General features: G+C 31.8%; 2 protein-coding genes and 2 long non-coding RNA genes across 4 annotated transcripts; 2 read left to right on the top strand and 2 right to left on the bottom strand.

Annotated features, from left to right (window-relative positions):
* The first annotated feature begins 8,847 nt into the window (after positions 1 to 8,847).
* Positions 8,848 to 13,589, top strand: LOC140181066 (uncharacterized). Its single transcript, XR_011875681.1, has 2 exons — positions 8,848 to 9,291; positions 13,015 to 13,589. It is a non-coding gene; the product is annotated as an uncharacterized lncRNA (long non-coding RNA).
* A 2,879-nt stretch (positions 13,590 to 16,468) lies between these two features.
* On the top strand, positions 16,469 to 22,688 carry LOC112764917 (low affinity sulfate transporter 3). Its single transcript, XM_025810745.2, has 12 exons — positions 16,469 to 17,310; positions 17,408 to 17,456; positions 17,600 to 17,807; positions 17,981 to 18,173; positions 18,255 to 18,320; positions 18,416 to 18,646; positions 18,761 to 18,887; positions 19,385 to 19,671; positions 21,577 to 21,770; positions 21,891 to 21,979; positions 22,066 to 22,142; positions 22,241 to 22,688. The coding sequence occupies exons 1-12, from the start codon at positions 17,029 to 17,031 to the stop codon at positions 22,385 to 22,387; spliced, it is 1,950 nt and encodes a 649-aa protein (XP_025666530.1). The 5' UTR covers positions 16,469 to 17,028; the 3' UTR covers positions 22,388 to 22,688.
* A 7,177-nt stretch (positions 22,689 to 29,865) lies between these two features.
* On the bottom strand, positions 29,866 to 40,210 carry LOC112767333 (uncharacterized). Its single transcript, XM_025813198.2, has 16 exons — positions 40,073 to 40,210; positions 38,940 to 39,122; positions 38,301 to 38,416; positions 38,148 to 38,223; positions 37,931 to 38,049; positions 36,289 to 36,420; positions 35,295 to 35,396; positions 35,071 to 35,196; positions 34,907 to 34,972; positions 34,486 to 34,806; positions 34,265 to 34,408; positions 33,351 to 33,477; positions 33,161 to 33,232; positions 32,984 to 33,070; positions 31,864 to 32,272; positions 29,866 to 30,167 (listed from the first exon to the last, which is right to left on the bottom strand). The coding sequence occupies exons 1-15, from the start codon at positions 40,208 to 40,210 to the stop codon at positions 32,198 to 32,200; spliced, it is 1,884 nt and encodes a 627-aa protein (XP_025668983.2). The 3' UTR covers positions 29,866 to 30,167; positions 31,864 to 32,197.
* Positions 40,211 to 40,572: 362 nt separating this feature from the next.
* Positions 40,573 to 43,326, bottom strand: LOC140180874 (uncharacterized). The gene is made up of 3 exons (XR_011874948.1): positions 43,299 to 43,326; positions 43,157 to 43,206; positions 40,573 to 40,757 (listed from the first exon to the last, which is right to left on the bottom strand). It is a non-coding gene; the product is annotated as an uncharacterized lncRNA (long non-coding RNA).
* Positions 43,327 to 60,948: the final 17,622 nt, after the last annotated feature.

Here is a 60,948-nt window from a genome sequence, read left to right as displayed (position 1 = left end):
AAATAAGTACTTTTATAACTAAAAATCCAAACACAAAATAACTTATTTATAAGATGAAATTAATAAAAATCTTTATACTTTAATCTCTTTTTCCAAAAGAATTTATTTAAATTATTTACCCAAACTGAACCTAAATCTTCAAAAGCTGCCAGTATATATTATATAAATTTTGTATAGTTGTAAGTCTCAGTTAATGCAATGAAATCTTCTACTGTTTAAATTACTTTTTTCTAAACTCTCTCTTCTCTCGCTTATCTTCTTTGCTCTCACTCACCAGTCTCATTCTTTCATACATTATGAGAAAAGTGTTACAGTAACTAGGTGTGCAAAGCAAAATCATCGTTATTAGCAATTAAACAAAAACAGTAATTTCAGCTTAATTAAATAAATTTTTTCTCTCTACAAATAAAATACTTGCTTTTTTATTTTTGTAATACTATTTTTTTATTTTGATCTGATAAAATTTAAAAAGTTTTGAATTTAGCCTTTATCGCTAGTTTATTTCGTTAGCCATGTTGGCAATAGATAAAATGATTCCTAAATATTTGAACTATTAAATAGTCTTAATAATAAAATATATTTTTTAAGTTGTCAAATAATTGTTAAATATTTATTTTAAATTTTATTTATTAATTAATTTTTTATATATTATTTAATTTTAAAATTTATTTTTTTTATAAATTATTATTTTATTATTTATTATTTATTTTATTTTTACAATTTTATCACTAATAATTTAAAACCATAAAAAAATAGAACATCCATCAATGGTAACCTTAATTCTAGTTTAATATGTTCTATGAAGTTTGATGTAGGAATAATTTCTACTAATTTGATTTCTCAAATTCAAATATTATATTATAAAATTAAGATTCAATTTTTATTATTCTTTTGAATTAAACTATTACTAGAAAAAAAAAAAGAAACAATGTAAATCATTTGAAAATTTTTTATATAATATATTGTATGTTTGATCTGTTCAATGGCATAAATAATCGAAAAAATATGTTTGTTGTAAATATAATTGATTAGAAAAATCTTTCAACCAATATTGTTGTTTATATATATATATATATATAGAATAAATTCTGAAAATATCCAATCAATTAGATAGTTCAATTAATCAATTGGATTCCTCAAACAATTAATTGGATAGGTAATAAAATTGATTGATTAGAAACAAAAAAAACTGAACTGTAACGCGGAAATAATTATCAATGAGAGAGAGCGCGAGAGAGAGAGGGGGGGAGTGGGAAACACAGGGAGGGGTAAGCGTAGGGAACTTGACAAGGATCCAAGGGTTTGGAATCGAGAAGAGTATTGGCGACTGGAAAATGAATCCTTCTCTGTTTTTGTGAGTAATCTGCCAAATGACATATCCAAGAGAGAATTATTCCATTTGTTCAACTGGACGGGACGCATCAATGATATATATTTATCACGGAAACAAAAAAGTGGAAATGTATACATGATTGCTTTCGTGCGGTACACAACGAAAGGAGGAGCTTTGAAGGCTGTAGCAGAAATGAATCACCAGAAACTGAGAGGGAAAATAGTATTTGTGGAAGAAGCAAAATACAGAAGAACGCCAGGATCAGCAACTTTAAGTAATAGACGGGCGGAGGGGGACAAGCCACAAATAGTTACATGGCAGCCACGTAGGAAAGTTGATCAGCATGGTCCTGAGGCTCCTGGAAACGAGGTACGGAAGCAGGAAATCGACAAGGACCCCCATGGAAATGGATGTACAAAACAAGTGAAAGTAGCAGTGGCAACAGAGAATTTGGAATGGCTACAGAGGAGCCTAGTCGGGGGTACGACCAAAGCCATTAACCTTGCTTCCTTAAAGGAAATGATCGCCAAGAATGTGCCTAACGTTGTTCAGGTGCGGGAGATGGGCGCGTACAAAGCACTGCTGACCTTTGACAGTGTCAGCCATGCCGATGACGCTTACACCTTTAACATGAATAGCCTCTTACAGTTGTTCCATAGAGTGTGGCGATGGGAGGAGTCGGAACATAGTGAAACTCGACGGGTATGGCTGGAATGCTTTGGGGTCCCGTTGCACGCTTGGTCAGTTAACACTTTTAAAACAATAGGAGGCCAATGGGGTGAAGTCGTTGGATGTGCCAGAGAAACAGAAATATGTAGCTCTTTCACTGTAGGTCGTGTACAGATTGACACTTGCATAATGGATGTGATTCAAGAACGGGTTCATGTAACAGTTGGTACAGAAGGCTTTAATGTTCTGGTGAGAGAGGTTGGGCATGAGGCATGTAATCTATTTTGCACCGGAAAATTAGAGGATGAAAAAACAACTGCACAAAGGAACTCCGATAGCAAGAGTAACAGTGTCGATGTGGAATTAATGCAGAACCTTGAAGCAGGGCCCTTGCAAGTAGGGATACAGGATGAAGAGCGATTGCTGTGGGTTTCACGGAGTGAGGAAGAAGACAAGGGCAGAAAGGTAATTACAGACAAAATTTTAAATGAATGGAGTAATAACTGGGCGTATCGTGATCGCGGGGAAATTGGAACGTATCTGGCATTAACTAAGGACAATCATGATAGGCTTGATTTGGGGGGAAGAGCCGTTACGCTCTATGAGGAAGGATCGGAAAAAACGATAACTTGTGATCTAATTGGGCTGAGAAAGGATTATTCCTATGCAAAACAAATAATGGCACGTTCAGGAAATACTTGGGCCTTATACAATTCAGAACAGGATGGGGCCAGGAAGGATGGATTGGGCCCATCACTCCATGTGCGGACGGGTTCGGGTCAGCGGCAAGTGAGAGGGTATCCGGGTCGGCCATCCGTGGGGGTAGCGGGTCGCGGTCCTGAAGCCCTAGCATCCACGAGAGAAAGCCGCGGCGCCCTTGGAGAATTCCTTGTCGCTGGAAGGCAGGGAGAGATCGACGAGGACGGCCGTGGAGGAGCTGGACTCGGCGCAGGGCTGGGAGGGCAGATGGTGTGCGATGGAGACGGCCGTTTCCAAAACAGCGAGGCTGGTGCTATTGCAGATGCGGGGAGTGACGTCGGCGACGGGGAAGAGCTCTGTTCAGCGGCGGTCAGGACTGGTGATGATGAAGACGTGGGGATTGAGGACGGCGATATGGAAGAGACACACTCAGCGGCGATCGACCGAGGCTTGTGTGGCGGTGCAATTCAGAAGGAAGCAGGGGGAGAACCGTGTCACAAACTACCTGAGAACTGCAAGGAAGGAGGCGCGAGTTTGGATTGCGGTATCAAGGGGAAGCACGAGAACCAGAATGCCAGACCAAGAAATGATACTTGGGGTGAACGAAGCTCAGGAAGACATCAGCGTCGTGCACAAACCGGAAGGGTGCTATGCAATCATACGGAGGACGACATAGAACAGAATGAACAAAGCCAAGAGGAAAAGGGGAATGATGCGGATGCAGCTGAAACAAGCGACAACCAACAAACAGAGGTGGAGGAGCAACTGGTAGAAAATAGAAAGACTTGGGAGCTGGCACACGAATCAGGGGCTATATTATACAATGAAGAAGACGACATTATGGAAATCTTACGAGTACAGAATGAAGAAATAGCTCGCAAATGGAAAATAGCAAAGCAGAAAGCGAAAATGAGACGGTGCAGACCCAAACATGCAAAACAGGTGTGTAAAAAATCTTTAAAATGATTTTCAGTTCATGGAATGTTAGGGGGTTGAGGGGAGATGGAAAGAAGAGAATGGTGAAGGACCTAAGAAATAAACATAGGCTACAAATGTTAGGTTTGATTGAAACTAAAAGGCAGATTCTGACGAGGTTTGATGTTACATGTATATGGGGACAAGGTAGTCCAGGCTGGGAAAATGTAGGCTCTGATGGGGCGTCTGGTGGACTTTTGCTAATGTGGGATGAGGAGGTGTTTAAAGTAAATAACTGCTACCAGGGAGAGAGGTGGTTGTGTGCTGAAGGAGTGATATTAAAAAATAGTTTCAACTATGCGTTTGTCTTGGTTTGTGGTGCACATGATAGAGATGAGAAGATTCATGTTTGGGAGGAGCTGAGCTATATAGCGGGGTTATGTCAGGTTCCATGCTGTTTTATGGGAGACTTTAATGAAATAGTACATGTAGAGGAACGGAAAGGTGTGGCTGGGTTGACACGGTCTGCGGAAGATTTCAAGTTTTGGATACAGGACATGAACTTAGTGGATCTGCCGCTCACTGACCGAAAGTTTACATGGTTTAGAGGGCAATCCTGTAGTCACATAGATAGAGTTCTGGTTAGTGTGGAGTGGTTGGAAGAGTTCCCAGAGGCACATTTGCGAGGTGGACCAAGGGGTTTGTCAGATCACTGCCCGTTAATAGTGGAGGGTAGGAAGCTGAGAGGAGGTCCGAGGCCGTTCCGAAGCCTTGATTCATGGTTTACACATGAGGGTTTTCTCAGGATGGTGAGAGAGGAATGGAGAGGCTTGGGGGAGCTACAGTTCACAGATAAATTGAAGGCGCTAACAGAACCTCTGGGAAGATGGCATAAGGAAAATTTTGGTGAGATGGACAAGAAGATTACAAAGTTTGAGGAGGAGATCAAGAGGATTGATGATATGGTCAGCAATGGAGTTTATGATGGAACTCTAGAGGCTAGAAGAAAGGCGTTGGTTAAGTGCTGTGAGAGATGGTATGCGAGGAAAGAAGTGCATTGGAAGCAGATGTCGCGGTCTCGCCACGTGAAGGATATGGACAGAAATACAAGGTATTTTCACAATATAGCTTCAGCAAGAAGAAGGAACAATAAAATCGATACTCTGGTTATCAATGGCAGGCTGGTTCGGAATCAGGCAAGAATTAAGGTGGCTATCAGAGACTTTTACAAGGATTTGTACCATCAGGAAGAATCTCCTATTCTGGGATTCAGAGATGGATTGGTGGTTCAAATAGGTGAGGAAGATGCATCGGCTTTAGAAGTGATGCCATCGGCAGAGGAGATCAGAGAGGCTGTGTGGGACTGTGAATCCTCCAAGGCGCCAGGGTGTGACGGATACAACATGAACTTCATCAAGAGATGCTGGGATGAGATTGGTGCTGAATTTACGGCTGCAGTGATGGGGTTTTTCCAGACAGCCAGGTTACCGGCGGATGCCAATATCACTTGGGTGGCGCTGGCACCTAAGTTCATAGGTGCGAAGGAGATCAAAGACTTGCGACCAATCAGTATGGTGGGGTGTGTGTATAAGGTTATTTCGAAGGTGCTAGTTAGGAGGATGAGATCAGTGATGCCAGCATTGGTAGGAGAGACCCATAGTGCGTTTGTACAGGGAAGAAAAATTCATGACGGGGCACTTATTGCGTGTGAAACAGTTAACTGGCTGAAACTGAGGAAACAAGAGGTTGTCCTAATTAAACTTGACTTTCAAAAAGCATATGACAGGGTCAAGTGGAGTTTTGTGAACATTGTGCTGCAAAAGATGGGATTTGGGCATAAATGGAGAGCATGGGTAATGGAGTGTGTAGCTACTGCATCTATGTCGGTGTTGATAAATGGCTCACCGTCTAAGCCTTTCAACATGGAAAGAGGTTTGAGACAAGGCGACCCTCTATCTCCATTCTTGTTTGTACTGGTTGTGGATGTGCTGCACAGAATGATTGGAGAGGCAGTGAGGAATAGTCGTATAGCGCCGTTGTTAGTTGGTAGAGATAGTATAGCATTATCACACCTTCAGTTCGCTGATGACACTATCCTCTTTTGCCCACCAGAAGAGGAGACTATCAAGAATTACAAGAGGCTATTGCGATTCTTCGAGTTGATGTCAGGTCTGAGTATTAATTTTGATAAATCCAGCTTGATTCCAATTAATTGTGAGGAGCAATGGGTCGAGCGTATGTGCAATTTGCTGGGCTGCAAAGGAGATGCCCTTCCAGTGAAATACCTTGGAATCCCTCTAGGAGCTAATCCAAGGAGGGTGAAGACATGGAGGCCTATAATAGACAAGGTGGAGGAGAAACTCAACTTGTGGAAAGCTAAGGTGCTGAACAAAGCTGGTAAGTTGGTGCTTATTAAATCAGTATTGAACAGTCTGCCAGTATACTATTTGAGCTTATTCAAGATGCCGAAAGCTGTTGCTGAGAAATTGATTTCGCTTCAGAGGAGGTTTCTATGGAGTTCTGAAGAAGGTAGAACTGGTATGGCATTAGTAAAGTGGGAAGTGGTGCAGGCGCCGAAGAAATTAGGTGGCTTGGGAGTTGGGGACGCTATGGTTCGTAACACAGCGCTGTTGTTTAAATGGTGGTGGCGATTTGCAAAGGAAGAGTGCCCACTGTGGAAAAAGGTCGTATGTTCTTGTCATAATCTGAATCCCAATGAGCCACTATCGACACAAGAACTGCCTGCTAGAGGTGGACCATGGAAGGATATTTGCCAGCTACAAATTAGGAACCAACATTTAAGGGATAAGATGGTTGCAGGCCTGTCCATGGAGGTTGGAGACGGACGTCGGACTCGTTTTTGGGAGGATGTATGGTTGGTTGGTGGATCTCTAAAGGATCGTTTTCCGAGGCTCTTCTCTGTTTCAAACCAAGTTGGATCTGTTATAGGGGAGTGTGGTTTTTGGGATGGGTTTGAGTGGATTTGGAATTTCCAATGGAGGAGAGAGCTCTTCCAATGGGAGTTAGAACTTCTGAGTGCATTGCATGAGTCTTTGAGACCTGTGAAATTACTTAACAACAGAGAGGACAGAGTGGTGTGGAAATATGATAGGCGAGGTACTTTTACAACTAACTCATTTGTGCAGGTGATGCAGGAGGAACTGATCCCAGAGGAGGTAACTAGCTACAGCTTCACCAGGACTATTTGGAAGGGGTTGGTTCCGCCTAGAGTGGAGCTATTTGTTTGGTTTGTTCTACTAGGAAGAGTGAATACAAATGACAGGTTGAGCCGGTTTGGAATCATCAGTCAGGACGATGTTATTTGTGTTCTTTGTAACAACGAGGTGGAAGATGTACGTCACTTGTTTCTAGGATGTGTATTTGCTTGGCAGGTGTGGAGCGCGTGGATCTTAGCTTTTGGCCGACGTTGGACTTATCCGGGATCAATGAAAGATCACTTTATTAGTTGGACGGAGGAACCGAGGAGGTTGGAAGAACGTAATCACCGGTTGAGGTGCTTCTCCGCGATCGTCTGGAACTTATGGTTAGAAAGGAATAGACGGATTTTTCAGCAAACAAGCAAAGGAGTTGAAGAAATTATCAACATGTCTTCAAATAGTGCTAACGAGTGGAGCGGTGGTGATCCCTTTAGTTGTTGATGGCTATGCCGGAGATGACATGGGGACGGATTAGTTTGGTTATTGTTTTTCTTTTTAGGTTGTTTTAATTTGAGAATTGGGTGACTTTTGGTGCTCCACTGCTATTGTGTTGAGCTACTTGCTTTCAAAAAAAAAAAAAAAAAACTGAACTTTTGCTTGTAAAATAATTGACTATTGTAAAAGGAATAGGATTTTTATTCACTAATCAATCAACTGCTTGAATGGAAAAATTCATTGTTTTTATATAAATTACAATTTCTCCTTTTACGAAAAATACATACCTAATAATTGATAAATGATGATGAAAGTTATTGCAATAAATCAATAATCACAACTCAAAACATACTTGTTCTTATATGAATGAACTTTTAAGGTATATCTCGCCGTAGAGAGAATTAAGTTTGTCTCTTCATCTATAGAGAATGTATACTTCCGCAAGAAGAAGAATGCACGAAGAGCGGATACCTGCAAAAAATACTCAAATAGATATAAAAAGTATTTTTTATAAGTATAGAATTAATAAATGATATTTATGTTATGACCGTTTGGTTATTAAGATAGAAATGATGGTCATTAAATTGGTAATAGATGTCTATTACAAGTAAAAAATAAATGATAATTAAGATCGAATTATAATTTATATTGAGTAACAAATCAATACTTGTCAAAGTTAAATTGTGATCAACTCCTTTTAAGGTACTTAGATGACTGAATTAGTGGTTTAAACAGTAAATTATTTATCGAATTGATTCCAAGGCTTGCAATTTTGGAATTAATTCCAAATGCCTTACTGGTGGTGCACCGTGGACCTCCATAGGAATTTATTTATATTATGGTATTCTGCAACCCTTTTTGTTGCGAACAAGATGATTTTCAACAAATTTAATCATTGTTGATCAGGTCGATTACAATTCTATCCAAAAGTTTCAATCTGGTCAAATCATTGATTTTTATTTAAATTGGTCGGTTCAATCTGGTTGTAAACAATTATAAATTTATCAATTTCGATCATATTTTGAAAGCATGGTAACATAGTAAATATGTTGTAACTCATAAACGAAATAAGAACAAGATTATAGAACTAATAAAGAATCAACTCATTTAAGTCAACACATAAAAAAAATATTTATTTTAATTTTTAAATTATTCTTTTATCTTTTTTTTTTCTAATATTTTCTTCTAACACTTTAATTTCACCTACCATTACTAGACATCACAATTGTTATCGGCCCTGCATGCCACCTGTGGTACTAAGCTAGAAAATAAGATTGTAGATAAGAAATTATATGAACCGTATAATTTTTAAATTGATGTATGAAGAATATGAAAAGGGGTTACAAAAAAGATACACTCCTATTCGAATGGAAACTCACTCCTACATAAATGATCCCAAAAATTTCTCTAACTATATTATTCCATTGTAACATTTCACTATATAATATCTATTCTGTAACTAACTGGCCAAAATGGCAAAAGATAGAATTATAATAATCCCTATTCATTAATTCACAATGTAATCTTGCATTCAATTGGGTTTCTTCATGGTTCTCTTGGGTCAATTGTTGATGGCTCAACCTCCTCTAATTCACTTTCAGCACTAGCTTCCTCAAATTCTACCCTTTCTTCCGCTATTGGTCCTATTTCTGGCCCAGTATCCTCCAATAGCCTATCAATCATTCCTCCCTCCACTATAACCTTGTCCACAAGGTCTGATTTAGGAAACAACATGTGTAACTCCTCAATGTCCTCCCAAGTTGTCTCCTCACGTGAAGCTCCTTCCTAATCCACAAGAACTTGGGTGCGAGGTCTGTCCGACTGGTGACAAGACGCCATCCCAGAATTGCAAGGGATTCAGTTGAAGTGAATATGGCAAGTCAGCCATCGAGAGAGGTTCCACCGGCAGTGGTCCATGAAATTGCTTTAGCACAGACACATGAAAAATTGGGTACAACACATAAGTGGGTGGCAACTCGAGACAGTAAACTACATTCCCTATCCTCTGTTTAATTTGATAAGGTTCATAAAAATGTTTTCGCAACTTATTATATTGAGTCCTTGTGAGTGATAATTGCTGATATGATTTATTCTTCAATAGCACCCAATCCCCCTCCTGAAATTTGTTGTTCCACTAGTGTGCATCTGCTTGTCGCCACATTTTTTCCTGAGCACACTGCAGGGTAAAACGCGATTCCCTATCCAAAGCGTTCCTAACGCGTAAAATGTCATCCATCTCTAACACTTGAACTAAACCTAGAATGTATCCTGGTAATGAGCACATAGCATAGCCATAGAATAGTTCGTGAGGTGACATGTCAATAGCCATCTGCCCAAGCTAGGTAGGAATCCCACTAAGAGGGATATGAGTAAGCGAATACACGTAGGTACTGTTCTAGCATTCTGTTTACAACCTCAGTTTATTTGTCGTTCTAAGGGTGATATGTTGTACTGAAATGTAGTTTAGTTCCATTAAATTCAAATAAATTTCTCCAGCATCTGCTCATGAAAATTGGATCCCTGTCTGAGACCATAGCTGCAAGGTAACTATATAGCTTGACCATTGAAGTAGTGAAAGCTTTCATTGCATCTTTGGCACTGAAACCAGTTTCAACGGGGTAAAGTGCCCCATCTTGCTAAATCTGTCCATCATCACTAAGATAGCATTAAAACCAATTCACTTTGGCAATTGCACAATGAAATCCAATGAAATTTCATCCCATGACTTCAATGGAATTGGTAACGGTTGGACCAACCCTTGTGTTTTAGCCGGCATGTATTTAGTGACTTGACAATCTATGCACTACTCAATGTATCGCTGCACATCCACCCTCATCCCGGGACAAAAAAAAAACGTCACTTAAAGCTTTATAGGTCTTAAGAACCCCATGTCCACCTATTAGCGAAGAGTTGAGTTCGTGTAGGCGTGTTTGACTCATCCCTTGATAGTCCGGCACCCACTCACGGCTTAGTACAATAAAATTCCATTCTTAGTCGTATACGCGAAGTCAAGTTTGCCCGCCTGTAATTGTTGGTGCAAATTCTGGAACTCCTTGCAATGCGCATTAGCATCGTTCAATGATTGAATTAAAGAATTCTACATTGTGGAGATGGCTTGAAAGTTTGCCTATGGTAGTATATTAGGGTAACGAGATAAAGTGCCAGCAACTTGATTCAAACGTCCCAGTCGATATTGAATCTCAAAATCATATCCAAGTAGCTTAGTCAAATAGTATTGCTGATTCAGAGTGAGAACCACTTGAGACATAAGCTCTGAGTCCCTGATGATCTATTTTGATAGTGAACCGTTTGCCTAAGAGATAATGACGCCATTTAGCAATAGCTTGTGTGATGGCATAGAGCTCTCTCAGATAGGCAAATGATAGCATCATTTTATTGCTAAGTTTCTTATTAAAGTGTGCAATAGGGTGACCCTCCTAGGATAATACAACCCCTAGCTACTTCTATCTGAGATGAATTGGTCTCAACGGTGAACTATTTTGAAAAGTTCGGAAGAGCTAGCACCAAGGTTTAAATCATCAGAGTCTTCACTTCAAAAAATGCTCGATTTGCCTCTTACCCCCCAAAAGAAGTTGTTTTTCTTCAACAACTCGGTGAGCAGGTGCGCAATGTGGGCATATCGTTTAACAAATTTTTGATAGTACTCCGTTAGGCCTAGAAAACCTCATAGTTGCTTCAATGTCGTTGGCTTCGGTCATGCTTGAATAGAGTCAATCTTGAAGAGATCCACCTTCACTTCCTCAGCACCCACAATATGACCAAGGTATTCAACTTGCCATGTCCAAAGAGGCATTTGGATCTCTTGACAAAAAGATGATGCTGAGCCAAAGTGGTGAGGATCAAAGCTAAGTGTTGGAGATGCTCCTCCCATGTCTTACTATACACCAAAATATCATAAAAAAAAAACACCAATAAACTTTCGTAAATAAGGCCAAAAGACCTTATTCGTAGTTGCTTGAAAAGTTGAAAGAGCATTGGTGAGCTCGAATGACATCACTACGAACTCATCGTGGCCTTGGTGGGTCCAAAAAGTGGTCATCAGTATAGCCTTATCATTCATGTGGATTTGGTGATAATCAGATCTTATATTAATCTTAGAAAAAAATTCAGCACCGAATAGTTCATCCAAAATCTCCTCTATCGTTAGAATAGGAAACTTATCCTTAACCGTAATGACATTGAGCGCTCTATAGTCCACACAAATCGCCAACTACCATCCTTTTTTTTCACCAATAGGATAGGGATCGAGAAATCACTTTGACTTTCACGGATGATGCCCGTCTCTAACATTTTAGCTACTAATATCTTTATTTCTTCCTTTTGGAAGTGGGGGTACTTGTAGGGTCTTACACTCACCAGTTGAGACCCCAGAACTAGGTGAATTTGGTGATCAATCTCTCGATACGGTGGAAGTGCAGTGGACTCATCTAAGACTACACTGTGCTCCTCAAGAACGGGTTGCAACTCGGTTGAAATTGAAACTCACTAGCTTCCTACCTCTGCTATCTGAAGTATTTTAAGATGATATAAGGTGGTCATAACATCAGCAGTCACCAATTTCTGCAACATCTTGTTGCTAATAGCCTCAGCTTGTAATAAATGTTTCCCTTAAAGCTCTATGGAAATGCCATTCACCACAAACTCAATGGTTAGCAGCCATACTGAGTCTTGACGTACCCTAGACACATAAGCCATTGAATCCCAAGGACAGCATCAGCACCTTATAAATCCATCACAAAGATACTAACAAAAAATTGATAGCCTTGCATGATAAGAGGGACCTCCTCACATGCAGCCCTGCGTTCTATTATATCTCCATTGCCCTTCAAAACTTGTAGTGATGTAGTTTGTGTAATAGAAAAATATAACTTTTCTGCAACACTAGCCTTCACAAAAATTATAGAAACTTCCTCCATCAATCAATACCATCACTAGTTGTCCTTTATACATTCCTTTCAATCGAAAGGTAGTGGGTTGATACTGTCCTATCATAGCACTAAAGCTAATTTCTGGCTGAATTGGTTCTACTACCACCGAACTGGCCACCAGGGGGGATTTGCACCACTTTTGGATCTGACTTCTTAAGTAACTCTTGCATTTCTTCCTTCCTAATGAGTAGGTAACAAGTGATTTTGCATCTATACCTTGGAAATCACTTCTCCTCACAATGATAGCATAGGCCCTTCTTCCTTTTAAGTTTAATTTCTAATGTCGATAGTTTCTTGAAGGGTGGAGTACGGTTTGTGTGGGTGTTTTAATTAGGCGTATAAATTGAAATCGGGTTAAAATTGGGTTTTAAGGTTGGGGTTTTTTAGGGTGGTTGCATTGGGGCGATTAAAAATAGTAGTGTTTGTTATATTTGTTGTAGTGTGTTTCTTATGTGATGGATTTGTGATTGTGAATTTTTGTTCACATGTAGCTTGGCTAACAAAATTGTAGTAACATAAGTGGTAGGTTTGGCAAACAATAGTTCACATACACTTGAGATAGTCCTGTAGTCCAGCTACAAAAAGGGATATTAACCATTCTTCACTGAGGCCTATCACATGGTTGGAGATTTTCTCAAACAAACTTTGATATTCAGCAATACTATTAGTTTGTTTCAGCTCCTTAAGAGCCGCCTTCGGATCATAAAATTGGCTTTGACCGAATCAAACCAACAAAACATCCAGAAATGACTCCCAGATATGTCTTATATTGTTATTGATGATCCATCTGTACCAGGAATACGCAGGTCCAGAGAAGTGAAAAGAGAGCATACATACTCGTATTTTGGTTGGAACTGAATACCATTTGAAATATTCTTTGGCCTTGAATGTCCACCCCTCTACTTTCTCTCCATCAACCAACGGAAGGTCGATCTTGAGAATGTGATTCACGATTTGAGAGGAGCCAATGCTCCACTGAGCTCTGGAGCTATGTGGCCAGTCCTTGCTCATCAAGGTCTGGTTGAATTCTCTTTATCTTCAAGGCATCTTTCATCATTCCTTAAATTTCTCGCAAAGAATGCTCCATCTCATCCATTCCAAGCATTGGTGACTCCGATTTGACTTGAGACTTCAATGTGATCCCGTTGAAGTGCAACAATCTCCGTCTGCCAAGTGAGTTCATCAGGGATGGTCATCTCTCTCAATGAGAGCACCAAATGTTAAGCTAGAAAATAAGATTGTAGATAAAAAATTGTATGAACTGTAGAATTATTGAATTAATGAAAAAAAAAGATGAAAAGGGATTACAAGAAAGATACACTTCTATTCGAGTGGGAGCTCACTCCTATGAGAATGATCCCAGAAATTTCTCTAACTAATTATTCTATTGTAATATTTCACTATATAATATCTATCCTGTAACTAACTGGTCAAAGTGGCAAAAGATAAAATTATAGTAGTTTTTATTTATTAATTCACAATGTAGTCTTGCATCCAATTAGGTTTCTTCCTAATTCTCTTAGGTTCAATTGCTGATGGTCTAACATCCTCTAATTTACTTTCAGCACTAGCTTTCTCTAGTTTCACTCTTTTTTCTACTATTAGTCCTATTTCTGGTTTAATATCCTCCAATAGCCTATTATGTGGCCTACTATCATCGATCATCTGCTATCTCTAACTGCTATAAATCCTAAACTTTAAACCTTAAATTATAAACTATAAATTTTATATTTTAAACTAGTTTTATTTTATTTGATATTTAAATACTTTTACTTGAGTTTTGGATAATTTATTGCTTTTAATTTTAGATATTTATTTTTAATAATCAATTTTAAGTGAGAAATATTGAGTATAATATTGGCTAGGAGTTTGACTCTCAAAACTTTCTCATAAAACAAATAAGAAAGCAAATAAAGTAAAATTAAATTTGGCCAGTACATCTTAAATTGTTTCTTAAATTGTTTTTAAAAAAATGACAATAGTAAATATATTTTATACATAAGCTATCATATGATTTATCTGTTATGGGAATAAATCGACACAATATATAATTTTTAAATAATCGTATTAGATGTACATTAAAATTAATCTCTAAAATTAATTACTAGAATATAATATATATTAAAATATAAAATATACATTAAAAATAAATTAAGATACGTATATATTTATATATAAATACATAATAATTATTTTTAATAACTAATCATAATGTACATCTAAATTTTTTATTCTAAATACATCAATGATTAAAAAAAAAGTTTTGATTCTTTTAAGATAAAATTAAAAATATACTAAAAAAATTATCATACGCAATATACATCTTTTTTACTTTTTAAATTTAGTAATAATTTTTATTTTTTGTCTAATTCTACTCTTCACCAAAAAAAATTTGAATAATATTACACATTTAAATTTTTTTATGAATCAAATTCAATCAAATTAAATAATAAAATTTAAAATAATATTATTCATAATTAATTTTTATTGATATTAAACTAATTTAATTAAATTTAATTAACAAAAATATTTAAATGTGTAACCTTATTTAAAAATGAAAAAGTCTACGGAGCCAGTAACTTTTGTGTTTTCTGACCAGTACTTAACTATCAAAATAAAAGTAAATATTTTTTCACCATTAGATATAACACCATTAAAAACACTATTAATGACCAATTGATAATTACAAAATACCAAAATTACTGGTTCCTACCATTCTTCTTTAAAAATGCTCTTGATGTATAGATACCGAGAGGGCTCAAAGTATTGCTTCAAAGTTGTATCCCTGAACGCTGGTTGGAATAATAATAGTAAGTGGGTGGGCTTGAAAAGTTGTATTTACACAAGAGTGTAGTAGTTATCATGGTGTTATGTCTATCATCACACAAGAAAGAATTGAAGAATATTAATACAGCGATGGCGAGTAGATTAGAGGGGGACCATATATATAGCAGCAGATGCCACAAACCCTTCATTCCCTCGTAACGTGAACTGCTCCGCCACGCATTTTTCTATCCAGTAATATTAAGGAGATAATAATTTAAAATTATTTTATTTAATTTAATATTTATAATTATATGTATATAATATTTAATATTATATATTTATTTTAAAAATAATTAACAAATATAAAAAATAATTTTAATTAATTTTTATTATCTTTTAAATATTTTTTACTTCTATGATGATACACAGTTTGATCGCTAATATATCCTTATTCCTCGAATTTAATAGAATCTAGTATTAGTTCTTGATATATGCAGTATTAGTTCTTCATCTGTTTGATTAGGAAATATCGTGGAGAAGCTAAAAACAAATATATATGCGCATGACACGGCACATTTTCGCGTGCTTTCAATGAACTCATTTTTCTCGCTAGTCCACGCACTAGTTCGCATAAAGTGGTCCATGCCTATCTTTTGTTACTTAGTTGTCCAGATATACAGGATTACTTCTTTTGTGTTTATTACTATTCGATTCGAAGAAGACTCATGTAAACACCAGTAGTATATATAATTGAGCTAGATCATATCCAAAGTAAATAGTACAATCTACAAATATAATGTTAGAATTTTAAAAGAGTCGTGTTAAATAAATAAATTACAATGAAAAGTTTCTCTTTTATATATACTTACAAAACCAATGTAAGTTGGCACAGATGGATGAAGGTCTGTGTCCCTTAATCATCTCTTCCAGGTTCGATACTCACTTTATATGCCTTTGCAGTATCTGAGGGATTAGTCATTGGACTTCCGGCCTGATGGATATCTTTGTGCAAACAAACAAAATATATACTTGCAAATTTTCATATTAATGACAAAAATACTATATGCGAATTAATAAAAATCAACTACTATATGTCGTATATATTTATATATGTTATTTTATGATTGATTGGTAATTAATTTTATATATATATATATAATAAGTAACAAGTAGTAATTTAAAAAAAAATTAAAACTAGTATATACTTAGTACGAATATGATCAAAATTACAGAAATTTTGGCAAAAAAAGATAGTTTAATAAATAGTAATTATCACTTAATAAAATATATTTTTATGCCAAATTTAACATTAAGGTTGTTTAAATCATTAATATTAATTAAAAATAAATATTTAAATAGTTTAAATAATCAATACGATATTTTAAGACAAATATCCAATTAGTTTTGTCGTAAAAAAATTATAAAATCCAAAATAACATAACTTTGAGTTAATTTAAGCATTTCCCAAAGGTACTTTTTGTAACAAATAACAATGGGTACTATATCCTAATTCATAAACCCAAAATAAACTACCGAACCCGTGCAGCAAAGTTAGGAAGTTAGTCCTTGTTTTCTCCGTAAGAATTGAATCCACGCGAATATGCATAGCTTTATAGGCAATGCAATTAATGGTACCCAATAATAATCACTTATATATATTACCATACTTGTAAATGTTGAATTAATTAAATAATTATTCACCCAATGTAGATTACATAAATAATTGATAGCATATAAAAGGGGATCTAATCTAATAATGATATATATACTATATTCTTCAATCATTTCTCAACTTTCTGATACCATTACCATCCCTTCTCCGAATTCTCAATTTTCTTCCAATACAGCCACCTAAGCTCTGTAGTATCAACCATTTCAAGCAAATTGACACATACATCATTTTCAACTAAGCTTGTCTTTGTTCTATGATGCTGGGGCTGGCTCTTGTGTTATTCAATCCACATAGCAAACAATAATAATGTACATATAAGTACACAGTTTTTGTAGCAGAGTTCGTCCAAACACTTCAAACAAAAACAAAAACATGGGTTCAGAGGCCACAGAGCAATCTTCTGAGAGGTCTCAATGGGTGCTCAATTCTCCCAATCCACCACCTCTAACCAAGAAGCTTTTTGGTCCTCTGAAGAACAGTAACAACTTCTTTTTCTCTTCATCCTCATCCAAGAAGGAAACTCGCAGCGGACGCGCCGTTTCCTTCTTGGCGAGTTTGTTCCCAATCCTTAGCTGGTTCAGAACTTACTCAGCTACCAAGTTCAAGGATGATTTGCTATCTGGTTTAACTCTTGCCAGCCTCAGCATACCCCAGGTAAGTAGTGTGTAACATTTTATACTACCAGCAATGTGAAAAAGAAAAAAATGTTACATTTTTATTAGCTCTATTCATTTTAAATCTGATGATGCAGAGCATAGGATATGCAAATTTGGCCAAACTTGATCCTCAATATGGCATGTGTGAGTATCTAATGTTTTCTAATCATAGTTTTAAATTGCAACAGCAAAATTGCATTTTGCAGCCGCATTTTAAAACCATATATATTTTTATGTAAGACCACTTCTTTGGGCACATGCTGAATTTGTTACATATATTAATACAGACACTAGTGTCATTCCTCCTGTTATCTACTCACTAATGGGGAGTTCAAGAGAAATTGCTATTGGACCTGTGGCGGTTGTGTCAATGCTGCTATCTTCTCTGGTTCCAAAAGTGGTAGATCCTGATGCTCACCCAAATGACTACAGAAACCTTGTCTTTACAATCACTTTGTTTGCCGGAATCTTTCAAACTGCGTTCGGAGTTCTAAGGTGCTAAGTTATATTCCTTACAGATTCTTTAACTATCAAGCTATAAATTTTGTGTGTTTATTATGTTATATAATATGTAGATTTGAGTCCACTCATAATACTACTGTTGTAAAATTGTGAATCTTGTATAGTACTAATAAGAGATGCTTATTGTTTAAAATCTTGGATTGCAGGTTGGGATTTCTAGTGGATTTTCTTTCACATGCTGCACTTGTGGGATTCATGGCAGGTGCAGCCATTGTTATTGGTCTTCAGCAGCTCAAGGGGTTGTTGGGGCTCACTCACTTCACTACCAAAACCGATGCAGTAGCAGTCTTGAAATCTGTTTATGCTTCACTCCATCAACAAATTACATCCTCAGAAAAAGTGAGTATAGGTATGAATTTCAAATAAAGTAACATACACAATTTGACAAATGATTATAACTTGTTTTATTTTGGTTGACAGTGGTCCCCTCTTAACTTTGTCATCGGGTGTTCATTCCTGATTTTCCTTTTGACTGCACGGTTTATTGTAAGTAATAATGAAATTATTATTTATTAGTACCTCTTTTTTTTTATTAATTGATTTGAAATTTTGATGATGTCAAACTCGTCTGATATTTTCAGGGCAGAAGGAACAAGAAACTTTTCTGGCTGCCAGCTATTGCTCCTCTTCTATCGGTTATTCTGTCAACTTTGATTGTTTTCTTGTCAAAAGCTGATAAGCATGGGGTTAATATAATAAAGCATGTTCAAGGAGGGCTTAATCCAAGTTCAGTTCACAAGTTACAATTAAAAGGCCCACATGTTGGACAAGCTGCTAAAATTGGATTGATTTCTGCCATTATCGCTCTCACCGTGTGTTAATTCACTCCCTTTAATTTCATTTCGTTTTATGCTGATTTATGAATAAACCGAAATAACTAAGATGATTTATTTAATTAATTATTCATTCTTATCTATATGATTCAGGAAGCAATAGCTGTTGGTAGATCTTTTGCTAACATCAAAGGATACCATCTTGATGGGAACAAAGAAATGTTGGCAATGGGCTGCATGAACATTGCAGGATCATTAACTTCATGCTACGTGTCAACTGGTGAGTGGATACATCTCAAATCATGTTAGGAAATAAGGTCAACATGTCAAATTATCTAACATAACTACATCACATGAAAATAAATATCTCTAATATTCATAGATGAGTAGGGAGTCAATGGAATATTTGTATAATATGTACAATAGACTATATAAGTTAAAAAATGAACATCACTTATATTATCCAGAATAATCATCCGAATATTAGAGATAATAAACATCTCATCCCAAAAATTTAAACTGATTTTAGAGTTCATCAAAGACCGAACTTTTGACTTTTTGGATCTAGAACTTTAATACCATATCATGATACTACTCATCCCAAAAATTTCAGCTAATCGAAAAAGATAATACTAATGGTTATATCTTTAGTACTTCTCTAAACCTCCATGGTACACTGGCTCCCTATGCTCTCTCTTCATAGTTATACCAAGTAAATGGAAATGCTGACATGACAATGTTATGGCGAATCTGATTTAGATATTATTGTTGATACAGGTTCGTTCTCAAGGACAGCGGTGAATTTCAGTGCAGGGTGCCAAACAGCAGTATCAAACATAGTGATGGCGGTAACGGTGCTTCTATGCTTGGAATTTTTTACAAGACTATTGTACTATACTCCAATGGCAATACTTGCTTCTATAATCCTCTCAGCATTGCCTGGGTTGATAGACATTGGTGAAGCTTATCACATATGGAAGGTTGATAAATTCGACTTTCTTGCATGTCTTGGTGCTTTCTTCGGAGTCTTGTTTGTATCCGTTGAGATTGGTCTTCTTATTGCTGTGAGTTACATATCTACCTCCACCATATTTTGTTTCTTTAATTTTCAACAGTTTTTGACCTTTTGATTTAGGTGAAAACTCCCCTGCAGTCAACTTCACGTGAAGTTGATAAATAAGAGCCATTAAATAATTTGAATAATTTGACTAAATTTTCATCTAACGGCTCTCAGTTATCAACTTTACGTAAAGTTGACTGTACCTGAGTTTCTACCTTAACACCTGCATAATTAAATAGATAATTAGTTTTTATTTACTCATACTAGCTATTACTAAGATTATGTTTGGTTGACTTTTTGGTTCGTTTCAATAAAGTCGTTTTTTCTCTTAATCCTGTAGAAAATAAGTTTCTTTGATTAGTATGCTATATGAAAAGCTAAGGACAGTGGTAACTTTTTTGTTTTGTTTCTTAAAAAGTAGTCATGTATTTTATAAATTCAAACGATTAATTTTAAAATCATGTTGGACTCCTGATTAAATTACAACATACAGTTAAATACAGTAAAAGCATTCCCTAATACAAAATTAAAAAATAACCAAATAATAGAAGAAAAAACATTTTTTTTAAAAGTTATAATAAACACATTTAAATAACATAACGTATTTTATAAAAAAATAATTTTAATGTATATTTTATATTATAATATATTTTATAATAATAATACTAATAATTTATTTTTTATATACATATAAAATAATTATAAAAAATATATATTAAAAGGGATCAATGAATTATTACATATTAAAAAATGAATTAAAATTTACGGATTACTAACATTTGTGAAAAAGAATCACATGTCTTATGAGCTACAAATAATTCACATGACAAATGGGCCCTTTCGGCTTGCATATAGCGAGTTAGGTTTTTAATTAGGCCAATTCTATAGTATCTTTTATTTGATATCTAACATTTGTCTAAATTATTTTTTTATAATAATTTTAAAATATTTAAAATATTTAATTTTTATATTTTTAAATTTAAAATTAATTATTTAATTTATTTTAACAATTAGGCAATATTTTTAGGCAACATAACAAACGACCATTCAATTATATTATTTGTGCTTGGTAGGACAGAAATTATGTCTTACACGAAACTGGAATTGGCCTAGTGAAAAGCTTGGTGGGTTCCATCTCTATCATAATCTGACCTAAATAATTGTGTTGTCTCATGAATGGCTGAAAATTATTTGTCGGAATTTGCAAGTAGACTCTAATCAACAAATCTGAGCCAATCATAGCTTTTTCATGGTTGACTTTATGATCCGTCGCTGACCACCCCCAAACTATCAATGTTTTATAATTAAGCAATTTTATATGATTGCATTATGCACAATACATTAGCCCATTAACTCATACTCTAGGAAAATTTTCAAATATTTCAAGTGTTTCAATAAAATACTAACATTTCTAGAACACTTGCAAACCTTCTGTATTATTGCGGGTTTTTTCTTGTTCTTCTTGCTAGCCACTATTGATATGTGTGGTAGTGTGGGGTTGATGGTGTCCTGACCCATAAAATAGATAGATAAATAAATAAATGAAAAATAAAAAATGTGGATTGAAGATGAAGATTCTCGTCTTGACAATTTTCAAATCCCAAACCTTTTTTCTTTAATTTATATCCAATCAATAGTCTTCAATGATGGTTACTTTCAGTGAATAGTATGGCCACTAAAATTCTTCTTAGAATAGAATCAAATTTTCCTTTTAAGACAAAACACAAAAATCCAATTAGAATTAGAACAAAAATGTGTGGACCAATTAAGAGTTATGCTATTCTTATCATTTTAATATTCCCTGAACAACTTACTATAGACGGTAGCCTCTGCATCTGTGACTAGCTAATAGGTTTTTAATCACTTTGATTAGTTAACCACTAATGTCTAATTAACTTGATTTGTGCAGGTTTCAATCTCATTTGCAAAGATACTATTACAATCAATTAGACCAGGTGTTGAAATTCTAGGGAGAATTCCAACCACAGAAGCTTATTGCGATGTTATCCAGTATCCCATGGCCATAACCATTCCTGGGATACTGGTCATTCGCATAAGCTCCGGCTCACTCTGCTTTGCGAATGCCGGTTTTGTCAGAGAAAGGCATGAAATTTAATAAAGTTCACAAAATAATGACTTGTTACATGGACTATATACATGCTTAATAATTAATAAATGATGTTTAATTATTTGGGATTAAAATTGTTCACTACTTGTTGGCAGAATCCTGAAGTGGGTAGAGGATGAAGAACAAGATAACATTGAAGAAGCTGCTAAGGGAAGGTTGCAAGCTATAATCATTGACATGACCGGTGAGTATTAAAACTAATAAACTCTAAATCCTAAACGCTAAACTATCCATCGATGATGATTGACCCTATGCAATTCTCTTTGATAGACCTCACGAATGTTGATACTTCCGGAATCTTAGCACTGGAGGAACTGCATAAGAGATTGCTTTCACTTGGTGTAGAAGTAACAATGACATGAACTTTTCTATTTCTTGAAGCCTCATGAATGTTTAATTTCTATTTGGTTTTAAAGTTTGAGCTGTTGTTATGTGTTTTTTGCAGTTGGCTATGGTAAATCCAAGGTGGGTAGTGATTCACAAGCTTAAAGTGGCAAACTTTGTTGATAAAATTGGAAAAGAAAGGGTTTTTCTTACTGTTGCTGAAGCCGTAGATGCTTGTCTATCTTCTAGATTTGTCAACACTGCTTGATGATGATTTGGTGTCTCTTGTAACATAATAATGTATGCATAATTATATTGAAGTATCTTAGTACATAGCGTATTATATCAAAGTATCTTCTAGTCTAGCATAAAATGTAAGTGACATTTAAGATTGTGTACGGTTTGGAGTGATGAGATTGAGTCTATCTCATATGTCAAGTTAAATTTGGGCATCATAATGTTATATAATTAGAGATAGGAAAAGAGTCAATTTTGATCATTCAATCTCACATTGAATGTCAAGATTGTAAATTATTCGAGGGACATATATGAACCTAGTTTTACCAAAATTGTTTTCTTATTTGTTGATCAAATGAATTGCATAAAAAATTAAGGTCATGTCATCGGTTGACTCATAGATGGATAATCAAATAATAAGGAATTTTTTTTATTTTGGTGACTGAAAAAGAAAAACAACCAAACATAAAAGAAAAGAAAAAACAAAATCCTAAAGGACAAAAAAGACGTAGGACGATCTAGTTGAATATTCAGTTCAAACTCTTTCCAAGGCACTAAAAGCTCGACATGCGGAGAGTACGATTTTATTGTCGTCTTTGCCATGGTGTCCGCTACGGTGTTTGTATCTCTCAGGATCAAGCGAAAATCAACACGTTACTTTCAAGTCATGATATCGATGACTTTAAGTATCAAAGGATCTACACAACCAGCAGTATCATGAGAATTGGTAACAAGATTGTAAACCTTCAGACAGTCTGTTTTACAAATCACATCTCTTTGTCCCAAGTCTCAAGCTAACAGAAATCCTCTCCAAATAGCAAACAACTCTCTTGGAAGAATATTGCAGCTCTCAGTCGTTCCCAAGCAGCCACCTTGGCAGTTTTTCTTCCAGTTCCTGCTAACACAGACAAAACCAATCCAATCACCAGAACCAGGATAACTAGCATCACAATTGATCTTAAAAGTACCCAATAAAGAGGGAACCCAAGAGCAACTAATCATAGAAGGAATAAAAACTCGTTGCAATTCAAAAACATTCCGAAGCTCTTTCTCCAAGGCTAATGCCATACGAGTCACTTTAAAGGGTGTCCAAGACCCCTGATGATTAAAAATCTCATTATTCCTAACTCTCCAAATCCACCAAATATCAGAAAATAATCTAAAAGGATGCTCTTTGCTGAGGAACAAGAACCAACTCTTCAAATCCAAAGGGAGATAGGAAATCTCTAGAGACTACCAAACAAGTTTGGCTTTTGGGTAATTCCGAATACAATGAAAAACTATTTCCTGGCAAATCAACCAACTGAGGCAACTATCTGAAGGAATCAGGCCTCTCCTTAAACGAAAAACAATAGTGGGAAGTGCTTTTCGAAGATAAAGCTAGGCCAAGAATTTAATCTTTTCCAAAACAAGCTGACGCCAAAAACAAAATCAATTCCCTCTCTCCTCCCATCCAAACACCTTCTTGCAAAGACAAAGGTAGTCATTGCGAGCATCATAAATCTTAGACACCACTCCAAACCAAGTCCAGCCTACCACTGAACCCGCTTGCTCATCCGTATTGTAAGAAAGAATGTTGTCATGCAAAACCTGGTGAAGAGGAGAATAAACCTTCTCAAGCTACCACTTTCCAGCTGACCAAAGATCTAATGTGAACATAATCCATCTCATTACAAAGCTGTCCCTCTTTTCTTCATTTAGAATACCAAAAATTCTGATCCAAATCACCAATGCACCATTTAAAACCATTCTTCAGAATATCCCAAGTTTTACATAGACTCTTCCAAACATAAGATCCTTTAGATGCCGAGTGGCTGAACTCGTCACCCAAAGAACAACGGTATTTATCTACCAGCAGCTGAACCCAAAGCTTGTGAGGGTGATGAAATAGTTGCCAAACTAGCTTACCAAGAAGAGCAACATTAACACAAAATGAATCTCTAATTTCCAAACCACCAAACTTCTTTGGGGTGATCAAAACCTTCCAACTAACAAGATTTAGCCCGCGACCATTGGCATGACCTTTCCAGAGAAAAGTCCTCATCATGAATGCTATAGAGTTTGTTATTCCTTTAGAAAATAGAGAGACTTGCATGTGGTAGGTAGGAATATCAGCCACAACCGAATTGATCAAACAGAGCCTACCCGCCCTGTTGAGTAAACACTCTTTTCAACTGGCTAACCTTTTTCGGATGTTATTCAAAACCTCATTTAAAGATGCTTTGATCAACTTAGCATGACTAAGAGTAATTCTAAGATATTTGCTTAAATTTGGATAAATCTGATGGATGACACCCTAATAAAGAGTTCTTTTCTTGTTGTGAAAACATTACGGGAACATAACGCTTTAGATTTTTTCAAATTAATCTTCATCCCAAAAGTTTTACAGAAATTCTCTAAGCCTGCCATCACATTTTAAACTTGACGCTTCTCCGCTTTACAGAAGAAAAATAAATCATCAGCAAATATGAGATGTGATATTTTTAGACCCCTCTAAAAATAGCAACCAGCTTCCACCGGCCCATATCAAATTAAATAATAACATTTGATCAACGGTGGAGTTTGAAAAGAATTTTTAAAAGACCAATATACATAATAAAAAATAATAAATAATATATTATTTTTAGAAGATGAACATTCTAACTATAAAGAAAAAATATTAAAGCAATTATATTAAAGTTATTTTGAATGATTTGTACTAAATAAAGAATAATTATTTAAATATTTTTATATAAATTTCATTTAACATAAAATTGTTTAATCTCATGTGTTTAATTTAAATGATATTGTCAAATTTAAAATTGTCCTCAAAATCTAATTCTAAAAAGTTAACGATAAACTCATTAAAGGTGACTTTTTAAATTTTTGAAATTTATATTTTATTTTTTTATTATTTATTAGAGTAATAAAACTATTACTACATGTTGACACAGTAGAATGACATAGCTTTTTTTTTAATATTAGTCTTTCTCTTTAAAAAAACTATAATTCTTTAATTTTTTATTATTATAGTTATGAAAAAATTAGAATATATAAAATATAAAATATGTAAAAAATTTATAGTTAGAATAATAAAGATTAACAATTTTAATATATACATATTGAATATTTAAATGTCTTTTTTTGGCAAAAAAATCAATTAAAGACCTAAGAATATATAAAATAATATTAAATTAAATAAATAAATAATTTCAAAATTTCTCAAAGATGATATAAGAAATTATAATTGCGTGAAACCTAGTTTGAAATTTAAAAAGTTGAAACTTTGAATATAATAACATTATAACACCAATACTTAGCTTATTGGCTTACGTATCTTGATATAAAAAAAGGGAAATGCTAATTGTACAATATTAATCAGCCTTTAATTATATTTAAATAATATTTAATTATTTTTTTAGTGTAACATATTTCTATTTTGTAGATACATATCTATAATTAGATTTTAATTTAAATTTAAATTTTAAAACTCACCCACTTCATTGGTGGTTACAGTGATTTTGCTTTACTTTAGTAACTTCACGTAACAGATACAGTTTTTTAAATTCCTTATTCTACGGGATATTCATACGCATTAGTGAATCCCAAACCAAAAAGAACGCTGCCAGCTGAATTCTCCATCTCGTCTTCATTGGTGAAGACCATCACCACCTTCCAGCTGAAGCACTCTCTCATTTTGCATTGGTGAAATGTATCATTATTTTCCACACATGTGTTTATGTAATTTGTTAAGAAATATCATGTTCAACATTTTTAATTATATTTTAATTTAAACATAAAAACATTCTGCTGATTTAATTGGAACAAGGTTGATCTTATTTAATTTTATTAATAAAGTTGTTGCAAATAAAGTATATAATCAACAATTAATTTAAAATTGTGTTGTTACTTTTCGATTATAATACATCTGATAGTATGATATTTTATACAAAATATTTTTAAAACACATCTAAAATCAGTCAACTTTAATAATACAATATAAATGTTAATAATACAATTATGAATGGTCGAATATAATTATATACATAAACTAAAATATTTTCAATTGTAGTTTCTTTTTCAATTGTAACACATCTAAAATATTAAGTTATACAAAAAATATTTTTAAAACACATCCAAAATCATAAATCTAAAATTTAAATTTAAACATTAAAAAATAATTGTAACACATCTAAAATTATGAAGTTATACAGAAAATATAAAATCATAAATCTAAAATCTAAATTTAAACATTAAAAAATAATTGTAACACATCTAAAATTATGAAGTTATACAGAAAATATTTTTGAAACACATCCAAAATCATAAATCTAAAATCTAAATTTAAATATTAAAAAATAATTGTAACACATCTAAAATTACGATGTTATACAGAAAATATTTTTAAAACACATCCAAAATCATAAATCTAAAATTTAAATTTAAACATTAAAAAGACAGCGTTGTAAATGAGCGCCGAAAAGGAGGAAGGCAGCGTTGAGGATGAGCGCGGAAGAGGATGAACGACAGCGGAGGATGACTTCTCGATGTGCACCTCTGAGTTTTTCATGTGCGCCTCGGAATTTTCGACATGGCACAAACGTGACTTCTCTGCTTCTTTGAGTATTTTGTACGAGTTTAATTAATAATTTGATAGTTTAAGGTTTATTTTATATTTTTAAAATCAAATTTTTGAATTTTGAATAATTTGATTTTTAGATATGTATTTAAATTATAATATATTAATAATTAAATATATTAAATCTGAAACAAAAATTTAAAATTTAAATTTTAAATTTCAGTTTTTTTAGATTGTATTTTGAATGTGTATTTAATTTTAAAAAGACAATAAATCTATTCATAATTTTTAGTTGTGTTTGTTTTAATTTTTTTAATTATTGTAATAAAAGGCTGAATGTTGTACGATTTTTAAAGGATACCTAGTTGAACCCAAAAAAAAAATCAATAAGATACTTCTTCAACTTGAAACTTGCAAAGCAACCAGCCAACCAATATGCTGAGTTCAAAATGAATGAAGAAGGTAGGTGTTGATCTCACAATACTAACTAAACGATGAGGAATTTTCGCCAAATAAATTATACATAATCTATCAAAATGTTTCACATATATATTTTTATAAAATATTTGATGGGTTATGGAAAAGATCTGTCCTTGATCTAGATCTTACAATAAATATCTCATGAGTGTTCTCCCACCACCTCTGACGATTTTTTTGAAAAAATGATGAAATGATGTGGTCATGACCCACATAACCTTCAATGAAGAATCATATAAGAGATAATCAATTTTAGAATTGGCCTTTTTTTTTTTGGTTGTCTAATTCAAAAAATAAAAATAAAAAAGATACATTTAAATAGATTTCTAAAAAATTTTACATTTAACATTTTTGTCTCTAACTAAATTTTACATTTATCATTTCAGTCTTACATAATATATGTGTGCCTTTATGCATGCATCGTCAATATATATCTATGTCACTTAACCAAAGATTTCATCTAGACAAATCAATCCCTCATTATATATACTATAATACAAATTGGTCCCCAATAATCATAATTATCAATCAAATAGATCTTTAATTATTTGTGTCATTAGACAAATAGGTCCTATTTGGGAGGCATTCGTTGAAAATTTATTTATCCCACTAAAATGTAGTGTTTTGAGTAACGGAGAAACGATGCCGTTTTGTATTTTTTAATGAAGACACCTATTTATCTGCTATTGACACGTGATATTGCCATAGCCACGTCACTTACTTAACAATCACATTGGATCTCTCCGTCAGTAGTTAATGGCTTTGATTAACAAAGAGACCTATTTCTCTTATGAAATAAAATTTAAGGACCTCAAAGATAATAAAATTTAGTTGAAAACAAAAGTGTCTAATGTAAAATTTCTTAAGAGCATATATGAATTTTTTTATTTTTTTGGGTAATGAAATGAGACTAAACCTCCCAAAAGAAAAAGATGTGTTTTTTTTTTTTAAAGGTCTTATTTTAGATGTTGTTAGAGCTTCAAGAAAAAGCAATAAGACCCAACAATAAGGAGCAAGGGAAAAAAAAAAAAAAGGATTACTGTTTACCCAAGAGAACCGCAATTTTTGTTTTTTGGGGGGCCTGATGAGACCCATGAGAACCTCAAAAGCAGAGAGATTTACCAAATGGCTAATCAAAAAATGAAGTAAAATAATTGAATGCAAATTTCTACTTTGAGAATATGTACTTGCAAACCCTAACATGTATATATTAGCAATCTCTGTAAGAGCCCGTTTGAAAAGTAGCACAAGCTAAAAGTAGAAATATATGACTTCTCTACTTTTCGATAAGTCATTCTACCACTTAAAAAAATTTAATTTCAAAACAAAAAAAATCTACTTTCTTTTTTCACTCTGTGAAAAATACTGACCCTTCACCACCATTTTCACGCAAGATCTGCTAGAAGCACTGGCCTTCCACCATAATTCCATCATCATTCTCATGCAATGTTCCAAATCTCACCATTTTCACGTAATAATTCATCTTATGGAAGTATTGAACAACCTACTGCATATATTCTTTCTAAGTATTTTTTATCATTTTATCACTTTATTTTTTATTATTAAGTTTGTATTTAACTGTGGTATGAAATTTCAGTTTTAATTTTATTTTTTTCATATGTGATTTTATAGCTTGCTATTATTTTTATAGTTAATTATAGCAAGTTCTTGACCTCAATAAAAGAGAAGAGAGTTCTAATAGGAGTAAAAAAAATAAAAAACAGCAACAAAATATACATTGACACGCATTTTATATTTATTTTTTATTTTCACCTACCATATCATACACAATATTAGTGATTAGGTTATATAAAATCAACATTCAATATTGGAAAGTATTTGTTATCATCGTTATTTTAATATTCATTCTCTTCTGTAAAAAAAATTCATTTTTTGAGTTATTTATCCAAACGCTACAACTTTAAAATAAGTACTTTTATAACTAAATATCTAAACACAAAACAACTTATTTATAAGCTGCTATTAATAAAAGTCCTTATGTTGTAAGCTCTTTTTTCAAAAGAACTTATTTAAGTTATTTACCCAAACTAGGCCTAAGACAAAGAATGCAAGCAAGTCCAACAATTTACAAGTCATATGGTTGTCAAAAAAGATTTAATATAAATTCCAAATATATGAATTTTAAAAATATTGTTATTTTCGTGATTTTTCCAAAATATGGGAATCATTTAAAAAAATTAGAGTGATTTTATTTTTCAAAAATATGAAAATTACAAGGTGTGTTTGATTTTTTAAAATTTTTTATTTTTGAAAAAAGAAATCGCATTTAAAAAAAAATGCAAAGTGCAACTTGTTAAAGTGCACTATTTTTTACCATAAAAGAAATCGCATAGAGTGGTTTTTACCCATTTATCATTATATCATTGTATTTCACCAAATTTGCAGCCATACACAAATTAATTTGTGTCATATGGCAAACTATGTTAAAATATCAATGATTCTTTAGAGCTAACTAAGATTTAACTGAACATTTAAATAGTTTCCCAAAAATATAAACCAAATTTGTGTCCTTTTCAAGCATAACTACTGTAAGGTGCAAGCAGTATATATACTGTTCACCTTTAACTAAAGAAAGAATGTTCAGCAGTAATATTGTTTGCTCATAAAGGATTTTTCTAGGTTCCAATTCCATTGGTACCATCAATGTTCTTGGAATTGTTTCCAATCTTTGAGATCATTCAAATGCTCATGATTGCATGCGCTCAAAGACTTTGCTGTAGAAAGCAAGTCTCATTAACTACTATTTAATGATTCGCTGCATGAAGGATAATAACACATTGTTAGTCTCTTACTAAAATAAATCTCCCAAGTTTCTTCTTATAAGCTTATATTGAGCCAGCTTGTAATTTAACTTCAAAAAATATTAGAGAATAATTAAAATTTATTATTTTTAATTATTAATATTAAAAAATATAAGATAAAATATGTTGTTAAATTATTAGATTGAAAAAATTAGAATAAAAAAATTAAATTGATGATTAAATAATGACAAAAAATAATAAATTTTAATAATTTTTTAATATTTTTTTTAACTTTTTCTAAATTGACATATCATTATTAATCAATTAGTAGTGTAACTAATTAATAGAATATCATGTAATAACATGATACCGTTACTACGATATTATATAACTGACTTTGTGAAGTTTTGTTATAGTATTTGGATCATGCTCCAAAACTTTTAGGGAGCCAGTCAAATAAGACGTTTAAAACGTTATTTTAAGATTTTTTTAGTAATTAAAATTCAATATATATAATTAATTAAATTGTATTATTTTTGTCAAAATTAGATCAGATAAATTGATTTAGCTAAAAAAATTGGTGAACTATATCTTAAGTCGGTCTAAATTAATATTTTTTTTATAAAAAATGACTATAATATTTCTATTATAAAAAATAATTAAATTATTATTATTATTATTATTATTATTATTAAAAATTTTGAAAACTCTAAATTCTAAGGTTTCTCTTCTCTTTGTATTAGGATTTACAATTTTTAAAATTAAAAAAAAATATATATATATATATATCTAATAATAATAACAATAATAATAATAATAATAATAATAATAATAATAATAATATTTTAGTTATTTTCTATAATAAGATTATTGTAATCATTTTCTATAAAAAAGAATATTAATTTAGACCGGTTCAACGTTTAATTTACCAATTTTTCAACTAAATTAATTTGTCTGATTTAATTTTGACAAAAGTAATACGATTTAATTGATTATATGTATTGAATTTTAATTATTTATAAAAATATTTTTAAAAAATATTTTAAATGACTCTCAAACTTTTATATAGACATTAGTAGTTTTCTTGCATAGGATATTATTTGTTCAATTGATTGATTCTTTTAGTCATTTAATCCAATAATTTGAATACTTGTATTCGAATTGATATTCATTTAAATTTTGAATAACTAAAAAAATCAATTAAATAAACGATAAATTCGCAAAAATTTTTGTTTTCATGAATACTTTTTTTTGTCCTCTTTTCTAATTTTCAGTTACTATCACTAAAGCTTTATTTTTTATTCACTTAATTTAATATTATTTTATTATTTATGAAATATGAATTTTTTAATTGGATTTTTTTAGATAAAAACATTTAAATGTTTTTTTATTTTAGTTATTTATATTAATAAAAAATATTAAAAAGTTATGTTTATATTTCAATTATTAAAACCAAGTCACCTAAGATTTAAAAAGTATAATTTTTATTTATAAAATTATTTATTTATTAATATACTATTGTCATACTTTAAAAATTTTTATATTAATAAATTTTATTTAATATAAATACTATTATATAACTTTTGTTAAAATCCCCTACCACCCACCCCCCCCAAATTCTGTCTAAGCTCCAAGTAGCAGTTTTAAAAATTAAAAATAAAAAATGAGTAAGAAAAGAAGGAAGGATGATGGTGTGGAAATTGAGATTACCAGGGTGTCATGCATTGAATAATCGAAGAAAGGGGTCGACGGGAGAATCTTCATTCTCAATTGCTAGGTCATAGACGGCGTTTAAAAGTTCCCTGAAAAATTCAAAACCATCAAGGTTTAATTTCAATTTTTTTCTGTGCACCCAATCAAGTTACTATTGTGAGAGTAAGATGTATGTAAAAAAAGAAAAATTAATTAAAGCAGCTAAGAAGTGAGGTATTGTTTTGATGAGCTATGAACAATTACTGTTATATCCATGTCGAGTTAATTTTAGTGTATACATAATATTTTTGTTAATTATTATATAAAAAATTAATTAAATGTTGGCAAAGACTTAGCAGGTGGAATGAGAGGAAGGTTGTTTGTAAGGAGGCTGATCTACTTCTGGGGATCTACTTGGTCGTCCTCTCTGCAAAATCATATACGTGAGAGAAAAAATTGAATCTATAAAAGAGGACAGAGCATGTAGTTGTACGATTACTAAGTGTTATCAACACGCAGTGAAAATAATAATAATAATAAGAAGGTAAAAATTTAAGTGCAGTTATCATTAACTTTAAGTGAAATTGATAACGGGGAATTGTAATTGAATTTTTACCTAACATTTTGATAAAGACACTAAAAATGTCTTTTTTTAAAGACATTTACATGTATCATGATATTATTGGACATCTTTATTAAATCGGTTAATAATTTATTTTTTAATAAACTAGAACAAAATCGGTTTATTATAGCAACAATAATAGACTTAATTGTCCGCATTATAATTATTAGACTCGATTTTATCTGATCGATTTATACAATCTAAATCGAATCGTGTTTAAATTTTTTGATAAAAAGATAAATATATCCTTAATTTTTGTTTAAAAAAACAAAAAAAAAGCCTATGATTCGGTGGGTTATGTAAATTGATTGGTTTGACCGGATCCAATAACAATTGGGTTTATTGTTATTATTATAAAAAAATCAATTTTATTTTAATTTGTTAAGAAATTCAAAAAGACATTTTAGGCATCTTCATAGAAACATCCTAATAATAATAATAATAATAATAATAATTGATGATAGTATTTTATTGGATATATAAACACTTGTCTCTAACTGTAGTTAGGAACCGTACCTTTCCGAGGTTGGAAGAGGATGCTGAGTGTGGTTGCAGCTGCGGTTGGATTTTGCGGGGACGACCACGACGCCGCTTTTCTTTCTCCTAACACATCCGACCCGTCCATTATTTAAAGTATCAAGAAATTAAATTATCACAACGAACGTAACGAATTCAATCATCAGGCTTGCTTACCAATCTGATCAGTACTGAATTAGTACTGCTATTGCTCATCACTTGCTTTTTAAGATCTGGAATCCATCCACCCTGCGCATATTTGAGTATTAGAAATATAATCATTTATCTATCATTTCTTATCAATTTAAGTTTTCAGGAGTCTATGCAAAATTTGTGCAAGTATTATTCATGGCATCACTTTCCTTACCCTTGATTCATATGCTGGGTAGTTCGAAGTTTGAATGGCCAGAGGAGTTTGATTGGGCAGAGGATTTCGAATAACTGTTCGTGTAGAAGACATGTCCAGTATTCTGCGAATTGCCGCCGAAGGTTCCCTATAAATTAGAATAAAACACACAATCATGCATGCATGCATAATTTGCCATTAATATATATTGTATTTTCTGTAATAAGATTTACAAAAATATTAGAGTAAAGTATCGTTTTTGTCTCCAACGTTTGGGGTAAGTCTTATTTGTGTCCCTAATGTTTAAATCGTCTTATTTGTATCTTTAACGTTTATAAAAGTGATTCAATGTTATCCTACTATCAATTATACTAACAAATCAGATTATATTTTTCAATTATTCTCACTTGAATGTATTCATTTTCAATTAGGTCTCACTTGGATGTAGTCGATTTTAATATTATATCAACTATTTGTGTTTAGATTTAATTATGTCCCTAGAAAAGTGAATTATGTAAATGTTGTAGGAATTAGTTTCAACATTTGATGAGCTATTTTTCGGAGTAGATCATACATTTGTATTCTAACTTCAAGAAAAGATTTTTAAAACTCAAATTAAAGCGCTCATGATGTGTAATTGACGGCAGGATAACATTGAATCACTTTTACAAACGTTAGAGATACAAATAGAACGATTTAAACGTTAGGAACACAAATAAAATTTACCTCAAACATTGGGAACAAAAACGATACTTTACTCAAAATATTATATGTACACTAAAATTAGTTATCACGTATTTATATATAAAGACATGTGTTATTTAATTATTTTTAATATTTATTTTATATTTTAACATATAATTTATATTAGTAACTGATTTTAATATAAATCTAAAATGTTCTTAATAAAAATAAAAACATTCTTAGGTACCTACCTAGTTGTGGAAGATTGAGGAAGCTTTCCTTTGCCACGCTGCTGCCTTGTGAGGACTTGATTATTTACATTATTTATTATTGAAACCGGGGTCGTCACTCGTTGCTCCTGATGATTCCCCAATGCACTTTCAGGCCTAATCAATCTGTACGTAGAATTAACCCAGTTTAGTGAATAATATCCATTAATAAAGAGTATTAGCTAGTGAATATGTGAGATTACCTTAGGAGGCGTGCAAAGTCATCAGAATCTCCCCTGGAGTTAGAATCTTGTGAACTAGATCCTTGAGTGTTGCCTGAGAAAAGCTCAGCGCTCATTGACCTCATCAATGCTTGTGACTGCGACTGCGAATCGTTTATTATATTGTGCTGCTGGCTCCATGACATAGCTGCTGTACTGCTAGGAAGTGCTTCCTGCGGCAACATCATTGTATTGTAACTCTGCCGTTCAGGAGGAGGAGGAGGAGTATTAGTATTCATCAACAATCCATTGTATTTGTTGTATCCATTCATCTGATGATTTGATGATGCCACATCTTGGGACCTTCATTCACCCCAAAAGTTATTAGTTAATGGTTATTTATAATCTTGAAGAAATTGATTTAATTAAGAGACAAGATCTCTATCCGCATATGCTTAATTACCTTGAGAATTGCTGCAAGATCATCGTTTGGGGATTATAAATATTACCATAGGGTGGAGGGCACCTACTATACAATTGTGACATAAACCATAGTCTATATGTATCAATAAAATAGGGACATATATATTAAAATAAAAATTTTAAAGTAATAATAATATTTTATACATAGAAGGCTGCACTGAAGATCCCAAGCCAAAGGAATTATTATGGTATGTGGTGGTTGCATATGGATGAGGATATGGTGCAGGTTGTGGATGGTGTGAATGATAAGTTGAGTACATTGGAGGAGACCTATATATAGAGAGATATACACAACATAAATTCAGTGTGAATGGTAAGCAATTAAGCATGATGAAACTAAAGGAACAATGAAGAGAGTGATGGAGTACCTATAATAAGGAAGTGCAGTAGAGTTGGACGGTATAGGTCTATTATAAGCATGATTTGTTGGTGGCACTTGAATAAGAGAAGGGTGTGGTTTCGCTTGCCCCCTAAATAAAAGGTTGCTAACTAAGAGTTAATAATATAAAAAAAAAAATTAGAATATCATAAGTAGGTACTGATCATCTTTGAGATGCATTAATAACAACATCTCTAATATTAATTTTAAAATTAATTTTATTTTGGGTCTTATAAAATAATATATTAATATTTGTAAAATTATATATTTAAATAGTAATTTAAAATTAACTAAAAGTAAAATTTGTTAATGCATTAGAATTTAAGTTTTGCAGGTTTTTCTATAAAAAATTTCTTAATTCATAACTTTATCATGTATCTTAAAATACATATTAACTAAATCCTATTTTTAATAATTTTATTAAGATAGTTATATAAATGATTAAATTTTATTGATTTTCCATTAAGATGATCCTGTATTTTTAAGGTAATATCGGTTTTATTTTATCTTTTAATTATAATACAATTTTTTATTCTAAATCAGTTTACTTTTTTAAAATATAAAAAATAATACTCCAAAAATACTTTATTAAAATTTTTTTAAGTCTTAAAAAAACATTAAATAAGTAGATTATCACATCTTTCGAAAGATTTATTTTGTTTTTTCTTTTCAATTACCTATAAGTTTATCATAAACTATTTGTGCCAACATATTTGACATTTTTCAAAGACCAATAAATCTATTACAAAAATTTTCAGAGACTTACTTTTATTATTTTTAAAATTTATTCAAAAAAATTGTCAATAAAATAAAATAATATTATTTATGTCATTTTTGTATGCATTTATATATACATGTATATATATATATATATTCTATTTTTAAATTTTAGTATTAAGAGTGATTGATAAAGATATAAAAAAAGTTGTATATTATAAAAGATGAAGAAAATATAATTCCTGAAAAAAAAAAAAAGTAGATACCTAGGATAGAATGGGTAGTCAGGAGTAAGGCGCAACGAATTTTGAGAGTTTAAATCATAAATCTTATTATAATACATTCCTTCGGGGGCAGGAGTAGGAAGAGGGGCAAAACCGTCTTGAGGCAGTGAAACACTGAAAGAAGAAGAGTAGGAATCATGATGCATGTAATTGTAACTGCTGTATTGTGAATCATACATATTTGTAATCCAGAAATGATTGTGTTCATCAGCCCTACATACATACATTATATACCATTTTAAATTTCACAATTAAAGGAGTCTCCAATTAGCCATCCTTATGAGAATAGCATTTATAAATAAGTGAAAATGATGTATCTTATTTTAAGTAAATTATTAATTTAATCTTAATATTTTGATTAACTCTTAGTATTGTCTTTAATTTTAAAATGTTTATTTTTGTTTCAAAAAATTTATTTTTTATATATTTATTTGTTAAAAGTAAAATATTTCATTTTAAAATTATTATTTTTCTTTATTATTATTATTCTTTCAAATTTTTTATTTTTGTGTTATTTTCATTCTCAAATAATTAGAATCAATATTATAAGAGAAAATACCACTTTCCTCTTCTGTGAGATGCTAAAATAACACCCCCTCTCCTCTATTTATAAAATTTATATTCCCCTTCCTTATAACTTTCAAAAAATTTCATCTTTAATCCATTTTAAATTTTTTTGTGTTAACTAATGTTAACTTTATCCATTTTTCAAGAAAAAATAAATTATTTTTTACAAAAATTATCCTTTAGCAAAAAATTTATTTTTTTGTCATTACATTTTTCTTAGCAAAATATTCTTTAATAAATTATTTTTTAAGATATCCTTCAATAATTTTTTAATTATTAAATTATGATTTTACCAAAATTTTCGTTAACAATTATTTTATATTTATTATTAATTTTTCGATATCAATATATATTATTTTAACATTAAATAAAAAAATATTACTATTGTTAATATGTATAATAATTAATATATATTTATATTGAATAATCTTATTAAGATTTTTATTTAATGTTAAAATAATATATATTGATATTGAAAAATTAATAGTAAAATATAAAAAAATTATTGATGAAAATTTTGGTAAAATCATAATTTAATAATTAAAAATTATTGAAGGGTATCTTAGAAAAAATAAATTTAATTATTAAATTTTTTAAAAATATTTTAGTAAAAATACAATTTAATTAATAAAAAATAATTTATTAAAGAGTATTTTGGTAAGCAAAATTTAATGATAAAAAATAAAATTTTTGCTAAAGGATATTTTTATAAAAAATAATTTATTTTTTCTTAAAAAATAGATAAAGTTAACATTAATTAACACAAAAAATTTAAAATTGATTAAAGAGGAGATTTTTTAAAAGTTATAAGGGATGAGAATATACATTTTATAAATAGAGGGGAGGAAAATGTCATTTTAGTATCTTAGGAGAGAAAAGTGGTATTTTCTCATATTATAATCATGATTTTTTATTGCTATCTAAAAAATTATAATAAAAAATAATTTTTTTTAATGTTAATTTTAATTACAAGATTAAAATAAGATAAAATAAAAGTTTTTAGAATAAAAATAAAACATCATCAAAATATATGAGCAAACAAGAGTAACATATATACCTTCCAGAATTAAAGGCTGTATGAGTGTCCATGATATTGTTTTGGAACACAGATCTTTGGTTTCTAATAAATTGTCCACTTGAATGATATGTTGTTCCATTTCCTGCCCTAACCTCCACCTGCTGTAACAAATACTTCAAATATTGAATGCATCTATTCTTTTATTTATTTATTTTTTAATAATTAAGAGGATAAAAGGTCATTTGTTTCCACTAACTAAATTGTAGTTTGACATTGTATTTGGCACCAATGGGGAATTGCTGTGCTGGTAATCCATGTCTCCACCTTCATTCCTACACAATAGAGAAAATTTAATGCATGTATAATCTAAAACCTGCCATTAAACCATTAATAATAATCAATAACCTACCTATGTGAATTCTCATGTTGCATGTGATGAGGAAATTGATTAAACCAACTCATTCTACTAATGTATTCTTGGTCTTGATGAGTTAACGATCCTTCTCTTTCTAAAATAATTCCCACCTGATGATCAATTATCAAAGAAGAAAGAAAAATATTCAAATGTACTTTGACCTTTTTAAGTCAAATATATTAAACAAATTCTCTGGTAATTTTTATTTTAATATCGAATTTACTTTTTAAAATAAATATTAAGTACTCAAAATTTATTAGCTTTTGCATCTTCTAAATCAAACATTGACTATTTAATATTTTTTTTGGCAAATTACACTCTAAATTTTAACCACAAAAACAAATATCTTTATATTATTATTATTATTATTATTATTATTATTATTATTATTATTATTATTATTATTATTATTATGACATATACATTTAATAGTTATATATACTATGAAACAACCATGGAATTAATTTGAAACTGCATTTAAAAAATGCTGATAGATAAAATTAAAAATAAAATAGAAAGCATTATTTTTAAAATTAGAAATTAAAGAGTAGTATTATTAACTATGTATGTATTAGCCTGTTGTGTTATTATTTATACTATTTTTTGTTTAATTGAAAAAAAAAAATAACTTACCTTGGGCAACGAAGGATGGAGTGGTGGAGACGAGGAATTTGATGAAGACTGGAAAAGAGGACTGGGATCATGACCAAGAGTGGCAGTCACACTTTGTTGTTCAATAGAAGCAGGTTCAGTAGTATTTTGATTCTTATTTCGTGTTGCAACTATAATTGATGATGATCCCTTCAAATTGTGACCCTAAAGATTAAATGCAATAATAATTATTACTCCTACATTTACGGTCTAGTCTTTGTATTTTTGCGGGTAGTGTGCGCTATGCATTGTGCATTATCTGTATTAATGCTTACGTTATCATAATGAATTACGAAAACTTTATTAATTACTTTGTGGAAAAAGGAGGAGCATACGTATGCATAACATAGAGGTTAAGCAAATTGAGTAACACTTTTCATTTTCTAAAATGCGTTTAATGCATGCCTCAGGAAACTTTTTGAGATAAACATGTTTAAGTTTTTTAAACGCTTTTAATTTTTTGTTTGGCTATTTTTGTTTTTTATAAACTGATTTTGTACTAAAATCTATATTTACAGAAAGAAAAAGTTGTAGCTCTTGTATTTGACGTTCCATCATTAATGGAGTTCTTATGATTTTATTTATAGAATTATTGTTTTTTTTACGAGCCATGAGTATTTTTTTCTATTATTTATTGGTTTTTTTTATTTAACATTATATATTTTTATAATTGCAATTTTTGTATATTATATTTATTATTATTATTATTATTTTATAATACGCTTTATTGATTTTATTAGATAGAATAAATTTAAAAAATTAATTAACAACAACAATAATAATAATAAATTATAAATTATAAACGTACTAAAAAAGAGTACGTAGTACTAATATAGTATTAAAAAAATACTATATAAAAATACACTAAAAAAATTAAATATACTTAGAAAAATAATAATATAACTTAATGTCATATTTTTTAATAATTATCTATTTAAAAGTAATTTTATCTAATATTATTTAAATAATATTTATTTTATTAAAATCAATTTTAATATAAAATTTTTTAATATAAATTATTTTAATACAAACTCACTTCTACCTAAAATTAATTTTATAAAATTACATTTATTCAAATTTTAATTTGAGAAACGCACATTCAAACGCACACTTACTATTGCTATGGCCTCATTTTCATGGGTTTCAGGATTTCCGGAGATTGAGGACCTCAAATCCTGTTGCTGTTGTTTCTCCTGAATCAAAACGTATGCATGTTTCAAAAGGAAGAAAATGTGTGGAGATAATAATATCATGATAAAATATTAAAAAGCTACAATTTAATTTTTATACATTATCTGTGTAAAATATCATAATATAGAAATGAATTAAGAAAAATATTTATAATTTGATAAAAACAGAAATAAATTAAAAATATATTTGTCACACACTACTTCATTGAAGTATTAAATAATAAGTTATAGTCTGCAATAAATAAGTTTGTGATAGAACATTTTTTTAATTTGTTTCGGTCTCTTCTTGAGTCCGACATATTAAATAAATTCATAAAAAGATATAAATATAACCTATTCATAATTAGAATATTTAGGTAATATTAAGATCAATATTTTCTTAAGTAATTGTCCTTATTATTATACATTCAACAATAATAAAAAAAACACACACAAACAATAAAATAAGAAGAGAAAATGAAATTACAATTGTTAAATCCGATTGATGGAGAGTAGGGTGCATGAGGCTGTTGAATAATGGTGTTCCTATGTTGTCTAAGATGTTTGCAGCATCCCATTCATTCTCATCATTCAAACTCAAGCTGCCTAACTCAATATCCAAATCCAGGTCCTGCATTTTCATTACATCACTCGGGTAACAAATAAAAATAAAAAATATAAACTATAAGTCATATATGATAATAAAAAATTAAATTAAAAAAATGGCTATATTTTTTAAATATTAACTAAAAATAACTACTTTAAAGAAAATGCCAATTGTATTTATTTTCATTAATGCCTAGGAGAATCCTTATCAATTATATATCATCAACTTTTCAAGGAAAAACATGGATGAAAACGACAGAATGACTTAATAATTACATGAGAGTAAAATGAAAAGTATACGTTGACTTTAACATATCTCCTCCTAAAAAACATACACAATTTATGATATCTTGCTAATTTCCAATCAGACCTTCCTCACAGTATGTATAAAATATTTAAAGAAAATTTGTTTGTATACGCGGATAAAAGCTGCTTCTTTTGCAGTTTTTCTTCATTTTGTTTTTTTTCACTCTCTCTGATTAAGTGTGAATTACGTACAGAATTTTAAAAAAATTCTACTGAAGAGGATTACGACAACTATTTCGTTATATATCATCAACTTTTCAAGGAAAAATATGGATGAAAACGACAGAATGACTTAATAATTACATGAGAGTAAAATGAAAAGTATACGTTGACTTTGACATATCTCCTCCTAAAAAACATACACAATTTATGATATCTTGCTAATTTCCAATCAGACCTTCCTCACATTATGTATAAAATATTTAAAGAAAATTTGTTTGTATACGCGAATAAAAGCTGCTTCTTTTGCAGTTTTTCTTCATTTTGTTTTTTTTTCACTCTCTCTCTCTGATTAAGTGTGAATTACGTACAGAATTTTAAAATATTTTAAATATCAAACAAATTAAAAAATAGATATCTTAAAAAATAAGTTTTATCTTATTTAATAAATAGAACGTCATTTCCAAAAAATAGTTATTAGGATATTTTAAAAAGATAATTAGAGTATTTTCTTATAATAAAACTTAATTCCAGAAAAGTTTAATATTTCATTTTTAACAAATACACAAAAAAAATTTTTCATAGGGATTAATATATGAATTTATTTTAATATTAAATATATAGAAGACGTTTTTAAAAATATTACAATCCATTACGCTTTAAATTTCCAAAGGACAAACTTTCTGGAAAATAAGAAAATATCCTAAATATAGCACCAAAACAAGCTCATGAATAAGTAGTATATAATTAAGAGGATTGGATTCCTGAATTTAAAATTTTGACTTTACTTTTTATTAGTTCTCGTAATTGTGTATATATATATTGGATTTTGCTACTAGAGAGAGTACATTCCTTTTTAGGAGTACTCGTTACTATTAGTAAAGTTTTTACTAACAAGTGTTTTTATGGCCTTTTCTAAGGTTATTATTAGTAAAAAAATTTAAATATTTTTCATAAATATATTTAATATATAAAAATATTTAATTATTTATTTTTTTTGCATTTTAACTAAGACTATTAAAATATTTATTAATAAAATTCTTATTATATTAAATATCTTACTAAGTGTTCTTAAAATATATATGTTATTTTCGTGAAGAATATATATCCAAATAATAAAAAGTTTTACATTAGTCCTAATTAAATTACTTCTGATGTATATTTAAAATATAGTAAAAATCCATATACAATTATCTTGATGTGAAATTAATATTTAAAAATTATTAATTAATTTAACAAATTTATTAAATTTTTATGTATCAATTTTTAATTATTAACTTCACATAAAGATAATTAGATATTTTATCCATTCTACAAATTTGGAACTGGTCAACTGGCTAGATATTTCGTTCATTCTATAAATTACATTTGTCCTTAAGGTGAATAATACAGTAGTTCTAAATACTCTGCTCTAAAAATGTAAGCGTACTATCTTCCATAATTTTAAATTATTTAAAATAATCGTATTATACACATGTATAAAAAATTAACTATCAATTATTTATATTGAATATATGTTATAGTAAATATATATAAAAATAAATTAATATATATATATATATATATATAAATAAATATGAATTTGATAATTAATTTTTGTTGTTTACATATAATTTTTTAATTTTTTATTTAAAAAAGGGGTATATATATCAGTACGTAGTAGTGCAAGAGGACAAGAGATCTGGACAAAATGTCAAAATCTGAATGGCTTGACAAGGGATCTCAACACTATAAACTGTGTATGGAAAGAAAATTTTATTCGTGTCAAGAACAACACCAAAACAACACACAAATCACAATCGCACCCACCAACAAATGAGTTATATAAATTAAATTGAACAAAGTTTTTTTTTTTTTAATTTGGGTTTATATAATTCAAGTATATGCTCCTAATTGGCAGCTCAGAAAACAATGCTCAATTTTATGATTTATTTAACAATCTCAGTTGAGTATAATTACCTCTAAATTAACCATTTCTTCGTCAAAAATCGAATTCGCTGAATCTAAACCTGTAAACCAACGATAATTAAATGGGTTGCTCCAACGATGATTAAATTTATTGATATATATTGTCAATCAAAATTGAGAAAAAATAACGGACCTAGATTTGTGCTATTTTCTTCGTCCATTGTATCCGATCCCCTGATACAGAAATTAAAAAAAGAAGGTTAATTATGACAACAAAAATTGATACATGGGCAGCTTTATTTCTTCCAAATAATAGTAAAAAAAAAAATTGTTTATCTCAAATAAAATTGAAACCTCAAAGGAAGGGTAATTATTGCTTATCTCATATATGAATTTCCTTCCTCAATGAAACCAAAAGGATTTCAAGGTGTCAAATAGTAAGATTTTATCATAGTAACAAATTAGTCTCCTAAACTACAATTAGGAAGATGAGAGCTTAACTAAACAAATAGGAGTGGGAAAAATAACCTTATGTTGGTGGGAGCTCAAGCTCAAATTTTACAATGTGCGTTGATGCCTTGCATTCTTTCCTCATGCCCCTTGTTTTTATAGGAATATATATACAGAGAGTAATAAACTTATTTAACTTATTTCTCATTATTTTAATAAATATTTTTTATTAACAGAGTAATGAAAAAAATATTTTATTTTTAAGATATTAAATTCCAAAAATAAATAAGTCAAATTGTGATATTTTTTTCCAAATCTAATATTTTTCACTAATCTAGGAATTAATAAGGATATTATTTTAAGAGAACTTATCATAATTGTTTGCCGATTGGAAACAAGAAGCTGCTAATCTTTGTTTAATAAAAATATATTAATAAGATGAATTGTTAAAGAGTCAATGTATCTCAAATCAAAGCTACTAGGGAGAGATTTGGACAGAACTACAGTATGCTAAATATATAGTAAAAAAAAAAACACTTGTTCATAAAAAAAAGATTCAAAATTAATTTATGTAATTCATAAGAAAATTGATAAATGGTATGAAATAGATCGAATACTTAGTCAATCTATACGTTGTAAGTGTAAAAAATTGAGAAAAGTGAAGCTTCTTTCTATAGTCTATATTGCTAATATTGTTTGTTTTTATGATTTTTTTAAGAGAAAAGTAAGTTTAATAATTTTAGCTTTTTTTTTCTCGGTAAAAAATGAAAATGTTTAATAATTACTTTATCGATTTTTATTATAGTTTCAACAAATTTTTTATTATATTCTTATATATGACAGTTTAAAATTTTGTAATGGAGTCTTTGTATTAAATAAAACAATTTTCATTAGTTCATTGTTAACTGTTTTTATTAAAAACAAAATATTTTTAAATTGTGAAATATTCTAAAAATAAATACTCTAAATTTATGTCTTTTTTTTTAATTATTAGAAATAATTTAACTAAAAATTTTTATTTATATAGAATTTATTATAAATTTTTGAAATGTGAGAAACTAATTAAAAATTTTGTAAATGTATAAAGATCAATAAAATAATTAAAAGATTCATGAATCGAATAAATGAACCATGTATATTAGAGTTTTAGATCACATTCTCTAAATGCATCGATAACTTTTATAAATAGGAGATAATATTAGTTGGCATCATAAATTAATTTTTAGGATTGAATTATATATTTACTATTATTTTAACATATTATTAAACCCTATGTTGTTATATATAATTGTTTTTGGGTTCTCCCACAGATCGATGCTGTTGTCCAATGCAATTCTGACTCCCGAGTATGAGATGAATTTTATATCTTAAAACAAATTTTTGTTTGATTTCTAATAGTTTAGGTAGCGTTTGTTTAGTAGAGAGATAGAGACTGATGATTGAGACGGAGAGATAAAGATAAAAAAAATTTCAGTATTCTATTTAGTGTAAAGTGGGAGACAAAAATTAAAACAAAAATGAAACTCTAGCTAATTTAATTTGTACAAAAAATAAAATTAGAATTAATGAATTGAAATGAGGGTATTTTAGGTATAAAATATTATTAATGTTTCAGTCTCTGTTTCTAAAAATTTCAGTTCCCTGTGTCTTCACTTTTTGGAGGTACTGAAATACTGAAATTTTAGGAGACAAAGACAGAAATTTTAGTACCAATCTTTGAACCAATAAATATAATACTAAGTTTCAGTTTTTCAGTTTCTATCTCAGTATCTCAAAACAAACGCTACCTTAAAAATAGTGTGGTTAATACAAAAATGTTTTGGCCAAATAATTTTTAAATCAAATTCAATCAAGTTGTATTTACTGTATGTACGCATTAATTTTTGCTGGGTTTATGCTAATATAATTAGATTTGGTTACTAAAAACACTTATGCGGATGGTATTATTGATGCGGTCAATAAATCTATTTGGACCACTAGCTTTATAATTCTATGTTTTTCCTTTTTTACTTATTCTTAATTTGGCAGTTTCTTAACTAGGAAGGGTTCTAGTTGCCTCAATATGGAAACAAAATCTCAGTCATTGATTGTCTACATAACAATATCTAATAGTTACAAAAATCTAATAATAATTTATACATGATAATTTGAGTCAGGTATGTCTAAAATAAGTATAATAATTTTATATAAATTAGATGTGTTATATTTTTATAAATTATTATATTTTATTAAATATAAATTAAAAATTACTATAAAAAAAGAGTATTAATAAACTATAATAATTATAAATTATACTAAAAGTTACTAATACATAAATAAATAAATTTTTTTAATATATATACAATACTTTAAATAATAAACATAATTTTTTCTTTTTAAATAATAAATATAAAACATATAAATACAAAAAAATATAAATTATCATGCAATAAAATTTTTATAATATTAAAAAATTATATTAAAACAATATTCTAAATTACAACATAAAAATATAAAATAATTAAATTTTATTTTATACATTACTTAACAAATAATTAAATTGTTATATTAAAATTTTAGGGTTAAGTACTGAAATCGTCCTTAAGGTAAGGGGCGAAAATCAAATTCGTCCCCAACCTTTTTTTGTTATTAAAATCATCCTCAACGTTATAAAACGTTATAAAATCGTCCTTTTTTACCAATTTTATTTTTTTATTACCAAATTACTCTTTATTCAAAAATTATAAAATAAAATAAAAAAAAAGAAAAGAAAGGCTGAGGGAGAAAGAGAATTGGGGGAAGGGGGAAAGGGGGGGACGAGAAAGAGAGGGGGTGGGGAAAAAGGAAGAGGGGAAGGGGAAGGGGGGAGGGGGGACGACGCCGGCGAAGGGGGGAAAGGGGAAAGGACGCGGGGTGGGGGCGGGGGGAAGGGGAAAGGACGCGAGGTGGGGTGGGGGAAGGGGTGTGGGGGAGGAGGAGTGGGAAGGGGAAAGGGGGAGGGGATCGCCGCCATCGCGCCAGTCGTCGCCATCGCGTCAGTCACCGCCGCGCCTTCGTTGCCGCCATCGCGCTAGTCACCGCCGCGCCTTCGTCGCCGTTCCTCGCCGCTTCGCCGCCTCCGCCTCCGCCATCTTCTCTCCTCGCCGCCGCCACCGGTCTTCACGTACGCCACCGATCTTCGCTGCCGCCGCCACTGCTGCACCGCTTGCCCTGCACTGCTACACCGCCACCACTTTCTGTAAATTGGATTTTTGTTGTAGAATTTCTGAATTTTTTGTGAATTGTTGCTGAGTTTTGATTATTGCTTATTGCTGAATTTTGATTATTGTTGTTGCTAAATTTGTTGAATTGTTGCTGAGTTTTGATTATTGTTGTTGCTGAGGGAGGGGGTTACGGGAGTGGGGTGAGGGATGTTACAGGAAGGGAGAGGGGTTGGGGGGGTGAGGGAGTGGGCTGAGGGCGAAGGGGGGAGTGAGGGAGGGGGGAGGGCGAAGGGGGGGAGGGGTGGGGGTGAGGGAGTGGGCGGAGGGGGGGAGGCGGCAGGGAGTGAGGGAGGGGGGAGGGCTGAGGGGGGAGGGGGAGGGAGTGAGGGAGGGCGGAGGGTGAGGGTTGAGGGTGGGGGTGAGGGGGAGGGAGTGAGGGAGGGCGGAGGGGAGGGTTGAGGGTGGGGGTGCAGGAGTGAGGGAGGGAGGGGGAGGGCGAAGGGGGGGGGGGGAGGGTGGGGTGAGGGGGGGGGGGAGGCGGCAGGGAGTGAGGGAGGGGGAGGGGGAGGGAGTGAGTGAGGGCGGAGGGTTGAGGGGTGGGAGTTTGGGGGGTTTGTTTTAATTTTTTAATATTATTTTAAATTATTTTTATTAATAATGAAGGGTAATATGGTAAAAAAAATAAAATTGAGGTGGAAAAGGACGATTTTATAACGTTTTGTAACGTTGAGGATGATTTTAATAACAAAAAAAGGCCGGGGACGATTTTGATTTTCAGCCCAGACCTTAGGGACGATTTTAGTACTTAACCCAAAATTTTTATTAACTAACTACTTTGTTAAAAATATTATTATAATACAATTTTTAATAAAATATTTATAAAAATATAATTTATTTAAAATATTATATATAATACATGAACATATTGGCATTTTTACTTTTACAATTTAAAAAAAGTTAATAAAAAAAGGAAAAAAAAAAAAGAAAACAAGAAATATGCATATCTTTTATGAAAAATGTACATTGAAAAATAAATAAATAAGTAAATCATAAGACACAACGCTGCAACAAATTAAACGCGACTTTTAAATATTTTTTTCTTTTTGTTTTTTCATAAAAAATATGCGTATTCCTTATTTTTTTATTCAAAATAATTTTTTTTTAAATTAAAAAATAAAAAGGCAAACATTTCTATGTATTATATATAATATTTTAAATAAATTAAATTTTTATAAATATTTTAATCAAAAATTATATTATATAATAATATTTTGACAAAGTAATTAGTTAATAAAATTGTAATATAACAATCTAATTATTTTATAAGTAATATAAAACAAAATTTAATTATTTTATATTTTTATGTCGTGTTTTAAAATATTATTTAATATATTTTTTAATATTATAAAAAATTTATTGCATGATAACTAAACATATAAATAAAAAAAGATTTATATTTTTTTGTATTTATATATTTTATATTTATTATTTAAAAAAAATTATGTTTGTCATTTAAAGTATTATATATTAAAAAATATATTTATTTATGTATTAGTGATATTTAGTGTATTCTATATTTATTACAGTTATCATTACTCTTATTTTATAGTAGTTTTTTATTTATATTTAATAAAATCTAATAATTTATAAAAATATGGCACATCCAATATACACAAAATTACTGTGCTTATTTTAGATATACCTAATTTGAGTCTACTCAACTTGATTCAACCTGCGTACTAGGGAGCTAGCAAGTTTTTTTTTTTTTTTAAGACTTCAACACTCAGGTGGAGCAAGTAAGACAAATACAAAACCATAAAAGTCGAACAACTCTGTCATCTCTGGTATAGCCATCAATAACATGAGTTATTTACAACACTACTCTGTAGCACATGAAAAGGATTCATTCATGTAGTCTCTAATCCATGTTGTCTTGCTGTGAAAAATGACATCGTTTCTGCGTAACCAAATAATCCATATGACTGAGAAAACCCAACTAGCCAATACTTACGCATCTCTTTTCTCATTGGCACCGATCTTCAATTCTCAAAGTGCTCTTTCAAAGTACCGGGAACAATCCACTCCTGTCCAAACGCCGAGATCCAAGTACACCACACCTGCCAAGAGTACTCATAAGTAATAAATAGATGTTGTATATTTTCAACATCTTTCTTACACAACATGCACAAAGTATCATTCTGTTGTAGGATTTTCAGTCTACTAAACCAGTCCTTTGTATTGACTCGGCCTACCAATACAAACAAGGAGAACAACTCCACTCGTGGCGGAACTAAACCTTTCCAGATTTCTTTTGTAAACCTGTAGCTCAGAAACTCCTCATTCAAAGTCTCTTCCTGCAAAACCTGCATAAATGAATTAGTAGAATAAACACATTCCTTGTCAAATTTCGTTACCACTCTATCTTGCATATCTACTATCAATATAACAGATTGCAAGACATGAAGCAGCTAGTTTAGTGTATCTGTCTCCCATTGTCGTAGTTCCCTTCTCCATTGGAAGTGCCACACCCACTCTATCCCATCCCAGAACCCACAATCCCCAATTACTGATCCTTTTTGTTTGAAATCAAGAAGAGTCTCGGGAAGAAGTCTTTCAGCTTTCCCACTTGGAGCTATGTATCCTCCCAAAATCTGGTGGATCGACCATCTCTTACTTCCATAGCAAGCCCATCAATCACCTTTTGTTTGACGTGTTTCTTCTTTATCTGCACCTGACATATGTCTCTCCATGGACCCCCTCTTCAGTAATGTCTGAGTTGACAACAAGTGATTCGGGTTCAAACTATTGCAAGAGCATACAATCTTCTTCCATAGGGGACAGTCCTCCTTAGAGAACCGCCACCACCATTTAAACAATAATGCCATATTTCGGACCACCGCATCACCCGCACCGAACCCTCCTAGCTTCTTTGGTGCCTGGATCATCTCCCACTTCACTAGGGCCATACCAGGTCGTCCATCATCCTTCCCCCAAAAGAACCTCCTCTGCAAAGAGATAATTCTCCGTGCAACCGCATTTGGCATCTTGTACAAACTCAGGTAATAGATAGGCAGACTGTTGATTACTTACTTGATGAGTACCAGCTTTCCTGCCTTACTAAGAACCTTTGCTTTCCACAAGCTGAATTTTTCTTTCACCTTTTCAATAACCGGCTTCCAAGTTTTTACCAACCGTGGATTCGCTCCTAGGCTAATGCCAAGGTACCTCACCGGTAGAGATGCCACCTCACAACCTAGTAGCTGAGAAATCTGGTTAACCTATTCCTGGCTGCAGTTCACTGGTATCGAGTTAGACTTCTCAAAGTTAATGCTCAACCCAGACATCACTTCAAAGCACCTCAGAAGTCTCTTATAATTTCTCACTATCTCCTCCTCTGGAGGGCAGAATAAAATAGTGTCATCAGCAAATTGTAAGTGTGATAGCTCTATATTATCCCTACCGACTAATAGAGGAGATATCCGACCATTTCTAACCACCTCTCCGATCATCTTATTCAGCACATCCACCACCAGTACAAACAAAAACGGCGATAATGGGTCTCCTTGACGTAGCCCCCTCTCTATTTTGAAAGGTTTCTATGGTGATCCATTAATTAGAATAGAAATAGATGCCGATATAACACACTCCTTTACCCATGCCCTCCAGGTTCTTTCGAAGCCCATCTTCTCAAGCAAAGTATCAACATAGCACCATTTAATCCTGTCATAGGCTTTTTGGAAGTCCAGTTTAATAATTGCTGAGCCTTCTTCTTCAGTTTCAACCATTGCACAGTTTCACATGCAATTAAAGCTCCATCATGTATCTTTCTCCCCTTCACAAAGGCACTCTATGATTCTCCAACTAAGCTTGGCATTACACTCCTCATTCTTCGTTTCAACAGTTTAGATATAACTTTATAGATACATCCAACCATGCTAATAGGTCTGAGATCTTTTATCTCCTTAGCCCCAACAAATTTTGGAGCCAACGCTACCCAAGTGACATTAGCGTCTGCTGGCAATGTTGCTGTCTCAAAAAAGTTCATCACATATGCAGTGAATTCTATTACTGTTTGGATCTTTGACAGGTGCATCTGACAGCTGCCTCACCACTTTCTCTTCTGCTCCTCCCATCCTCTTTGTCTGTGGATCGCGACCTCCAGCATCGTGTCTGGTGATCATCTTTATTCCTTTGTCCTTCGTATTTTGCACCACAGCTCTCCTTCTATACTTCTCTTCTCTGACAAACAACTTTTTGCCTCTTAGCATCATACTATTCATGTCTGCAATAGCCTTCAAAGCACATCCCTTTGTAGTGTACTGTACAAAAGCAAACAGATATATCTGGCCATTTTTATTCTTTCGCGACAGATATATGTCGATGATTCTTCCTGTCCATTTGAACATATTAAAAAGTTCTCTTTTTGATATATCTTCCGGCAGATTGTCGACGAAGACAGAAAAAGAATCAAGCTCCAAGCGTTGATACTCTTCTTTGTTCCAAACCCTAGGATCTTTACCATTTTTACTCTGTGCAGATGTCACCCCCCTTGTGTTTGCCCACCTCCCATGCTCTCAATCCCTCTCTCGCACTCTCATTTAAAAAAAAAAAGGGAGCCAGCAAGTTTTGTGATTTGTAAACATCAATTAGCCATCAATAGTGTTTTTAATAGTGTGAGATTATATCCAATGGTATGGGATTACTCACTTTTCTTTTGATGGTCAAGTGCTGGCCAAATTTTAATAAAAGTGCTGGTCCCCTAGACTTTCTCTATAAAAAATTATATTGTTGTATTCGATTACTTATCTTGTTGCCAGTGACAACAAAATAATTTTAAATATATATCGTATACACTACTAGGAAGATAAATAATAAAATTTATTATACGCATCTCCTTTGCTCATGAGATACGTTTTTATTTTTTATTGTAAAGCATATTTCATTGACAGGGTAAAGAAAATCCGTTTGTAAATCTTCTCTTTGTCTGTGCCAATACCATTCACTAAATAAATAAATCCATTCAGTCTTAACAAATGAAATTCTTTCGTTCTTCTTATTCCCTTATAACATTCTTATAAAATGGTCAGTGGCGACTATAGATTTAGTGTTTACCCAAATACATCTCTTAGAAAAGTTAAGGATGGGGTTTTATTTGAATGTTCTGACCCTATATTATTGTGTACACGATGTGTGGATATCTTTCACAAATTGAAGAATCTAATACTAATGAATGTGTTAGGAAACTCAGTCAGAAAGAGATTAGGAATCTCGGGTACAGGTTTCTTACAACACTGGACAACCGACAATTCTGATATAAGATTTTTTCTACACAACGATCATGTGCACCTAATGTTCAATATACATGTGAGAATCCTAGCCCAGCAAGCCATAGAGTTGTATGCTGAGGTCTATGATATTGTTGGGTTGTTGGCTAGGTGCATGCCCGCCTATTTCCATGCATCTAGATCCACCAATAGTAGCTCCTCCTTTGCATCATTCTACTCCAAGTGATCATATAGAGGAGGACTCCAAGTTAGATGAGAAGCACATCAATGAGATCGATGCATCTAGTGGTAATGATGAAGAGGACGAGGTTACTATCGAGACCCTAATGAGACACAAGTTTCTTTTATTGATGTCATTCTCTGTACCCAACTTCTTAGATTTTGTAGTCATTATCACACAATGGACCTTGATGCAATGTAGGAGGATCAACTGTGCAGTATTGGGGTGGAGAAAATGATTATAACTTGGACAGGGGTGTCGAGTTTCACGTGAAACATCGGTTCAGGAACAGGGAAGCCATGCATATGCCGGTAAAAAATTTTAATACATAGAGTAGTACAGAGTACAAAGTGATTAACTTTGATCGTCTAAAGTACCATTGCTGATACAAGCAGAGCTCAGCAGGCTATCTCTGGAGTATACTTGTATCACTAAGGCATAACCTCAAATATTGGTGATGCCTTAGATGACAATTTTAAAAATAGATTTAGTAGTTTTAATTTATCGTATAGAACATTGTATTTTTTATATCATTCAGGTAACGTAGTTGTAACTATGGATTATTTCACTAGGAGGTTTTAAAGTGTAGGGGATCTAATTGGATAATGCCTATCATCCAAGCTAATTCTTTTGTTTTTCATTCCGGTGTTGCAAAGTGTAGCATAACAGAGTTACCACTTCAAGCATTCTTACAAAAATAAATGTACATCGGAAAACAGAAAGAAATTGTGTAAGAACCGGAGTTTTTACGAATAAAATAATTTAAATACCCAAATTAGGTTCCGAAAAGTTAGAATGAGAATTTGGGGATTTAAATATGATTTTTGGACTCAGTAAGTCTTTCCGAGTCAGAAAACTGTGAAAATCGTGACAAACCGCGAATCGGCAGTTAAACCGATCGGGCCGGTTTAAGTATGTCCAGTACTGTGCGAGAAAAAGTGAAAATAGTCGAAAACCTTAGAAAAATATTAGAAATGGAAAACCAGGTGTTAGTGTTAAAGGTTTGGCCCAAAATTAGACCGAACGGGCTAAAGAAGCTAACGGGTTGGACCGGGCCTAAAGTCCAACATATATAAACTCACTTAATGAGCTTTTCAGCTCATTTGCTCCCCAAAAAGAGAAAGGGGCGCTGGTAAGAGAGAAGGGAGGAAGAAGAGAGAGTGTACTATTCACCTCCATCTTCCGGTTGCCATATCTTGAGCTACGGAGCTCCGATTGACGAGCTGTTTGTGGCCACACGAAGTTCTCGACAAGCTCTTCCTTTCTATATAAAGAAATCTGGTAAGAACTCGCATCTCACTCCCTAGTTTCCTGCCCTAAGTTTCTGCACGTTTTTTGTTGGGGTTTTGAGCAAGTTTTGTGGTTTTGCTTGTTTAGGTGGTCTCTAGTAGCGGGTAATTATTGAATTTTACCTCTAATCTCGTTAGATAAAGTAAGGTTTCACTAAACCCTTGAGCTTAGTTGTTTTGTGTACCTTAGATTTTGATTTTGGTGATATATGTGTTGTTAGTTTGAGCTTTGGTGTTTGTTGGAGTTAGTTGAGTCTTTGGATCAAGTTTGGTGGCTTCATTTTGGTGTTTGGAGTGTTTGGGAATCGGCCAAGGTATGGTTTCAGTTTTCTTTATGTAATATGTAATATTTCTGAAAACTTAGGCTAGTTGACCCTAAGATAGGATTGGATATGGTAGATGTATGAATAATTATATGTGATTTGATGCTAATTGTGGATGGTTGTTGGTGTTGAGAAATTTTGATGATGAATACTATGTTGTTGGTAACTGGAGATGAGTGTTTAAGGAGTTGATAAATTGAGATATTAAATGTTGATATTTGTTATGGTAGTTGAGAGTTGTTGATATTGTTGATGATTATTGATGATGTTGATGTAGGATGTGGGGATTGGGTAATGATGATTTTTGAGGATTATTAATGATTGATGGGGTTTATTGATGTTGATAGAGTATGGTGGGAGGATAGTTTGTGATGTAAATTGTTGAGATTTGAGTTTACAAGTAGAATTTGGTATATAGAATTGATGGTGTTATGTGTTGCTAAATTATGGATTGGTAGTAATATATGGTATAATAGTTGAGTAATTTTAGGTGGGGAATATATAGATTAAGATGAAATGATATTGGTTATGATGATTGATATTGATAGATTTATGATTGATGAAAGTGTTGGTGAAAGGTTGAATTTAGTGTTATATAATTGATGTTGAGATTGAGAATGAGGAAGTGTGATGGAGTAGGTGGTACGAATGGTGTAATGTGATATAAAGGTTAGATGTTGATGAAAAATGGAGTTTGGAATGGTTTTATTTGGTTTTGGGTGGTTTGAGTTGTGAAAATGGGAAAAGTTAGAATTTGTGAACTTTTGGTTAAAAATATATTTTTGGTGAACTTTTTCTGATCATAACTTTTGCCTGGATTTTCAAAATTTGTTGAATTTTGGTTTAGAAATAAAGATTATTGAAAACCCTTCGATTTGATATAAGGTTTGTAAAGTTTATATTTTTGTAGAGGAAGTTATGATCATTCAAAGATTGGTGTTGAAATCTGGTATGTGCGTACGCACAGTGCTGTGCGTACGCACATGTTGAGAATGTCAGTCTGTTGGGGGCGCTAGCACAGGTTGTGCGAGTGAATAGACTTTGGTACCTGTGCGCACGCACACCCCTGTGCGTATGCATATACCCTGTTTCTCAAACTTAAACTTTGTTTTCAACTATTTCACCTTCTCAACAAGCTTGTAAGCTTCCGTGACACCATTTTAAGACTTTTGAGCTTAATTTCAGGTATTAGAATATGGGAAAGGCCTTAGGTAATTTACTTGGTAATATTTTGAAAAGTTAGAGAACGGAGGTTTATGTTTCTGGTGTGTTGAGGATAGGCTTGGTGGAATGCGAGGGAAGAATGGTATGTGAATTGAGAAAGTGACGAACTAGTGAGTTCGGAATAGAAAGTTGTGGATTGATGATGGTTGTGACGAGTATGAGTGGAAGTGTGCTATGAGCAGTGGTCTCTGAGATTAAATATGTGATTATGATAGATATTATTCTCCGTCGTAGGGGCTGTGACAGTCTCCTGCCTACGTTCGGATGTGAGAGTAGAAGCTGGGCTTCTCACTCATATTTCTCACAACCAGAGGAAGGTGGTAGGGCACTTATCCCTCGAAATTATTCCTCCTGAAAATGCGACTTCTCTCTGATTGCAAGGTGGTAGGGCACTAACCCACGAAATTATGCAACAGCCAGAGGAAGGTGGTAGGGCACTTATTCCTCGGAATTATTCCTCCTTATGCGCAATAGAGAGACTAATCCGGGAGTTGTCGACCGGATTTTCTGTCGGGTTTGGCACAACAACCGACATGTGATATCACAGCCAATAGGACAGACATTCATCATGTGCATCTTCTATATGCTTGCTTGCTTTGTTTACTTGAGCTTGCCTAATTATATGACATGCCTACTTGCTTCCTGAACTACGTGATATATATGAATATTATCTGTGTTTTACTTGTTTGCATTAATTGTGTTTGTCTGGTGCCAAGGAGGTTAGGTAGGCGGTGGCGATGGGATCGCACGGAGGTTAGGTTGACGAGGACTGTGGGATACAGCGGTGTGATTAGTATTAGTTAGAATTCCCCTAAGTTAGATAACCCTATTTATGGCTTATGGTTTAAGTTATTTATTTCATTTTATTTTGTTAAGGCTTGAATATTCCGTATGCGATGTGAAGTTCTAGGATTGCCTTCGGCGTCCCGGGGCCTTACATCTTACATATTGGGCACTGTTACCATACTGAGAACCTCCGGTTCTCGTTCCATACGTTGTTGTTGTTTTTCAGATGCAGGTCGCAACCCACCTTGGTGAGTTACCGGGATAGTGACAGAAGCGGAGGATCCGGATACCTTTTGAGTCTCTTGATTTATTTTGCTATACATCTCTCATTTTTGTATTTTGTTCAGCCTAGAGGCATTGAGAGAACAAAACTTGTATAAGCTATTTTACTGTCTAGGTTCATGTATGGTCTGTATATTTACCGACGGATTAGCGGTAGGTATAAACTTTTAATTGGCGCAATTCTAAAATTTGTTATCGTCGGATTTATTCCCCAGTTAATCCGGTGGTAATATATTATTTATTAAGAATTAAATTAATAACTACTAATGAATTTAATCAACAATAAATCCGACGGTAAACTCAAAATTTTAATTTTCTTAAAAAATTTGTTAAAAATTTCAATATATAACTTTAAATATTTAAATTTATTAATTTATAAACTAACAAAATTTTATAAATTTTCATAATAATTTGTCTATAACTTTGACTAAAGAAAAAAAAAATAATCACCCGTGTAAGAAAAAAGATAACAAAACTTAATAATTAACAATTCTTATGTTACATTGATACATGAAATAAAATTTCACATATAACCAATTCAGATAATTCTAAAACAAGTATAGTAACAAACATTTGCTAGAGTAATTGAAGTTGTTAATCCCATTGCAGAAATCTATCAAAAAGCAACAGGATGAATAAACACTTAGCCACATTAAATTTATATCATAAATCAAAACATATTATTTATTACATAAGTGATAAATACTCAACTGAAACTTCTTAAAAATTTCATTAGTAGATTCAACTATTCAAAATCTGAACTCTAAAAATAATTTTTCGTCAGTGCCGTAAAAAAATTCACAAAGGTTCCTATGAAAGAAGGTTTCTTTTTAGTGCAAAGCAACTACTACTATGATATATCATTGAAGAATTTGATTAGTAGAATCAAACAAATAAATCAAAGTTATATTCAAATGAGTAAATGCAACCATGAATAAGAAGAAGTGGTTAATAAACACGAAACTAAGAATTAACAATCAACATTAATTAACTCGAAAAATAATTAATTTAGACAACAATAAATAATAAGCCAATAATTAATTTAAAAAATTAACAACTAAGATTAACTTAAAAAATTAATAACAATAAACACTAATTAACTTAGAAAAATAACTCAAAAAATAATTAACTCAAATTCCAATAAACTCAAAAAATTAACAATAATCAATAATAAATCAATAATTAACTCAGAAAATTAATAATAATAAACCGTAATTAACTCAAAAAATAATTAACTTAGACAACGATAAACTTAGAAAATTAACAATCAACTAAAATACCATCATCAACTAATTAAGAACAAACCCTAACTTATATCCCACCTGAGCTAATATTATTTAATTTCTAATTACACTAAATTAATGTAACAAACCCTAATCATACACTTTATAAAAAACATTAATCAAGAATTTAATAAAATACTTAAAATCCTAAACAAACAAACAAAATGTGAAAAAAATACAAAAATTATAGGAAAATTATCTTTAATGGTGGCTGCAGAATGGTGGAAGCGTAGTGGTGTGGGAGGCGACAGTGAAACCTATGGTGGTGGAGTTAGATTTTAGTAATATAACAAATAACCAAAGAGAAAAATAGACAACAACCTTACCTTTGGCGCAGTGGACCTCAGCCTCAATGACGACGATGTGGTATCGACCTCCGACGACAAGGGACACCAACAGTAGTGGCAGAGAATTTCGACGGAGACTTCAGCAGCAGTGATGACGACGTGCTAATCTGCAATGACAATGGGGCTAAGCAGTAGTAACAGTAGCTCTGGATGGTGGCGCATCAACCTTCTTCAACGGAGAGGGAGAGAGACGAGAGAGAAAAAGAGAAGAGAAAGAATTTTCAGAAGTGAGGGGAACGATTTTGCATTTTAATTTTACCCCAAATTTATCGGCAGAAAAATCCAATAGTAAAGTGTTTGTCGTTGCTTAAACGCTGTGTTTCACTAAGTCTTATTACAGTCGGAAAATTTTGACGGAAATCCGACGTTAAATTTGGCGCTAATAAAATTAGTTTTCACGCCTCTATTCACCGTCGGATTTAGTTATAAAATTTTAAATTTGACAGTAATTTATTCGAGAGACGAATTTTTACTCGTAATTGTCAAAAAAACCACCACTAAATTATACAGTAACGTCCGTTACTAAATCTGATTGTATTAAGCGCATGTCTTGTAGCGAATGAAAAAAATATGAAAAAATCGTCATAGTTTAGTTCTCTTTTTAAGATAATTAGGCTTATAATTTAATCATACCTATGAGACCCAAACCTTTGAATGAAATATTGAGAGTTTTCACTTGGTTTTAATTGATATGAGTTGTTGTGTGTTGCATTGAGAATTTAGTTGCTATTCTTATTTTTTTATTGACATGAAATTTTTGCATGTGTGTGAGTTTTTTAGCTGGAAGCGTTGCATCTACATACCATTTGAATGTTTTTCTTCTTGTGTGCTATATATAATCTTTCATTGCTTTTGTAATTCTGAACTTGCCTCATCGTATGATATTTAACTATCATTATATGCATGTATTTAAATAATTGAAGTCTTTTTTATTTTTGAAGCCACAAACTATACCGTTTATCCATTACATACATTATACCCTAGTTAGCTATTTTTAGGTATCTGCATTCTTTTTTTCTCAAATAACCAAGGTTCTGAAAATCGGACCGGACCGACCGGTTCACCGGATTAACCGAAAACCGGTCATTTGGCCAGTCCGATTCACTTACAAAATTGTTCTGCAAAAAAAAAAAAAAAAAATCAGTTGAACCGATGGTTAACCAGAAAATCGGACGAACCGGCATGATTTTACCAAGCTCCGGTTTTTTCACCCAGCCACCGAAACGGTGTCGTTTTGACGCCCATAAAAAAAAAGTAAAAGGGGCTGAAATGAAATTGAACCACCTTCTCTTCGAAGACTGAGTGTCCCAAGTCACAAACTCACAATCCTAATTTCCTCTTCGAAGCCAATCCCCACATCCAAGGCTGGAATGCCACCGTCACCTCCAACAAACGCCTGATCGAAGCTTCACCGTTGCGGACGAGGGGTCGTCTGGTCATTGCCGGGCGTCTGGTCGTTGTCGGCTTGTCATCCTAGTCATCGGCATCGTCTGGTCGTCGTCTGGCCGAGCTCTTCCGCGGTGAGTACTCTAAGTCTCTAACATCTTTGTTTTTCAATGAATTTTATTTATTTGGTTTGGGTTGCTGACTTGCTGACTTGCTAAATTTTGTTTATCTGTATGAACTGGGTTACTGACTTGTTGATGTTATTGAGTTCATGGGTTTTTTGGTTTATATTTTCAATCGATTTTTTATTCAGTGAGGAATTTAGGGCAGATTTCAGTTTAGAGCTTCAGATGGCAGATGCAGAGTTTTTCAGTTTTTCTTCTGAGTTCTTGTTCTACTTTTCAAATTCTTTTTTATTTTGTTAATTATATGGATTAAAGGTTCTGTAATTTTGAATAAATTTGATGTAAATTCAATTTTAGAATTTTGAACTTTGCTATATAAGTTCAATTCTGCTGTATTGAATTCTGCTATATTGAGTTTTGGTGAATTAACTGATGAATTGATGAATTTAATTATGTTGAATGCTGTATGAATTGTATGAATTGATATATTTGTCTGCACCAGGAGATTTTCTACACCAGCCCTTTTAGTTCTTCCTCCAAGAGCGTAGGGACCTTGCTTTCACCTTTGTGGAACGCGCTCGAGCAATCGAGCTTCTTCCCTTTGTTCTCCAGGTTCTCTCTTTCTCTGCTAAGTTTCTTGATGAGGCTGTGGGCATCTTCAAGGCTAGAAATTATAGAATTAACCCTCTCTAGTTGCTTGTTGAGAACCATTGTATTTTGATTGACTTCATTTAGTGATTTTGTTCAGGTTCACTCTTCTTTTCAATTTGAATTAATTCTTTTAAAATAATTTTGTTAATTTTTGTGGTACTTATTAATTTTGTTGATTGTTAATTGTTGATTTAATTGTCTAATTGTTTGGATTCTGACTTCTGAATTTATTTTCTGAACTTTTGATGCCGAATGTAATTGATAATTTTCTGTTTTAAACTTTTGGTGCTGCATGTATTGTTTGCTTCTTGATGTGATTAGAAATTCTGTAAATCTGTTCAACAATCAATATTTAGTCATTGGCTGTAACTGTATTTAATTTGTGTAAATTTGTTTGTAAATTGTAGTTGTTACTAATTAGAAATTTTTATTTTTGAAGATAGAACAACTAGATAATGATCAAGCATTACATATATTAATTTTTAATAATTTTATTTAATATTTAATTAAACCGGTTGAACTTCGGTCGGACCATTAAATTAATAAACCAGTTGTCTTATCGGTTCATTGACCGGTCCAATTCTTACAACCTTACAAATAACACAATAATACAAACCTAAGTGAAAAATAATAAAATACCTATACCCTAACTCTCTAAGTAACTCAAAATGTTATATGTATTTAAGTATAAAATGTGTTTTAACATGATGACATGCAATTATTTAAATAACTAATGATAATATTTGGATATGAGTCGAATATGAGTGGTGATTGACTCGTCCTTTACTCATCTCATATCCGTTCCAAATATACACAAATAAATATTTGAGATAAAATTTCGGATTTGATGAATTTAAACAATTCTAATATTATTTAGAATTTGTAATATAATAATTTTAATTATATTTAAATTTTATATGATATTTTTAGTACATTGTATTTATGTTCATAAATCATAAATTATATTTTAAAGAAAAAAAATGCCATAAAAACCAAAAGATATTACATTC

The sequence above is a fragment of the Arachis hypogaea genome, chromosome 17 (assembly GCF_003086295.3).
Source record: "Arachis hypogaea cultivar Tifrunner chromosome 17, arahy.Tifrunner.gnm2.J5K5, whole genome shotgun sequence".
In the NCBI taxonomy this organism is placed as follows: domain Eukaryota; kingdom Viridiplantae; phylum Streptophyta; class Magnoliopsida; order Fabales; family Fabaceae; genus Arachis; species Arachis hypogaea.
This window is presented reverse-complemented; position numbering and strand designations above follow the sequence as displayed.

Coding starts and splice junctions, on each gene's coding strand:
- LOC112764917 (XM_025810745.2), top strand. CDS start 17,029: ATGGGTTCAGAGGCCACAGAGCAATCTTCTGAGAGGTCTCAATGGGTG. Junction 18,321..18,415: donor TTTTGACTGCACGGTTTATT/GTAAGTAATAAT, acceptor TGATATTTTCAG/GGCAGAAGGAACAAGAAACT. Junction 18,888..19,384: donor TTCATGCTACGTGTCAACTG/GTGAGTGGATAC, acceptor TTGTTGATACAG/GTTCGTTCTCAAGGACAGCG.
- LOC112767333 (XM_025813198.2), bottom strand. CDS start 40,210: ATGATATTATTATCTCCACACATTTTCTTCCTTTTGAAACATGCATAC. Junction 38,224..38,300: donor CAACATGAGAATTCACATAG/GTAGGTTATTGA, acceptor TCTATTGTGTAG/GAATGAAGGTGGAGACATGG. Junction 34,409..34,485: donor GACTTTGCACGCCTCCTAAG/GTAATCTCACAT, acceptor TTCTACGTACAG/ATTGATTAGGCCTGAAAGTG.